The sequence below is a fragment of the Xenopus laevis genome, chromosome 1L, assembly GCF_017654675.1.
Source record: "Xenopus laevis strain J_2021 chromosome 1L, Xenopus_laevis_v10.1, whole genome shotgun sequence".
NCBI lineage: Eukaryota > Metazoa > Chordata > Amphibia > Anura > Pipidae > Xenopus > Xenopus laevis.
In genome coordinates, this window is record NC_054371.1 from 161,924,362 (window position 1) to 161,996,450 (window position 72,089).

Consider the following 72,089-nt stretch of genomic DNA (forward strand, 5'->3'; position numbering starts at 1 on the left):
TTTTGTGTTTTTTTAGAGCAAAAAAATTGAATACAAAAAAAAATTCAGCATCTAAAGCTGGTGTGATAACCTGCCTGGAGTTGAACCATGACTGATGGCCCAGTATAGGTCTATTTCGGTAGTTCCTGGGTGTGATCTGTTATTGTTTAAGCTGTGTTTGACCTTGCCCATTCCTGAATCATCTGCCACCTGTCCTGACCCTTGCTTTGTACCTCAATATCTGTGTGTTTGACCTTGGCCTGTGACCTTGACTACGATTCAGCTTCCTGATTTGGTACTGTATTGTCTGTTTGACCCAGCCTGTCCATTGACCACGCTCCATGTTCTCCATTCCAATTATATGTTATGGTTTCCTTGCCTGCCCAGAACTTACTTCTTGGTCCTCCCGCATTAAGTGCTGGCGGCATCTGAGTAGCGGAGGGCTCCTCCTGAAGCCAAAGGTGGCTGCTAAAGGCAGAAGTGCGAGCCTAGACTGGGACCTTGGGGTTTACTCTGTGTTTTGGGATACCATACTTCACAGATGGCAAATTAATGTAAAAGTCAAAGGGAGTTGTATTATCAAAATTCAAGCTATTTTTCAGTTTGAGGTTTCAAAAAATGGATTTGAAATTTGGCAGACTCTTTGAAAATGATGTAGAATATGAATTTGGACATGCATATAGAGACAAAAATACTTGCATATAGGGGAAAAAATACAGTAAAAATATTGTTGCAACAGATACCATGAATCTATCTTATAAATTTGTTAAATCCATACCAAATATGCTTCATTTAGTAAGTTTTTAAGATAAACTAAGGCAAAAATATGTTTAAGTCTCAGGGTCAATGTCCAAAGAGGATTCATACAGCAATATAATGAGTTCCATTTCAGGAATAAATGATTAGAATGAGTTGATTATACTGGAGGTTTAACTAGAACAGAGGTAAGAAGACGAAGCAATAAGAAAGTATAAATAAATGCAATATTAACTCAATCTTACTTTGTTTTAATTAATATGAGGAATATCAACAAATATTAATAGAACATGTTTGCAACACAAGAATTACTTATTTCACTGAATTGTAATCCAGGTTTATATGGCCATTTTTATTCACTCAATTCATTGACATGAACATCAACAAAGTAACAACTGCTATACAGATGCCAGTGCTTTTGGAGATATTTAAAACTATCAACAATCATCATCTGTTGTGAAAAAAATATGATTAAAACATTTATAAAACAGTATTCTTTAGAAAGTGAATAGATCTATTAGATGACTTAGAAACAGGACACATAAAAGAACATACCAAATATATAGAATTTACACTGTATTTGAGTCTCATCAGAATTCTCATTAAAATGCACTGTCTTTTTGTTCTTATCTCATTTTATGAAATATTAACAGAAATACCCAAAGTTAGTTGATTTAAATAAACTACACAGTGAATATATCTTTTGCATAAAACAATATTCAAGTAGGGTGATTTTAATGTTCATTGCTATTTTTGACTTTCTCTGGATTGTTTTTTTTGCATACATTTGCATGCCCTATGAGAATTATACCAAGAATATGCTAATGATACAGCAAAGTCTAGAGTACAATTTTTTTTATTGCATCTCAACAAAGCTGCCTTGTCTGGCTTTTTTTGACAACTAGCAGCAAAGATTTAAAATTCAGTTTGGTTAATGTTGCAAAAAGAGATTACTTATCTCAGATAAAGAAGCAATTATTTAATAAACAGTCTAGCCTAACAGACATCCAACCTACTGAAGAATTTAGTCAATTGCAACATCAGGAATTATATAATGGAGTGAAGCTGGTAAGTGAGAATATATCTTAATTTCCGATAATACTTCCACTAAAAAGTATCATGAACATTATAGTTTTCAGATATAGTGTATTTTTCAATACTTGGTATATGAGAAACTGTTAACCAATATTGAGACATTTGTACTGCATATTATGTATAGTATATCACTACATACCAATCTTAAATTATCTTCATCTGCAAAATAATATATCTCCCAAGAGACCATATATCATGTGTTTGCAAATCAAAATAGGAACTTTAACATGTACTGTTACAGGTGAGGTTGTAAAATAATGAGAGGAATTACCTTGTATAAATAAGTCACCTATAAAAGTAAGTATTAGTACGTGGTACCGTATCTTTTTTTGAGCCAATGAATGTAACTGAATATGAATGGTACCCATCACAGATTTTAGGCTTGATCGTGTGAAGGAACTGGTTAGCTGGTAATTCTTGTGGTATGTAAAAGTAGTGTAAGTAGCAGACACACATAATTGCATATCACTATGTTTACTATAGCTATTGTTTTAGATGCTATATATACACTCTAGGTGCCAGAATTTCCTCAGTTAGGGAATTATAGGCTTGTACTATCTTTCAAACAAAGACAAGAGGTCCTCTACACTCATCCCATTATCAGTATATTAAAGACACAGACAGTTTGTGCATTATGGTTTAACATTTAGTGGCCAGTTTTATGCTGTAGCTCCCACACTTTCCAACTATAGTTAGGTGAGCCCAAAGATGGCAAATTAAAGGGCAACCATTTGGAAGTTTTTGAATTCAAGCAAGTTGCAGATAAAACTTGTAAAATTTATAATGAAGTAGTAGAATTTGTAATGAATCAGATGAAAGTGAATGTGACTGGCCAGACCAGGGATGACTTTGACATAGCTGGTCAGCTAAAATATATTGAGATATATGGACATGAATTCCCTGTTTTGTTTTAAGGGGAGGGCATTTTTAGTAGCAAAATGCTCAAAATGTCTCAGTGTCCTTATATTATTGATAATCGGTGCAGAGAACCTCTTGTCCTTGTATGAATTTTGTGGTGATGGCCATTGCATCTCCTGCCTAAAGCTTGTACTATCTTGAACATTTTTTATTCTTTATTTTCAAAATGTCTTTCAGAAAGGAGGGGATACAGAAGGCAAATAAGGAAAAAGGGGGGCCTCAGGGCCTATCGGCACCTAGCGGAGAAGTCCAGGCCACAGAGGAAGCTTAGGGGTTAAAGTCCAATTTCGCGCTATCCAAAAAAGTCAGTCGTAAGCATAGTCAAGTTCAGGGAAGAGTTCGATAAGGCAGCAAGAATCAGAATCAGGGTCTAGCAGAGGGTCAGGAATCCAGGAAACAGTAAATTAGGAACTTATGAATTCCAGGAACACAGTTCCTATAATCGAGCATTGAACCCGTGACCTGGAAGTCCTTTTATTTTCAAATTTTGCGCCAGGCACTGCCATCTTAGATGCAATGCCACTGGAAATGGGAGTGTCAACTGGCACTCCTGACAGTGGGGCAGGGGCAGAAGTTACAGTTGGAGCAATAGCTATCCCACATGACTTTTGGATTATTCTACATGGGTTAGATTTTTTTAAGATTCAGTTTCAGTTCATTAAATGGTACAAAATACAGTAAACTCCTTGTGGATATGTATCCCAAAATGGGTTATTTGAATGTTAGCAACCACATTGCTGACATTGCAAACGGGAAAACTGCTGGATAAAAAGCTGTATATGTAAAAAAATGGAAAAAACAAGTTTTAATAGAGGCAGGGGGGTTTGGCATCTATTGTCTGCCACATACAATGCTGTTTTGACACCTCTCCCTGGTTTAATAACACCTCAAAGACGCAATCCTGCTAATACCATAAACAACTTAACTTCATGAGATCCTTGCTGATTATTATAAACAGAATATGCTGATTGGAGCAACATTCCAACAGAAAGCCTTCAAATCTTCAAAAAAAGCACAGCAAGTCTAGTTGAATTGACTTATTACTACAGACATACCATGACCTGGATGAATGAGAATCTTCACAAACATGCTGAATAAAGTTTAATAACTCAAAAAACACAAATAAAATAAAAATAAATAAAGTTTCAGATTGACCCAGAATCAAAAACTCTCTCTACATTGTAGTAAACATGAATTTAAAGGTGAAAACCCAATTTAAATGGTAACCTGTGTGAATTGTCAAAAGGGCACTTGGTATGAAACACTGGTGATTTGTTTCACTCTTCCCATTTCTGCTTAGTTCACAGGGAAATGTAGAGCTGTTTGTGAAGATAAAGGAATGATAACCCAGATGCTTTAAATGTTGGCTAGGAACTGGTTGTTACTTGGCTAGGTGTATGATAACCACAAAAATTTTTTGGCAATAAAGGACATGGTATAAAAACAGAATCTAGCAACATTCTTTTACAGATGGAATGTTTGGATAGCAAGTTGGAATATCAATAGAAGAAAGGCAAATATGATGAAATCACTGCTTATATAAAACCTAAGCACCTGCAGATAATTTCAAGAATGTGCCAGGTTCACCAGGCTTTAGACCTCAAGGCACCCGTAGCAACTAATTTGTATAAGTTGCTGACAGTCACAGTCACTTTTTCAGGTCTCCCTGGTTTAAACCTTGAATAACATATAATGTCTCCATGCAATACCCTTCAAGAAATGTGCTACCCATTTACAAGTAAAGATATTAGCAAAAGAAAAAGTAGCCATTACAAATTGCACCTCCTCATTCTCCCCCAATTGGGCAAGACTATTGTTCCATAATGAAATATAATGTTTCTTATCACCAATAAGAATAATGAATATGTCCCTAATTTAAAATCTGGGTTAGGCAGCCAGCCCCAATATAGCAAATCCAACCAAATTGTTCAAGGGGCCCATTTACTTAGCTCGAGTGAAGGAATAGAGGAAAAAAACATAAAATTTTGAATTTTTTTTTTGGCTACTTCGACCATCGAATGGGCTACTTCGACCTTCGACTTTGATTCGAACGATTCGAACAATTCAAACTAAAAATCGTTCAACTATTCGACCATTCGATAGTCGAAGTACTGTCTCTTTAAAAAATTCTTCGACCCCCTAGTTCACCACCTAAAACCTACCGAGGCCAATGTTAGGACCTTCTCCATAGGCTTCCTAACAATTTTCTGATCGAAGGAATATCCTTCGATCGATGGATTAAAATCCTTCGAATCGTTTGATCGTAGGAATAGCGCTAAATCCTTCAACTTCGATATTCGAAGTCGAAGGATTTCAATTCGTCAGTCGAATATCGAGGGTTAATTAACTCTCGATATTCGACCCTAGGTTTGCCCCCAAGTGTTTCAAGTTTTCTAATGTGCATGTCCACATTCCAAATTTGTCATGTGGCATGCACTAAAATACTATCTTAGGATAGAACATTTTTAGCTAAGCAAATAGGCACCCCTCAGTGATTCAGCATTTCCTTTTTTAAATATGTGCAAAGTACACTTTTTGAAAAGAGGAATATTTTTTCACAATATGAAAATCTTCCAATTAACAACTTTTGTCTGTAAATTTACAGAGACAAAAACCTTCTTTTTATGTGAAGCCATTAAGCCTGTTATTGTATATATGTACGTCTTTGAACCATAAAACCAAAATACTTTCCCTTACAGTAAATGTCCACTCAAAAGCTGAAAGAAAACATTTTAGAATGAAAGAAACAGATATTTTTCTATTAAGTTCTTTGTAAATTAAAATTAAAATTAAAGTATTTTCTATATTTTTCTTTAGGTGACTACAGATACAAATTAAACTTTGTTCATCAGTAGTCAACTCTGCTCCAACTAAGGCTCGCTTTCCAACAATGAGTCAGATTCAATTGAGTGAGAAAAAGTTATCTCATGGTTTATCACGTGTCATGGATGAGATTCAATTTGAGGAGAAAAAACTTTTCTCCAAATTCAGTTCCAGTTTATTCCAATAGACGTCAATAGAGTTTTCACGTGATAAAGCATGTGATAAGTTTACCAGAATTGAATCTCATCCATGAATTTTCATGTGATAAACCCTTTGCTCACTAAACTGAACGTGGCACAATTTATTGCATGCTTCTATTATTCTCCTTCTACTTAGGTCTGTTGATCAAAGAACAAGCAATGCAATGTGGGAGATACAGTCTCAACTGGAGCAGAGCTGACTGCTGACTGTAAGAAACAGAGAGAATAGTAATTGCAACAGCAATTATGTGTATAGAAATTTAAAATGATTAAACATTTTTCATTAACGTATATTTAAAAGTTGCATTACATTTCAATTAATGCGCATGGTAAAGTTAATTAAAATTGCATTTGGTTGGCTATCCCTTTCAACTGTAATTGTGAATGGAAAACTTCATTAAAAAGCTTCTAATAAAATCCCTATAATTTAGGTGTCAGAACTGAAGGTATGTTTTCCTTATTGTAAGACTGGCACCTAACATGCCTTGTGGAGGAGTAATCATTTACACCCAAGAACTGGGACCTATAAAGGGCAAGAGCAGGGTACATAACTGGAGCTTTTATAGTACAGGCAAGGCACAGAGAGGTCTCTGACAATGAGCTACACCAGCTGGATAATACAATTCATCCCAGTTGGAACATACACTTCATTGGTAGGATGGTAGCATAAGAAAGTCAAGAGCATGCATCCTGCCTCTGGAGCACAGAAGTAAGCTCAGTACTATACCAGATAAGAGGGAAAATTAGAATTACTAGCGTAGCTAAAACAGTTAATTAATATCCATTCAATTTTATAGTGGACCCAAACTCATTCACTTAACTTACTGTTGATACAATTGAAATATTTGGGGGATCAAGTTCTGTTTTTCTTTTTTTTTTGTCTTACTTATTTCTGCTATAAAATGCTTATAATAAATATATAATATATAAATATGATAAATGTCTCTGTGCTATTCATGTGCATTTGATCGGGTTGAGGGCATGCAAGCGAACATCTAAACCCATCTCCAATAATAGCCATAATAATTCAAATGACTTAAGGTGGCAATACTTGGGCAGATTTTTTACTTCCAACCGACCGATTCCAGAACATTCCGATAATATTGATAACCTATCGAATGGTTGATGGTGTATGAACGATCGTCGGACGAACGATCGTCTCAACATTATTGTTTTCAAAATTGATCGGATGAGTTTAAACATTTTAGTCGTTCAGGGATAAAAGCCCTCTTTGCGCATGTCAGGATTGTAACACAAGCCAACGAACATATACGGAACAACGAACATATACGGAAGGACCATAACGTTCTTTGCTGAAAGCTTCATTTTTAACTTTATGAACTATGTAAAGAAATACATTTGTGCAAACTGCAGGAATATCACCCTATCACCTCATATTTGAAAGAAGTTTATTATGCCATAGCAAGACATAAATCCATATGTCTTCATGGAGCAGGGAAGGAGAAACTGACTATATACTACAGACAGTGACACAATGCTAGCACCACTCCTCGTTTGTTGAACAATGTTTGTTCATACAACAATACGGTTATATCTGTTCATACAATCATTCTCCTTGGATGGCATATCGTATGGTAAAATAATCGTTAGAAGATTGTTCATCGCAGAATGATAAAAGTATGCCCGTGTATGGCCACCTTTACACATGATTTACAAACGGATGCACATTTCACTTGCATAGAGGTACAATGTGAATTGCAATAACACGGGAAGTCTGGATTGTGGGGGGAAAAACATGAAGGTTTGCCAGTTCCTCACTGTGGTAAATGGTTCTGTATACCAAAATAAAGAGACTGAAAGCTTGAAAACAAAGCCTGATATGCAAAACAGTCACATTTGTTATTACTTATGGCAACAATTTTTTTCTGTTTTTTTATTCAGTTACTAGTACTGAAACTATTGTTCAACTGACAGTTTTGAAATTAAGACCAGCCTTTAAACTGATAAACGATATTAAAATTAAATGTTTCCTAAGCTTTATCATCTCAAGCCATTCAGCTCATTAATCCTTAAATATAAAAATTTGCTCTAAGATGTATAAATATGTACGTGAAAATGTTACAGCATATGGTAATAATAACCAATCTTATTTAACAAATTAAAAATAGTTATAAGTGCATTCAAGTATAAATCTCACTTCTTATACCAGCCTTAAACAATAATAAATGAGTTTCACATAAAAGTATAAAAAAGCTGTTCCTTTACTCCCTGTTAGACAGAGGAGGTAGAGTTCATAAAAGAACTGCTTCCAAATAAAAAGTAACATCTGCAGTCAGGTCAGCTAGTAAGCTCAAATTCACTTGGATGATTTCAACTCTTATCTGCATTACTTTCAGAGAGAGAGATTTTACCTGTGGCAGAATTATTATCTCCAGTCTCTTTAGGAGCTCAGATGTGAAGTAATGGCAGAAAATGCATTATTTAATCAGAGCAATGATTTCAGGTAGAAAACTAATCAGTATGGGATCCCCCTGCCAGGCAGCAGTGCAAATATTTGATAGTCAGCTATAATGCCTTAATACATTAACACATTCAAAGTTAGACTTTGTTTTTAAAAAAAAAAAGACTTCTAACCAATACATCTTCTACTTTTGAAATTTTGTATAAATCTGAATGAATTAGCATAGCTGTGCAAGCAGGGCCATCCTGTAGCACAGATTTATTAATTTATGTATATTGATTCTTGTGCTGATAAACTAAAGATAATTAAAAACAGTGTCGGACTGGCCCACCGGGATAGCAGGAAAACTCCCGGTGGGCCCAGGTGTCTGTGGGCCCTTGTGCTGCTAAACATTTGACCTATTTCATGGCCATTCCCTATTTCTGTGAGAACAAAGAGGCTATATAGATGGAATAATAGGTTATAGTATGTTTAACTAAAGAGACTAGGAGAATATAGGTTGAGTGAGGAGAGGAAAAAAAATAGTACTGAGAGTGGGCCACTGGTCAAAATTTTCTTTTTGGGCCCATGGTCTTAGGTTTTTTTTGGGGGGGGGCTGGTGTCCCAGTCCGACAATGATTAAAAATGAAAATGAACATCAAAATTATGACACAATATAGTGTTTCTAATGTAAAAACAACAAGACAGATTGACACAACCCCAAATTATAACTTCTGAATTCCCAGTAAAACCCAGTCACAACACAAACTAAACATATACAAGTGCATGAACACTAAACACTCTATACACAAAACATTTATAGCAATATAATTTGCCTTTTATATATTCTCTGGGATTAGTAGGTTCCCTATGTTTCTATAAAGGTTGAAAAAATATAAAAATCTATGTTACAGTATATAGTATTAATTGTCACTCTGCTATAGTTCCAGAATCTATCAGCACTTCCAAACTCCCTAATTGGTCTTCAGTTTAATACCCCATTTGTTGTTTTGAAAGCAAATTGGGCCTAACAACTAATTTAAAGGCCAAGAAAAGTGCAATTTACTGGAAGGGTGCCAATATGTTAGGCAATCACTTTTTACTCTAGACTACAACTGTTCTGTAAAAAATGGACCAGCCTGGGGAAATTTTCTCTAATGCACAGTATCACCATCTTCACTGATTTACAGTTATTTGGACCTTTTTAGATATAAAATAGAGCACACAGGAACAACCTCCAGCAGTTAAATCTTTTATAAAATGCTGCAGCACTGAGGTCTATCATCCTTAGGAATCCTTACTCTCAAGTGCATATTCACATGAGATTTAAAGGATTTGGACATTGATTTGTTGTGGTAAATACTGCAAAAATCTTAAATGTATCAAAACAACTGCATAAAAATGACAGGTCATTAATAAATTACTGCTCATATCTAAAACAAATAATCATTGTATACTTGCAGAAAGTTAAGATGTAGTACTATGTACAGACAAAAACAAATAGAATTTGAAGAAAACACATGCCTACTATATGTAGAGAATATGTTTTATATAAATCAATTTTTACAGCACTTTGGCATCCATGGGGTTAGGGTTAATCATCTTTAATATAGTATAATCACTTTAACATATCTTATTGTTCAATGCATGCATTTACTGGGTGATAGCAATGCATTTATTTGGATGCATGACCTAATTCCCAGAACATAATTGGAATCCTGCTAATTAGATCACAAAATGTACCAGAAGCTCAACTTTCAGACTGTGGTCTGATTTGCAAAGCATCATATTTTTAAAGTCATGCTGACATTCCTCAGCCAGTATAATCTGCCAAAAACAACTTAAGCAAAGCTTATCTTGGCATGAAATCAGAATCAAGGCCTCAACAGTGTAACTGAAAACATTTACACAGCTGAAATCAAATCACTCTATATTGTCAAGAGTTTTCTAGGGTTAGACACTATACATGTACCTTACTTCTAGTTAGTCTCAGCACCTCTGGGTGTTTTTGTGTAAACCAAGGATAAATAAATGATGTGACCTAAAGAAAAATGGTGTGGTCTTTGAGGCTAAATAAAGTATATGATGACATGTTAATAATAATTTACAATATTTCTCATTAGTACAATAAGGGGTTGTGAGGAATGATGTACTTTTCAGCTCTAATTAGACCAGTTGTTCCCCCTGGTGTCAGTAGAATTGATTTAAAAAGGAACAATGAACTCAATGAAATCCTGCGATCCAGTGAAAGAAGACTAAATAAACATGAACATCTGTGTCAATCCCCTTCCAAATGGATTTTCAAATCTGCTCAGGAGATAACTGAGCTCCATACCTAGGCCAATGAGCTGCTGACATGGTCTGCAATCTGGATGGACCAAGTAGGCAGCTTTTATTGGTCCAAATAAACGTGCAGTTAAATGTGTTAGCAAGTTTGCTTGGATGTAGTGTTCACTTACAACAATTCTCTAATAATACTTATAACAAAGCCTGTAATGTTTCCTTAACAATGAGGAAATACTCATCTATGACATTCATCCATCTCATCCATTATTCTGTTTTACTACAGCAACTAAATACTTATGGCCTTTCATTCTGTGCTTTTTGAATACCTCTCTTCTTAACTAAAAGGGAACCTGTTTCTCCCAAGTTAACATCTTTTTTTAAGACTCACTGTTAAGCAATAGAAAATGAACAAAATGTCTTAAAAAGCTATCAATGTCCTAACCTTATCAGAACCTTACTTTTTAACATTTCTTTCTCCATATTTTCCTTGTCATCTCCTCTTCGTAGACTCTAAGGTTCATTTACTAAGTGCAAGTGCTATACATGCAAATCAACAAAATATTGCAGCCATTAGCGTTCAATGCATATAACCAGCAGTGTGCACCTTGCACCACATGTTTCTTTTACTGGTTCTTGCCTCCTATATGTTCTTTCCACTGACTTGAATGTGTTATACCAGGTCTGAGGTGCTGTAAAAAAATGACATCTATTCTGGTGTTGACAGCATGAAAAAAGCACCTTTATGAATATAACTATTTTTTTTAATTTAAAGGTTTTTTACCATTTTATGCAGCTTTATAAATATAACTCAAGCCACATTTACTAATGTGGTATCATAGACAACAGCCCATCATAGTCAACACTTCCAAATGAACCACAGTGCATGTCTACACATACCTGTAAATATACCTGTACATATATTAAATATACTGTATATACTGATACCTATTCTAAACTAACTGTAGCTCTTAAAGGAGAAGGAAAGCTACGGAGGCATTTTATTGCCAATAGATTAGCCACAATAGTGCAAGCTAGAATGCTATATTTATTCTGTAGAATGTTTTACCATACCTGAGTAAAAAGCTCTAGAAACTCTCTGTTTGTTAAGGATAGGAGCTGCAGTATTAACATGGTGTGACATCACTTCCTGCCTGAGTCTCTCCCTGCTCTGGGCTCAGATTACAGTAGAGAAGGGAGGGGGTGGGGAAGAGGAGCAAACTGAGCATACTCTTGCCCAGGGCAATGAGGTTTAAGCTGAAGGCAGGAAGTCTGATACAGAAGCCCATGTGTACACAATAGAAGGAATTGTGTACAGGGGACTCAGAGCAGCACTACTTTGGGGGTTTACTGGTATATTTAGATGGACCTTTCTGATAAGGCTTACTTAGTTTTAACCTTTCCTTCTCCTTTAAGATCACAAGAGCCTTGAATATTATGATTGTTAAAGAAATCACCCAAGACTCTTAAGGACATTGATAGAATCTGCCATCACAATATCACTCAGCAGGGCAATCGACAACCTCACTGCCCTCACCATTAAGAACCACTGTCAATTGCAATTTCATTATATCATCCTGTTAGTAAATACAGCGTTCCTGTTCTTCTACAAGCATATCAGTTTGCAAAATATTTAGAAGCGTTACTATTACAAAGTTTGTTAAATGGAACAAAAATAAAAGTAGCCATTGGACTATACAAATGTGTAGGATCTATGTAAAGGAAATCACTGTGGACCTTCAGTACAGTAAATCAGTCCCTTTGAGTCTCAGCCACAGTATTTATAAGTCTTATTAACCAATGCTAGCTCCAGTATAACTTATCTAACTGCAAGCATCGTTCGATCGAACAATTTTACTTTCGACCGCAAATGGCCAAATTCGATGTAAAAAAAAGTTCAACTTCGATATTCTAAGTCGAAGTATTCCAATTCAATGTTCGAATTCCGAAGCTTTTTCTACTTCAAAATTCAACCCTTGATAAATCTGCCCCTATGTATATATACATATATATATATATATATATATATATATATATATTATTTGCCTTATTTAATTTATTCCAAAATATATTTTCTTTTCCCATATGCATGTTTATTTATTTATCTGTACACTTTTTTCACCAAAACATATTCACCTGTCAACTTAGAAAGTTGTTTTTTGTGCAATTGTTAAACTAGGGAAAATTAGTGAAAAAACAGTATCAGACAATAGAAATAAGGCCCCATAGGCCAATAAGACTAATTCATAATTATGTATGCAACACACTTAAATTGAAAGGCTCTGTGGGCCATCATCCAGAAGAACTGGAAGTTTGTGATACACTAAAAGCCATTGCCAAGTGCTAAGAGAAAGTTCAATGTCATTTTACTGACTCCTGATATTTCCTAGTATATTGTGTGTCTCATAACCCTTCTGATCAAAATAGTTTTGGATATCCCGTAACTTGCTATGAAATTATATTTTGAAACTGGACCAAATTGTCTCAATTCTGTTTTTTAAATCATCTTCTTTTCATCTCTCTGCAAAATTAGACTTCAAATAACATCTGCACGGTAGGATAAATGATTCTGGCAACAAGAAGCCTATTGAATTTGAGACTTTGTTGTTTTTTTTTTTTAAAATTGCCATTGTTCATAAACCTATGCTTCCATTCGGATAAAATGCCTGTCTGCTGGGGTCTGCAACCCTATAACTAGCATAATATTAGTATATTTCAATAGTAGCTTCCATTTCAAAAACAGACATTAGAAAAAAAAGTCACAATGTATAAAAAGAGTCACATTTTTAAAATGAACACCAGTTGCAAATAATTTCCTATAAATAGGAGACTGTGAAATTTCATCAATATGCATTGGAGTCAATGGGAAGGCAAAATCACATTGCAATTTAGGTGTTTTTAGCATTGCAAAAGCATATATGCTTGTTAAATAATCTACTTGCCACTATGCTACAACTGTTTTTCATAGAATAGCTTCCAAACAGTTCCTTAGATTTCAGGGGAAAAGCTGAGGTTGGCCCAATCCTATTGGTTGATGTGGAAGGAAAGCAGCACATAGTAATGACATCTTTGTTTTTTTCTGCAATTTTTTTTTCTAGGACACATAAGACAATGTTTTTTCTATTAAACAGAGCATATGCCAAAAATCGTGCACAGATTTGTGAAAAATTTTAAGGGCCATCCAAACTGCAAATTTTGCAATAAAACTGTAGGGGGCAAAATAATATGCTCATCCCTAATCATAATATTTAATTAAGGTAAACACTATGTTTAAGTACTTGAACTTCCAAAAGAAGAAAGCATATATTTTTGTTACAAAGAGGAAATAGAGAACTTTAGTCTGCTGGAATGAAGCGATTTTTTTTGTTTCATATTGGTTTTCCCTTACATTTTCTTAAAAGCAATATTTTACTCCATAAAAAGGAAAGAGTTAATTTATGTTAATCACCACAAGGTGGCATACTTTGGAAAGGTATATAAACCAACATGTTACTGAAATACACTCTGCCAAATTAAATTAAACACAATCGAGATAAAGTTTTTAAGTATTTGATGAAGTGCAATGTGATATTATAGGATTTTCTGTCTACAAGTCGCTATTTAACTCTTTTTCTTTATATAATGTCACTTATTTAGTTTACAGTACCCTCTTTTATTGATTCTATCGAATGGACATGTGTTAAGCATAGTTATTCTTTGTGAGGTTTGTGAAAATTAAAAATATAATAACTCAAAATGAGATCATATTTGGCAATGGAATCCTTGATTAGGTTCATCTGGAGGCCTAACTTGACATTTTTTGTTATAACTCTACTTTTTATAAACAGGAAATTCCTTTAGCGGAACATTATATTTTTAAATGTGTGAGTTTAGACTTTTTCCTGAAACACTACAAATGTGATCCAAGTGTTTAAATTGCAAACAGGGGAATATTAAACAACACAGATCACATTTTTCATTTAAAGACTGAGAACAGAAGCATTTTTAAATGAACAATTTTAAGTGGGAGGGAAGACAATTAAGAGAAAAATACCTGCATTTCACTCAGTCATGTCATTTCCTGTCTTGAAAGGGGAACTCGACTTGATAAATAGGCCCACATAACACAGAAACCCCTAATATACCCATCACAATTACCTGTTTCTTCAAAAAGTATGAATAAATGCCAGTTTCTATGCTGAAATCCAGCTGTTTAACGGTTCTTCTCTTTCTGCATCATTTGACATGCTGGCAGGGAAGGAGGGACTAAAACACTGATATTACAAATTGTAACAACAACTCTGCAGCTTACAGACAGCATGCAGAAACTACATAACCCACAATGCATTGCACTGTGATGTTCTGTTCCTTATTGAAATCACATGTGAAGGGAATTGTGGGGTTTGGAGGATACAGGCTAGGACAGCTGGCTGCTGATACAAAGTAACAGTAGTCAGCCAGCTCAGCAAAGTAGTCAGAAAGATCAGCAAGTGAGCAGGGGGCTAGGCTTAGGGAACTAACAATCTAAAAAGTCTGAATATTTTTTAATTCATGTATATTGCAAAGTTGCTTGAAATTATGTTTACTTTTTGAAAAGCTTGTTTTGTTTGTGTGGACTTCCCCTTTAAGGAAATACTGAGTCAGTGACTTGATGTAATCCTGCAGCTTCTCCTTGCTTAGCAATCTCTTTCCCAAGACTCTGCTGTTTAAGAACTTAGTTCTCATAGCAACTCTCATATTGGGTGTTCAGTTACTGTATACCAGATATCTTAAATATAAATAATAATATGTAATGGTAAGACTGTAGTTTGCAATATGGTTAAAAAAAAATCCCAGATTTGATTTGCAATTTAGGCCTTTTTTGAACCTGAGTGTCCAGGTGAACCAAATCTGAATAATAATTATTACATGACTTTAGACTAGAAGATGGCAATTTTTTTCACAAAAGTTTGGAGCCCTTGTACTAGCATTTAGACAAACCTAGAAATATTCAGCAATATTGTAAGGAACGACTAGGAGCAGAGCCTTCACCAAAACAAGTCCTGTTGCTACATATAATGACCTAGCAATGAAACAATGTTTCACCCATGCAATCTACACAACACAATAATATGCCATGATTTAATTCATACATATGCAATTCTGTCACAAATTCTTCAGTCAATTGAAAATGTTATATAGATCTCAAGCAGAAGTTATTATTTTCTATATGTCATATATAATTTATTATTTGTTTTTGAAGAAAGAAATATAGTAAAATAATATGTTTGGTTGAAAAAAGAACACGAATCCATCACTTTTTTGTCTATATATAACCTGCCTAACTGCTAGTTGATCCAGAGGAAGGCAAAAACCCTTCTGAAGCCTCTCCAATTTGCCTCAGAGGGGTAAAAAATCCCTTCCTGACAACCTGACCAATCCCTGGATCAACTTATACTATCAGCCATCTTCCATAACCCTGTATTTCCTCACTTGCTAAAAAGCCATCCAACCCATTTTTAAAGTTATCTTATGTATCTACCAATGCAATTGATTCAGAGAGAGAATCCTACAACTTCACAGCTCTCACTGTAAAAAATTATTTCCAAATATTTAAACAAACCTACTCTCTTCTAATTGGAATGGGTGCCTACATGTCATTTGGAAGAACCTACTGGTAAATAAAGCATTAGAGAGATTATTATATGATCCTCGTATATTTATACATATTTAGGAACCCATTGGGTTAAGTTCCCCTATTATCTGAAAATTCCACATGTTTGGAAATCCCCTGATGTGGCCAGCCAAGTGTTGGACCTAAATTGGATAAGGGAGGGGGAATGAGTCATTTTCCCCATTGCAGTGTGCCCTGGCAGATTCCAGATTTGGCCAGAAAGGTGTCATTGTGTGCAAGACATACAAAAATCTGAGCTGCCATGTGTTGCCAGTTTCTCTTTCTATTTTCACTCCAAGGGGATTGTATGAACTTGAGCAAAGATGTAAAGTCCAAGGGATGGTAAGGCCCTTGAAGGGCTTGGGGTACAGGGCTCCAAGCATTATGTGCTCAACCATGGAGGGTTTAGAGCTTGGAGGCAGCGAAGATACTGATAGTGAGACCATTAAGGGTATTATTGGCTTGCATATTTTTACGACCCTGGTGAACAAAATTGATATTCAATCTCATCCGATTCTTCATAAAACAATACTGATTACTTCTCATAATGACATTCTCCAGAATATAATTTTGAATGTGATCACTTAACAAGTCAAAATTATTTACCACAAAGGGTGTCAAATCTACTGGCCTATAATTGCCAGGCTGAGATTGTAATCCCTTTTTAAATATAGGAATTACATCAGCTTTCATCAATTCATAAGTACATACCAGATAAAAGCGAGTCTAAAAAAAATCAGAAATAGAGGCCGGTTAAAACTGAACTAAGCTCTCTCAGTACCCAAGGGTGTATTCCATCTTACCCTGGCACCTTGTTCACATTCTGTTTGAGTAAAATTGAGTTTATCCTGAGTCAAAGTTTTGAGTCTAAATGTTTAAAGATTGATTGCTTGTTTAATTTTCCTGTTGAGAGTTCTCATCTTGAAACAATGATAAATTGCTATTAGTAAGCACAGTGAGGAGGAGCTTTTAGATGGATGTTAACATGCATACAGTATCTCTTACCAAGACTTATAAAAAAAAAAGATCTTAAAATAGTCAAAATGCAATAAGTCACTAAGGATTAAACTAGCGGTTCTTTGGAGAAATCATATTTTCTTGTCAATAATTTTTATTTGCATTATACACAGAGCAAAATAGGTAACACCAATCATATAATGCTCGTCTGAAGTGTACAAGAAGGCAGAAAATGAGGGGAAAAGAGGGGGAGAAATGGCCCATTTTCAACTGGGTATGAGGAAAGAACATAGTAAATAAAAACAAAAATATACTTCAATGCTTACCGAATGGCATTAAAATTAGATTCAATTATAATTGCTTTGCATCAATTTCTGTGATATCTGGTCCATTATATGAGTAAGAATTCTTTCCATAGGCCTGCAGCTGCAGAAGAATGTGACTATCTTATGACCTATAAAGTGTTCTGTAGACAACATTATACCAGAAGCAAGTCTTGGACGAGAGTATAGAAGGGGTGCCAGCAGTGGAAAATAAATAAATATGCTTGTCAACTTTTCATTGATTATGACCGAGCTCAGTTGGGAGATTGGTATAAAAGATGTTTTCCAAAACTTTGCAATTGTGATATTTGCTGTCGGAAAAATAAAGGTTATCAATGTTCTTTTATGATTATTAATGTCAGGTATCTTTGTATTCAATAAAGCTTTTTGAGATTAATTTGTGTGACTGTGATTCCTATGTACTTCTAGTACAAATGGCAATAAACAACTGCTTGACTTTACTTGAAGGGCATCCTTGTCGGGTGCCCCTCTCTCAGGGTGGGACTGGCGGCTGTGTATAATTTGATCAAGAGGGGTCTGGCTCGGCCGGGGTCCTTTAAGGGTCGAGGCCCACCAGGATTTTTCCTGGTATCCCGCCAGGCCAGTCCGACACTGCCCTCTCTATATTGATTGGGTCAACCATGTATGAGCCACATTAAGGAATAAAATTAATTAAATCTTGATAAAATGGGGCCAATCCTCTATTTATCCAGAATATAATATAGATAATTCAATGAGATAGAATCAAAGGCTTTATGAATGTCTAATTGGCCTATAGTTTGTGCAGTCAAGATGATCCTTCCATGGTTTGGGTATAAATGTCAGTTGGGCTTTTAAGGATTTATGAACAAACAGTGTGAACAATGGTGCTTTGGTATGCTAATGAAAAGGTTAAATGCATTAAATGAGTTAAGATGACTTTAGATAACACAGTTTCATCAATTAATCCCGAGTCATGACGCATTTAACACACAAATCCATTCATCTGTATTTTGTTTTGGAGGAACAGGGGCAACAGAAAAGGAGGAGGGGTATGTCTGTTTGTTAGGCAGGATTTAAAGGCTAATATAAAGGAGGAGGTGATGTTAGAAAATGAGCGGAAGTCTTATGGGTGGAGTTCTTCACCGATTGTAAGGAGTCCAGCAAATTAATTGTAGGAGTATGCTAAAGACCCCCTAATGTAAGTGAGGTGGAGGAGGCTAAGCTCCTGATGTAAATGGAAAAGGCTGCTAGTTTGAGCACAGTAATGATAATGGGTGATTTTAATTACCCAGATATTGACTGGAGCAACAGTACTGCCAGGTCAGTTAATGGAACAAGTTTATAACTTGTTGTTGTATGACAATTTTATGGTACAATTTGTTGAGGAGCAAACCAGAAAAAATCCTCTTATGGATCTAGTGATCGCTAATGACCCAGAACATTTAGCAAATGTGCAAGTAATTGAACCCCTGGGTAATAGTAACCATAATTTCATATTCACCGGGACAACAAAAACCATGAATTTCAGAAAAGCTCATTTTAGTGACATGAGGGTGTCCCTTCAGAGCATAGATTGGGGCATTATGTTTTCAGCTAAAAACACAGAGCGGAAATGGTTGTCATTTAAAATGATATTAAATCATTACTGTTTCTAATTTTTTCCCTTAAGGAGTAAATGTAGAAGCACTGAGAATCACCCTATGTGGCTTAATATAGAGGTAAAGAAGTTAACATGAAAGAAGAGAAAGGCATTTAAAAGCTACAAGTCTGTTGGGACAGAAGCTGTATTTAATGAGCACACTATAATAAACACTATAATAAATGTTGTAAAACAGCAATCTGGAAAAAGGAAAAGATAGGACATAAAACGCATATTGTGGCTGAGGCTAAGTCTAAATCCTGAAAAGTTTTTAAGTATATCAGTTGTTAAAAAGATGCGGGTTAAGAGTGTTGCTCCATTAAATAATGGTACCAGTATGTTTGTAACAGATACAGAAAAGGCAAATGTGCTAAATCAGTTATTTTCTTCAGTGTTTACAATAGAGTAAGGGTTCCCAGGCCCACTTCATTGCTGGACTGTTGGCTCAGCTCAATCTAGTCAGTGGCTGACTCAGGATATGATTCATAAAGCTTTAATAAAAATGAATGCAAACAAGATGACAGGGTCAGAATGCATACACCCCAGGTTCTAAAAGAGCTTAGTTCTGTTTTAGACTGGCACCTATTTCTGATGGATTGGAGACTGGCACTCATGGATTGTAGAAAAGCTGATGTCATTTCAATTTAAAAAGGGATTGTGATCTCAGCCTGGAAATTAAAGGCCAGTAAATTTGTGGTGTGAAAATTATTTGAAGGCTTTTTAAGGGATGGCATTCAAATTTTTTTCCTAGTGGATGGCATTATGAGCAATTAGCATGCCTTTATGAAGGATAGGTCATATCAGATAAATTTGATTGCTTTTTATGATGAGATAAGTAAGATGCTTGACAGTGGGGGGGCAGTGATATATCAGTGTTTGCAGATGACACAAAACTATCCAGCCCAATTAATGCCATCCAGAATGCAGCATCCTTGCAACAGGATATTGACAAACTGGCAATCTGGGCAGCTAAGTGACTGGCAATCTGGTAAAAATATCCAAGCCACTTATACCCTAAATTGGACTGCACTAGGCAAATCCATAATGGAAAAGGACCTTGGAGTCCTTGTAGATGATAAACTTGGCTGTAGCAAGCAATGCCAGCAGCATCAAGGGCAAATGAGGTCTTGAGCTGTATTAAAAGGGGCATAGATTCACGGGAGGAGGGGGTCATTCTTCCACTGTATAGAGCAATGGTAAGGCCCATCTAGAATATGTTGTACAGTTTTGGTCTCCAGTGCTCAAACAGGACACTTCTGAATTAGAGAGGGTCCAAAGAAGGGCAACTAAACTTGTAAAAGGTATGAAAAATCTTAGCTATGAGGAAAGACGGGCCAAATTGTGGTTGTTCTCACTGGAGAAGATGTGCTTAAAGAGTGATATGATAACTATGTATAAATATATAAGGGGATCATATAATAATCTCTCTAATGCTTTATTTACCAGAAGGTCTTTTTCAGCTGACACAAGGTCACCCATTCCGATTAGAAGAAAAGAGGTTCCGCCTAAATATTCAGAAGGAGTTTTTTATATTGAGAGCTGTGAAGATGTGGAATTCTCTCCCAAATCAGTCGTACACGCCAATACATTAGATAGCTTTAAGAAGAGGTTGGATGTCTTTTTAGCAAGTGAGGGAAAACAGGGTTATGGAAGATAGCTCATAATACAAGTTGATCCAGGGACTAGTCCGATTGCCATTTTGGAATGAGGTAAGTCATTTTCCCCCTCTGAGGCAAATTGGAACGACTTCAAATGGGGTTTTTTGACTTCTGCTGGATCAACTAGCAGTTAGGCAGGTTAAAATAGTTGAAAGGTTGAACTTGATGGACATGTGTCTTTTTTCAACCAAATGTACTATGTTACTATGTCAAACATGGTATTGCAACTGTTTCATAGAAACAGTTGGACAACATTGAATAAATGTATTGGGAATTAAAAAATGTGTTTTATATGTTTTATAAACCCCTCCAATGTCGTTATGCTTGGCAGATAGTTGGAAGATGTATTGGAATACATTACACAGAAGCAAGTGGTTATAGTATAATATTTTGTAACCAATGCTTCAGGATTCCCAATGGCTTAGTGTCAATATTGTAGTGTAATTGATCAGGATGTGTATGTATATAATCTTTATAATACACAAAAGCCATGAATATCTTGTAAATTATATCCTTATAAACGGTGAGTTCTGATGTCATCAGTTATAAACGGTGAGTTCTGATGTCATTTCTGTCACATGACTCACTGAAACTTGTGTATTATAATAAATAAAGTACCTCCAATTGCAAAATATGAGGATATTAGAAGTTACCTCGGAGTTCCATGGCCTGTATAAAAACACTCGGCCTTCGGCCTTATATTTTACAAGAGGGGGTACTTTATTCACTATATAATCTTCTGTTGCTCAGTGCGTCTATAAACATATGATATTTTGGTGTCAAACATTTTTTCGTCATCACCAAGCATTGTTATAAGGATATAATGTACAGTATATACATGTCTCATGTGTATTAATCCTTATAAATGGTGTTTATTAATGTCATTGGTTATAATCTGAGCTTAGTGATGTTATTTCTGTCACATGACTCACTGAAACATGTATATTATAATAAATAAAGTACCCCTTGTTGCATATTCAGAAAACCAGTCATCCAGAAAGCTCCAAATTACAGGAAGGCCATCTTCCATACACTCCATTTTAATAAAATAATTTAAAATAATTATTTTCCCCGGTAATAATAAAACAACACTTTGTACTTGATCCCAACTAAGATATAATTAATCAATACTTGAGGTAAAACAATCTTAATGTGTTTATTTAATATTCCCCCAAGCTTTCTGAATAATAGATCATATACATGTATATATGTTATTGCTTGTCTTGTTTTCTTATATACTGTATACAGACATGCAGCTAGCAATATAGAATTAAAACTATCTGTATATATATATATATATATATATATATATATATATATATATATATATATATATATATATATATATATATATATATATATATATATATATATATATATATCTATATACAGTGTGTATACACAGTGTATACGTTAAATCTTATAGGCGATTCAAAAGACTGATTAAAAATGATGTACAATTATTAATATTTCACATCTTGTAATCTTATCGTTTATTTTTATCTCATTTTAGTACTGCCAAATACAGTCTTTTTTATGGCATTTATACATTTAGGAAAGTAAACTATGAAGTACAATGAAGAGTTAACAATAACTTGCAAAATGCAAGTCTGTAAGACATTAGATACATTTGGGTTTCTATTTGTTCTTATGACAGAAGGGTCACACTTTTTCAAAGAGAATAATTTGAAAAAAATAGTATAATGGGTTTCTTATGTAGAAGAAAATGAAAGCTCTCTTTGCTGTTTCACCTATTTTCTTGTCAAAAGTCTTTGGGCAAAACTTAATAATGAATAAAATGCTCCACAGTTTTTCAAAAGAATTGTTTTATTTGAAGTCAATTTGAAAAAAAAGAAGAAGAAGAATACAGAATTCTAAGATAATGCATAGCAGGGATAAAGAGGGGTAAAAGCAGAATGTTCTGGTTATTTAACTGTGGGGCCTCTGTACTTATATTATTCCCCAGAGGTCGACTCAAACTCTTTTCAACTGTTTTTAAATCCCCATGTTACTTTCACATGCACTTAGCTTCTTCCAGCCAATTAAATTACTCAATCTTTCTTTGAATAGCTGTACATTTACTTCCTATTTTTCATAAGAGTAGTTGGCATCTAAAGGCCAAGCATGATTGTGTTTCCCAGAAGGCCACTAACCATCTTTAGCAGACAACTGATCTTCTGCTTTACAGCAGGTCTGTACTTTGCAATGGCTACTTTCAATCTTGAGCCTCTGGGTTTAATCTCCATTACTGGAGTGTAAATAGTGTGCCCTCAGTAATAGAAACAATATTTATACTTTAATGCCTGTACATTCTTTCTCCTGGACATTTCATTGCACACTCTGATTTAAAGGTTGCCAGTAGGCAGTGTACAGGATAGAACTGCACATTTAAATGCATTGTAAAAGTATTTATTTTAGCAGTAAATAACATATTTTGGTGAATCGAAATTTACCTACCAACCATGCAGTTTTTAGTACAGCAAGGAAAAGGTTGAAGGTATAATAACTGGTTCAATACCTTTGTTTATTTTTAGTATGTGATTTGTACATATATGTTTATCTATGGGAAGCACAGGGCTTTTATTCTATTTTGTTTTGCATGACATATTCTTCAATTTCTTTTTTTTTTGCACAAAGTTTAGTTTGATTATAGATTGTTAATTCAGTATGAACGGAAACTGCTTTTACATGGACAAACAAGGGAAAGTTGTGCTCACCACTAATTTTTAAAACCATTAGGTGGGGGTGCAATGAGGCTGTGACCACAGTAATATCTGTATTTGTGGTAACAGCCTCATTGCACCCCTGCCTAATGGTTTTAAAAATTAGTGGTGAGCACAACTTTCCCTTGTTATAGTTTATAAAGGAACAGTGACCAGCTCCATGTTGTAGCTCCCACCCTTTCCAGCTAAAGTCAGGTGATCCCACTAGTGGCTAATAAAAGGGCAACCAAGTTTGGGAGTTTTACTTTGAAAGCAGCAAGTAAGTTGCAGGTAAAACTTAGTCCCTTTGTAAAATGTATAACAAAGCAATAGAATTCTTAATGAATCAGATGCATCAGTAGGACTGGCCAGATATGGGATGACTTTGACGTAGTTGGCCAGCTTAAATATATTGCAATATATGGACAAATAATTCCTGTTTTGTTTAAAGGGTAAGGCATTTTTTAGTAGCAGTATGCACAAAATGTCTCTGTCTTAAATATATTGATAACTGGTTTAGTGCAGAAGACCTCTTGTATTTGTCTATATATTTTTACATGGACTCTTGTTCAGAGAAGGTTACTTAAGCCAACCTGCAGATCCCTAGGAAAATAAATTTTGTGTAGACTAGCATAACTTACATGAGTATGTGAGTTAAAGATGGGAAAGGACTGTAAGCAGGAGAAAGGCTTTCTGAGAACTGTATTATTCACATAATTCTGATCAGTGAGTTAAATAATAATTTGGTTCTTTAGTCCAACTATTTGCCTCTAAAATCAATGTAAATAGTGCCTCATAAGGCACTTTAATTGCATAACATTGTTTTTTTTTAATTTTGAACTTTTATTATACAGTAGAACCCCCATTTTACATCCACTGATTTTAAGTTTTCCCTCATTTTACATTGTTGTTTTTTGGTCCCACCTTTATATTGTGCATTCTACATTTCCATGATTTTTATACCATTTTTTTCTGGCCCCCTGAAAAACGTAAAATGGGGGTTCTACTGTATTTTCCTATTACTCTGTTATGCATCTTCAAGTGAAATATTCTATGGTAGCAACATAGCAAACATTGCGTGTAATAAAAGTCTATATCTTGTATGAATGTATAGAGCAAGGAATAGCCTGTTTATAATTACTTAACCATTGTATGTGAATAGGTTATTTGTTAAACACTTTGCAAAATTGGTCACATAGTCCCACAAAAAAGATATATTGAATCAATCACAAGCAATTTTTTGTGTAGGGGAGAAGTACAACATTTTGGGTCTGTTAACAAATAATACCCAATTCATCTCTTTAGTATTTGCATGAGTGAGTATTTAGGGAAGATGATCTCTTTTATTGTTAAGAAATCTTTCCACTATGCCATAACTGTTTCACATACTTACAATTTTTGCCAACTGCCACACTGCTTCTTAGGTAGACAAGGGGCGAGCTGGGTAGGACTCTGATTTTATTGGTTGATGTGGAAGGCAAGGGATGCATAATAAGAATGCATGACAAAATTCAAGTGGATTCACAAGCATTTTAACAACTGATGAAACACAGAATTTTGCTGCAATACTATACCTGGCAAAAAGTTTGCTCATCCCTACAAGAAAATCTGAAAGTAAACAAAGTCTCAGAACTGGATGGTATTCATTCCAGGATACTAAAAGAGTTCAGCTTTGTGTATTCCAAACCATTTGCTTTTCCAGGATTTTTTGATGTCTAGCATGGTGCAGAGTGATTGTCATATTGTTTTTACAATTAAAAAGGCATCTCTCTTTCAGCCTGAAAACTATAGGCCTGCTAGTTTGACATTTTGTGTTGTTGTGTTGAGAGTGATACTGCTGGTAACTTATACAACATGGATTTTCTCCAGAATCAAAGTAAGTTGCTTAATAGCATGCAGGGGTGATTACAAGAAGTCTGCTGAGCTATGAATTTTAAGTGATTTTGTTTTGGAGGGATTAAAAGTGGAGGAGCAGGACTTAATCACCCACCACTGCACTTATACTTTGTGTTCATCTGGAAGAGACTCCAGCATATTGGATATCTCACGCACACATAAGTGACAAGAGAACTGTGGGACCTTTTAACATCTAACAAGTAACTTTTAAATATATATATGCATGTCTCTCACTCTAAGGGGCATATTTATTATGCTGCGTAAAAGGAAAATTGCAGCAAAAATGGTGAAAAAACCTGTGTAAAATAAATGACAAATTTCTCAAGGTGTGTGTAATTTTACGGATGCAAACACCAGATTTGCCGCAATTATTTTACATTGCTTTGGCTAAAGTCATAAGCCTGGCGATGTGAGGTGTATTATCCCGCTGTTTTTTTTTCACAGCATAATAAATATTTCCCTTAGGGGTTATTTAATAAACTCTGAATGCAAAAATCAGGAAAAATTTGTGGGTTTTTTTCCAAAAAATCCCAAATTTTTCAGAATTTAGTAAACTCCGAGGATGGAAAAGCCTGAATCAGAAAATCCGGCATCTCAGACCTGTCGAGGTTGCATATAAGTCAATGGGAGAAGTCCCAATGATTTTTTGATGTGCGCTGGATTTCGTGCAATACCCCAAAAGGCCAAAAAACATAAGAAATCAAAGAAATCCGAAAAATCTGAGATTTCGGGTGAAAAATCCAAAAAATTTTGAAAATCTGATTTTTTTCCCATATATCAAATTTTTGGGAAAATGTGATAATAAATAAGCGTAAAAAAACAGAGCGGATTTTATCGGAGTTTGCAGCAGAAAATGTTGAGATAAAATCGGACTTTGATAAAAAAAAACCTTAGCGTGAGCTGCTACAACAACTCTTATCTATAGTGATGGGTGAATTTGTCCCATTTCGCCACAAACTGGAGAAAAATTAGCGAAACTGCGATTTTGACACAGACGGCAATTAAAGTCAGTGGGCATCCATCAGTGTCTGACAGGGACACCAGGGGCCCACCAAAAAACCTTAGACCAGGGGCCCACCAAAAAACCTAAATCCAGGGGCCCAATCTCAGTAATACCTCTATTCTCCTTGTTACGTTTCTTTACACACTATAATTAGGGATGGGCGAATTTATTCGCCTTGTTTCATTCTGGAAATGACGCCCATAGACTTGCATGGCATTGTGTGTCAAAAAAAAAAAAGACGTGCGTCAAAAAAGTTTTGCAGCACGTCAAAATTAGACCCATAGACTTTAATGGACCAAATTTTTGGGGAAACTAAATGGGTCAAATTCGCCCATCCCTAACTATAATCTATTATTCCATCTATTTAGCCTCTTAGAAATAGGGAATGGCCATGAAATAGACCAAATGTTTAGCAGCATGAGGGCCCACTGACACCTGGGCCCACCGGGAGTTTTCCTGGTATCCCGTGGGCCAGTCTGACACTGGCGTCCTTTAATTGTCGCCGGCATCAAGATTGGCGTCGGCGTTGGAACCGGTGTCATAACCGGTGCCGGCATCAAAATGTTTTCGCCGCCGTATTTTTGCCTCAAATTTGTGAATTTATTCGCAGCTGGTGAAACACGCAAATTCACCACAAATTCACACCTGCCAAATAAATTCGCCCATCACTACTTACAGTATCGATCTTAGGCCAAAGAGTAAGTTCCTGGCTCCTTATATAGACTCCTGTAGGGGAATCCCCCTGCAGGCCAATCTTAAAGATTGAACTGAAATTGGCCAACTATAAACATACAAATTAAATTATATTTTACATCCTTACAGCATGTGTATGTCTTCCTAAAACTGAAGTCCCTCTGAAGAGTCTGCAGGTGTTTTTTATTTACGTTCTTTAATATCAGCCAGCTACTATGCAGGTTTCACTTACACAAGAAGGTTGACATTGATGGAAATGTGTCTTTTTCCTAATCTACTATGTGACTATGTTTCTGTTGAAAATGAATAAATATAAACATTACTGGTGCACAGATAATGCCCTTACATGATGAACCTTTGTTTATCTGAGTACTGGGAATAAAATTATCTACCTCACATCTTGAGATATGTCACATATGAATTCTGTAATAGAACATCTCTTAACAGCTATAATTGGAATTGGATAAGTATGACTTGTAAGTGTTTTTGGATATGATATGGTTATGAAGTATGACAGACTTTATCCATTTCATGTTCTATGCAGTGGCTAGGGTATTTGTGTATATATACAGTATTTTACTGATCCACGGCTGTCTTTTTTCAAGCCAAATGTAATCATTCATTTCGAGCTCTCATATAATTTTCCAAAATCCCCCAAACTTTGTCATACCCTCCCAAAATTAGCTAGATAAAATCCAGAATATCTTATTCTATCCTTGCATAACTGGCTATTATTCAGTTAAACTAAATGGTCACAATAATATGTATTTTTCAAAAATGTAAATATTTATTATTATTGTCATACCAAAGGCTAATTGTGGAGTCATGTGTTCTGAACTGACAATGGACTTTATAGTAGGACTGTACCAAGAAAGAGTTTTTATAACTTTTTTTTCCAAAAATTCCCGAACTGATGTCATATGGAATAGAAATTAATCCAATAAATTATAATGTACCTTGGACTTAATACATGTATTACATATTTTAATTTTACATATAAGCTAATTTGTCTATTAATGCACTAATCCAGACCAGGGAACCAGAGCTAAAATGTATGCATATGTGTAATCTACCAATGGAAACATAATTGTGCTAGTTACTAGGTGTAATAGCTGTGTGCATTACACATGCTTTCATTAAGTAATACAACATTTAGCCCCAAATCATGCGTAAGACCCATGCTGTGTTTTCCTAGACATAAATAACTTCTCAGTTAGATTGTTGAGCTAATGGCTGTACTGCAGGAGCAAAAGTGTCCATTCCAAAACTCTAACTTGTATTTTTATGCAACCGTGTTCATGCTGTGGAGAACATATAAATTTCATGACATATTGAATTCAGCTGAAAAGGAAATTTTAGATCTGGGATTACGTTGGTATTATTTGCCCACCTTATTACAGGAACTACAGCAATTTGCTTTTAACTGATTATCCCACTGAACAAACAAGATCCTTTTAAAAGCTGCCCAGGGGCTTGTTTATGCAACACTGAAATCTGAAATCCTGCTGTTTCATTGCAAATGCAATCACTGCAAAACTTTTTTTTTTTTTGGCTGAGCAGTAAATATATTATTGCCAGGTTTAAAGCAAAAAGCATGTTTTTAAAGTATTTTTTTTTTTTTAAATCTACAAATCACCTTATAGGATGTTACTAGATTCAATTGAATGTAAATATGGAAAACATTACATAATATGCAGGGAAGATTATTTTAGCACAGTATGCACTGTATGGGATGTGAAGTTTATGGCTATATTTAATTTTATAGGGTCCACCTTCTCATACACAGCATGTTAACATATAATTTATATAGTATATGCAAATGCTCTAGACAATAGATAGAAACATAAATTAAAAAAAATCTTTAATCTCTAAAAATAGAAGGATTGGGTTTTTTTTAAAAAAAAAACATCCCCCAAAACCCTTTTAGTACCACTGCATTCTCTGGTTGTGCTGGAGAGCATGTTGGTCCTAGCATTTTGCACAGTAGGATACTATAGCTGCTAGACAGACCTGCAGGGAACTTTCTCTCTCTGAAGATGTGATTGGCTACCCGCATATCCTGCTGTACTTCTGAAATCAGTCACCATATTTCCTTAATCGTTTCCTTTACAGTGAGGGTTGTAATGGTTAAATACCGGTGTTAAAATTTTTTCGCATATTTCTATTCTTCCTATAGACAAGTTATGAGATATAATTCCCTTTGTGTGTGTTTTCATGATTTTTGGCCACTTGGCAAATGATTGGACAACATTTTCTAGAAAAAAAATCGTTTATAAATGCTTTTATAAATGAGCCAGATTATATGTTTTTCCGTTCTGGAAAAAGTTAAAGAACATGTCAAATTTGCAAAAAATGTCAAAAATTCAAAATTTTGCGATAACAATTTGACATTTGAAAAATCTAATACTAATTACTAACCCTTTAAAAATTTTGACAGTGGATTTGCAATTTCATTGTTTGCAACCAAACCATTTTGACAAAAGAATTATTCACATTTGTCATATATACAGTGGTCTGTATTCCTCAATGGAAGGTGACTACAGATTATTACTTACACTTTATTGTTTTACATATTCTGGAGAAAATTCTTAAAGTCTAAGAACTCTCCTTGATTTTTCTATCCTAAAGATTTTGAAAGGCTCAATTACAGCACCCAAGTTGCACAGAAATAATGATATTATAAGTGTAACTATACTTGGTGGTCTAGTGGGGCGACAGGGACGCCTGCCTCTCTCCTCATGCAGATGCCTGCATTCTTCTGTTTAGACATGCTTGCTTTCATTTGTGTGCATCCTTTTATAATTTTTTTATGTTTTAGAAGGTCCTTTTATATTAAATATTAGTCTTGATTATTTATTTTGTATGCCTTTTTTAATTATTCACTTTCCTATTCTGTCTTTTCAGAACTTGCACCTGAATAGATTTAGGGGGATATTTACTAAACTTGAATTTTTCTGATCAAGCTTTTTTTGACAAAACTTTTTGTGGATAAAAAAACAAACTCAAGTTTTTTTGAGATTTATTATTATAGATTTTGGTCAAACTATTTCTATTAATAGTATGAAATAAATTAGGATTTTAGTAAATAACCTGCTTTGTGTAAAGTTTATTGAACCCAGCAACCAAAAAGTATACTATGGGGTTGTGGGGAGAGTGCAAAAAAAAACTGCTGGAAACATTTTTTGCACTTTGCACCTCTCCCATCTTACCAAATTGAATTTGGATTGGAATTTTTTGCTCTATCACTTGTGGCATGGCATATCCTCTATGTTATTATTCCAGTTTTCCAACTAGGTTTTCTTTCCAAGGCCTATTCTATTCATCTTTCACTCTTAATTCCAAACGGCTATTTGGTTGCTCAGTTAATTCTAATACAGTTGAGAGACAAACTCTCATAATAATTAGGAATCTCCTACAATAATGTAATATCTAGTACACATCTAGATATTTTCACTACTGAAACCGATTAGAACTGAAGTATTCAATCTTCGGACTTTGGTACCATAACTCAAACCTAACTTTTTGACAACCACCTTTCTGGATCCTAATCCTCACTCAGTGAATCTTTTTCTTTCAGAAAAGGTGAACGCCTTTAACTACTGTACATATATAAAATGGCACAGGAAAGAGGACTTTAAGACCCTTATAGAATATTTAATGCTGGCAGCATATCACAAAAACATACATTTGTAATTAATACTGGTTGCTAACATAAAAACTGTTAAACTGTTAATTGGTTGATGTTTGGACTTTAAGGAAGATGTAAAATGGGTGTAGTGTACTGTTATACTGGACTAGAGTTAGGGAACATGGGAATTATAATCAAAGTAGATCTATGTAAAAGAAGGTGTAATGACATGTCAGGGAACAGAGGTGTGTGATTCTTCTTGTGTAATTACCCACAGTCAACTGCAGTTTGAGCCAAATGTTGTACGTGTAGCGGTTCCTCCGATACTCCGTCCTAGGCATCCAAGTATTGTATAGATAAATCAAAGAAGTTGGGAATCATACACTTAGGCAGAAATTGTCTGCTATTGTGATTTTATTTTTGTCCACACAGTGTGTGATTCTGTTACACTGAGCACAAAGTTACTCTCTGACTAATTTTTATTGATATGCTTAGCTACCAGTTTGTTGATCACTTACCACTACCCTGTGCTTGTTGGATGCACAGATGAATATCATTTTATCATCCTCTGAATATAATATAAGAGATATTATTGAAATATCGGCCATATCACTTTGACAATACTGATTTTCCCTAAAATGACCCTTTTCTGATACTAAGGGGGTTATTTATCAAAGTCCGAATTTATCTCAATATTTTCTGCTACAAACTCCAATCAAATCAGGTTGGCGTTTTCTACACTTATTTATTATAAGTATATTATATATATATTATTATTATATATAAATTTGCTTTGCGGGGAAAAAAATATTTTCATGATTTTTTTCGGATTTTTCATCCGATTTTCACGATTTTTTTCATGATTTTCAGCCAAAAACTCCTGAAAACTTTGGGGTATTGCAAGAAACTCAACGCACATCAAAAAATCTTTGGGACTTCTCCCATTGACTTATATGCAACCTCGACAGGTCTGAGATGCTGGATTTTCAGATATGGATTTTTCCATCCTTTGGGTTTAATAAATTCGGAAAAATTTGTGATTTTTTTAAAAGTCCGATTTTATAAAAAAAAATCCAAATTTTTTCATCATTTTTTCATTCGGAGTTTAGTAAATAACACAGTTTTTCACATGTGGCAAATACTAAAATGCAATCTTTCTTAATTCACAGTATTAAATTAGAAATAATTAGCACTAGTTTTAAATTTTGATTTCTGAAAGAGCTAAGACCGTGACCAGAGCACAAAAAAATCTAGTAGTCAAATTCTGCGCCATAGACATCAGCAGATGCAGCGATGAGTCAAACCAGAGAAACAAGACTGCAGCTCTTTGGTTTGATTAGTATTCATGAAGAATTCGGCTCCAGAGAGGATTAATAGACTCTGATGCCTAATATCCTGGAGAACAATTAATTTGCCCACAGTTTTGTCATGGTTGAAAGTCAAATGCTGGAACAGATCGATGCGCTGAGCTGAACACTGAAACAGTACAACCTTCTGCTGGAGCTGAATTTTAATTTCCACATCATCATTTCTGTGCCATCACGGCATCCACCACTTTAATAGATGTAAAAGCCTTTTTATATCTGATGCTAGTCTACAGTATATTACTAAATGTTGTTTTGATTTCTCAAAACTTACATTTCTAACTGCTGCGTCATTAAAGAGGCATTACTATTTAATAATTCTACATTTGCACCTTCCATTTAAATCGTTTTTAGCAATGGCTTTACATTGGCTTTTATGTTCAGGACTCACATAAAAGAGCAGGTATACTATAAAATGGCGTGCCTCCACCCAGGGTCAGGACAGGCTGAACTGTAATAACCCTCCCTGGGAAATTCTCTCTGATCTGCAATACACAGTGGAAGGTTAATACATTTATTTAGCCGGACACTATACCTTTAAATTACAGGGATACAGGTAGCCTGCCAGCCAGGAGCAATTTCACTGAAATAACGCATGCTGGTGATCTCTGAACTGCTGAGGGGAATCCCCACTTATGTGGCAGTTGCTTCAACATTCTGAAAAGGACTACCTTTGGGTTTCCATGCCCTGAGAAGAATGTGCTTTGCTCTTCAGAGCCCTGACAAGGATCCCCTTTCCACATCCTTAAGAGAGTGCACTTTTCTGCCACTGGGGTTCCCTACTAACTTTCCCACTCACAAGCTCTGGAAGCATGCACACTTTGCTTGTATTCTGCTGCTTCTCTCTCCCGCCATCACTTCCTCTCTCCCTCTTCCTTCCTGTAAGCCCAGGGTGTCAGGGTGGGGCTCCTCCCCTCCTTGCACAGAAACAATACAGAGGAGAGACAAGTGTGCACAGCTCTCCTACATGTCTATTTTATTTTGACTGTTTACAAAATGTTTCCTACTTTACATTGCAACATCCTATATAACAGAATAAAGAAAGAACAGTATGTACAGGAGTCCTCATTCATAGCACATGTTACAAAAAGTTTGTCTCAATGATGTTATTAGAAGTATAAAAAGAGGCAAATGAGGTAGGCAACAGAAAAATGAGACTTGATCTTAGCATGAACTTTAACTACCCCTTTTTAAAGCTGTCCAGCTAGAAAATCTTCCATTTAGAAGGTATTTTTTGGATAATCTATTGTGTAAGGATTATACTCTTCCTCATCGAACCTCTTAGAAAAGAATTTTGTATCTGTTTCAGACTGACCATTTTATTAAAACAAATGGAATTCCATTTTTTTTCTGCTTCTCCCATTAATAATGTTATCAGGGTTCCACATACATTAAACATTTGCATATCATTGCTAGCTATTTAAACAATTACAGTAAAAACAAAGCAATATAGGTAAAGGATCTTTAGTACATTAAACACATACATAAAAATAGGAGCATAAATTACTAGCACTGAAAGGTACACTATTGTGCCCCTTAGTGATCATTCACTCTGGACTTGAGGCAGGGACAGTGCTGTGCTCATCACCTTGCTCCAGATGGGGCAGGGGATAATTCTTTGAGGCCTGTGCCAGTACTCCATAATTTGTGTATCTGAATGATATGCAAGTTAGGCACCAGATAGGGGCAGGGCCACATGCCCCTCACGAATACAGCACTACCAAATTCAGGCAGCACTGCATTCATGGAGCAAATCTTCACACAAATGCCTGCGCTATACTTAAGAATGCTTGATAGCATGCAAAAATGTGAAAAAATATTGAGTTTTGCTCACATTTTTCACACTTTGTACCATACCCTGTACCTTGTAAATGAAGCCACAGTTGCCCTGGCCCTAGAAAAAGTATATGATAGAAGTAGCAGAAAAGATGAAGACAATTCACCAAGGAATATGTCAGTGAAATTCTTATTGAAATGTACAGAATTTTCTACTTAGGAAATAGAGACAGAAATGATCTTTTAATAAGCACAAGGCTGAGAGAAACTGTGAGTTGTTGTCTGCCTTTTTCTATTTTTATGATAACCACCCCTACCTCACTTTTATCCTCTGTGGTCTCTTTAATTTAGTCAAGTAAAAATAGTAGTCCAAGACTGCTACAAAAAGCAGTAATTGTTAATACTTAAGTCTCATTGGAATAGTTGAAGAATTGACAAGATTGGGGCTAACAGCTGTTTTTTCATAAGCTTTTAATGGAAATATAAAACAGTAACATAGCAACGTGAAATATTGTGTGGGTCTTATTATAAATCAAGAGGTCTGGATATATTTCACTTTGCTTATTTTGACTTAAATGCAGCATATCATATAAACGTTTATGCTAGTCTATAACTGCATAGTTGAATTGTTAAGAATTAAATTCGGAAAGTCAAATTTCAATATTTTCTTAATTTTGCATTTTTAAAAAATTGAATATATAGTCTGATGAGCATTTCCTCATCTATTTTCTCTTTATATGCCATTTGCTGAACTTGCAATATTACCAAAGAGAACAGGCGATAATTCATTTCTCCTAGTGTAGTGACATAGAAATATTGATCCCAGAGCAACCATGGCATGTCAATGATTATTTTAGTGATGGTCGATTTTGATAGATATGTAATTGATGTAGGAGTATTGACGACGTAGCAAGTATGACAAGTCATCACCTATCATGCTAATGGATCCTGCTGCTGATGAGATTAACATTGGATCAGAAGTAACATTTTCTTCTGCAGTATACTCTATTCTTACTTACCAATGAAATTGTGCAACAAACCAATTTATCTCAAAAAGGGAAAGGTAACATTAAAATTATGTTTGTAATTCCTGTGCTTATACATGTTCTTATTAACTTGCAGCCAGTGTCAGTGTGTCCCTAACAAAGCCTCTTATAGGCTGAAAGTCCACATAGGGGTTGCCAAATGGCCAGTCACAAACCTCATTCTGAACCACCCAGGAACATTTTTCGTGCTTGTGTTGCTCCTCAACTCTTTTTATATTTGAATGTGACTCACTGCTCTATTGAATTGTGTCTATGGCCACAATAGGTTTATGCCTAGATGCTAATAATGCTGTTGATATTAAGTGCATTAGTAAATGTGACCTAAGAGGTGATGTATTACAAACACAAGTGCTGGAACTAAAGCCATGCTTTCGCTCCCTTTAGTGCTCATTAAAAGAGCATTTTCACCTGGGGCCTGGCTGTGCTCTGGAAATTGCAAATATGGTACTAGGTATAAGGAACAGCACTTGTGGTTGTAAGGCATACCTCTCCTTACTCCCTGTTATAAGGCACTGGACTTCATTGCAGCCAGCATTTGACAGTACTTGCTGATGTATCAGTATGTAGGGAAAGTTTGGTAGGAGCTTATGTGCTGTGTAACCCTGATAATACATGTTAGTGACTTGATGATAACTGGAAGCATTGATATGGTGAAAACAAGATGATTTAATGAATAATCAAGTGAACAACATAGCAAATGATGTGCAAGGTGCATTCATATTCCAAACCAGTGGTCAAGTCTGGCAGGCAGATTGCAAATAACAGCAAGTCCATATAACAGGCCAGGGTTCAAACCAAGAAATCAGAAGGTAAAGAATAAAGGCTAGGCTAAAGTCATATGAAAAAGTTTGGGAACCCCTCTCCTGCATAATAATTTACTCCACTTTCAACAAAAAAAAGATAATAGTGGTATGTCTTTCATTTCCCTGAGTACTGGGGTGTTTTCTGAACAAAGATTTTTAGTGAAGCAGCATTCAGTTGTATGTAATTAATTTAAAAACTGGCTGTGCAAAATTTTGAGTAGCCTTGTAATTTTGCTAATTTCTATTGCTGGGCGAATTCGGGGCATTTCGCTTCGCCGACAAAATTGAGAATTTTCTGCAAAATGGTGAAAAATTCATGAAATGGCGCCGGCGTTTTTGACGCCAATTTGGTGTTGCCAGTAATCAGTATTGAAATTAGTAGTGATGGGCAAATTTATCCGCCAGGCGTGAATTTGCGGCGAATTCGCCATTCGCCGCTGGCAAATAAATTTGCGAAACTGCCACGAAAATTCGCTGGCGACGGAATTTATCGCAAATTCACACCTGGCAAATAAATTTGCCCATCACTACTAATTTCAATACTGATTACTGGCAATACCAAATTGGTTGGATTAGCTCGGTAAGCCTTGAACTTCATAGATAGGTGTGTCCAATCATGAGAAAAGGTATTTAAGGTGGCCAATTGCAAGTTGTGCTTCTGTTTGACTCTCCCCTGAAGATTGACATCATGGGATCCTTAAAACCCAGGTCTGGCAGGCCAAGAAAAAAACAGGAGCAGCATATGTGGAGGATTGTGAGAATGGTTACAGACAACCCAAATATCACCTGCAAGAACATCTTACTGCAGATGGTGTGTCTGTGCATCGTTCTACAATTCTTCACAATTTGCACAAAGAACATTTTGCTGCAGATGGTTATAATTCTGGGCAGTGTCATTCTGTGGCTACTAAAGCAAATAAAGTTCTGTCTTGCAGAAAAAAGGGTATTAACTCAAGGGATGAAAACATAATTATGTCTCTTTATAGGTCCCTGGTAAGGCCTCAACTGGAGTATGCAGTGCAGTTTTGGACTCCAGTCCTTAAGAGGGATATAAATGACCTGGAGAGAGTGCATAGACGTGCAACTAAACTGGTAAGAGGGATGGAAGACTTAAATTATGAGGGTAGACTGTCAAGGTTGGGGTTGTTTTCTCTGGAAAAAAGTTGCTCGAGAGGGGAGACGATTACAGTTTACAAGTACATTAAAGGACATTATAGACAATTAGCAGGGGACCTTTTTACCCATAAAGTGGATCACCATACCACAGGCCACCCCTTCAGACTAGAAGAAAATAACTTTTATTTGAAGCAACATAGGTGGTTCTTTACAGTGAGGACAGTGAGGTTGTGGAATGCACTGCCGGGTGATGTTGTGATGGCTGATTCTGTTAATGCCTTTAAGAGTGGCTTGGATTATTTCTTGGATAGACATAATATCAAAGACTATTGTGATACTAAATTCTATAGTCAGTATAGATATGGGTATATATAAGTTATGTGAGAGTAGGGAGGGGTGTGTGTATGGATGCTGGGTTTTCATTTGGAGGGTTTGAACTTGATGGACTTTGTATTTTTTTACAACCTGATTTAACTATGTAACTATGGTGTATCTGTAGATCATTCTACAATTCAGCGCAATTTGCACAAAGAACATCTGTATGGCAGGGTGATGAGAAAGAAGCCCTTTCTGCACTCATGCCACAAACAGTCGCTTGTTGTATGCGAAAGCTCATTTAGACAAGCCACAGTCGTTTTTGAGACAAAAATTAAGTTATTTGGTCATAACAAAAAGTGCTTTGCATGGCGGAAGAAGAACACCCCATTCCAAGAAATACCTGCTACCTACTGTCAAATTTGGTGGAGGTTCCATCATGCTGTGGGGCTGTGTGGCTATTTCAGGGACTGGGGCCCTTGTTAAATTTGAGGGTCGGATGAATTCAACACAATATCAACAATTTTTTTAGGATAATGTTCAAGCATCAGCCACAAAGTTAAGGTTATGCAGGGGTTGGATATCCCAACAAGAAAATGACCCTAAACACACAAGAAATTTTTGCAGAGTACAATATTCTGGAATGGCCATCACAGTCCCCCGACTTGAATATCATCGAAAATCTATGGGATGTGTTGAGGCAGGCTGTCCATGCTCGGCATCCATCAAATTTAACTGAACTGGAGAGATGTTGTGGTCAAAAACGAATGGTCGAAAATACTGCCATCCAGAATCCAGACACTCATCAAAGGCTATAGGAGGTGTCTAGAGGCTGTTACATTTGCAAAAATAGGCTCAACTAAGTATTGATGTTATATCTTTGTTGAGGTGCCCAAATGTATGCACCAGTCTAATTTTGTTATGCATATTGCATATTTTCTGTTAATCCAACAAACTTTATGTCACTGCTGAAATAATACTGTTTCCATAATGTATGTTATATATTAAAAGGAAGTTGCTACTTTGAAAGCTCAGCCAATGATAAACAAAACTCCAAAGAATCAAGAGGGTTTTCCCAAACTTTTTCACATGACTGTATATCACTGAGCAAAGCTCAATGATCCATCAGTGATCCATCAATGGAGGCATACACAGTCAAATGCAGAATAACTGACCCTTGGAAAATTTATTTAAGGCTTCTCCAAAGAAGAAAAAAACAAAACAAATTACAGAAAATAACACCTTTTAATACAGCTCAAGACCTTGTTAGTCCTTGAAGCTGCTGACTGGCATTGCTTACTACAGCCAAGTTTAATATCTACAAGTAGTGATAGGCAAATTTATTCGGCAGGCATGGATTTGCGGCAAATTTCTGGATTTTGTTGATGGCGAATGTTTTTGCGAAACTGCTGCGAAAATTCAATGCGGGAAAATTTGCTGCGGAAAAAAAATTGTTGTTCATCAAAATTGTCACACGTCAAAATTATTCGGATGCCCATTAACTTTAATGCATTTGGACAAAAGAGTCATGCGTATAACAATTGTTGCTTGTGGCAAAATTTTGCGCATCAAAATAATTTTGATGCCAGTTAACTTCATATGCGTTCCACAAATTTTTCATCGTTTTGTAAATTTCTCAGCAACAGATTCACCCATCACTATCTACAAGGACTCCAACATCCTATGGATTTGCATAGTTCCGTCCCATTAAGGTTATAAGTTACCTGCATATTTTTACATCCCAGGTGCATGACTTTACATTTATCAACATTGAATCTCATCTCTCCTAGCCAGCCAGATTGACAGGTTGTCAAGATCCTGCTACAATTATTCCACATCCTGGATGGAATTAATTGGACTGCATAGTTTTTTGTCATTAATTAATGACAAAATATACTACCCTCCCCTAAGTTATTTATGAACAAGTTAAATAAAAGTGGGCCCTGAGGGACCCCCCGTTAACAACCACCCTCTGTGTCCGATCCTGTAGCCAGTTTCCTATACATGTGCAAACAGCTTAACTAAACCCCCAATAAGAAAGGTCCTACTACCCTAGATAGTCCCCCACCCTGCTTCCCCCGCATAGTTCATTACCCCTGAAAGTGTCCCGAATACATTGCTTACATATCGGTGCAGAGTAAGCATGGAGCAGTGGAGCTCATGGGCACCATCTTCTGGATCTTCAGTCTTCTTCGAGTCCTCTTCCTTCCCTTAAGCAATTCACAGCACTTTTGGCACATGTGCAGTTGCTACAAACAGGAAGATTGCTCCAAATGCGCATGCGTCAATATGGTGCTCCTTACAGATGAAAACCGATGATCCAGAAGATATCGCCGATGAGCTTCACTGCGCTTACTCTGCACCGATATGTGAGCAATATATTTGCAACACTTTCAGGGGTAATAAACAATATGGGGGAGAAGCAGGAAGGGGGACTATCTAGGGTAGTAGGTAGGGGCTTTTCTTATTGGGTGGTTCAGTTTTCCTTTAAGCCCAACAGGCCTTAGTTTAGTGCTTTCTCCAGAACCCTTATTACTGGTTCTCCTCCAGGAAAAAGGTGACTAATAACTAGTGAAAAGTGTATAATACTATTCTAAAAATAAATGTATGATCATTTGCAACTGATTTAGCAATTAATATTTTTATTTTCTGTTTGCTGCCCATTCTCTTTGCAGGGAATGTTCATGGCTAGTATAGCCTCTATTCAGTATGCACAGTAAGACACATAAGACATTTTAATATAGTACAGTGCAGTAGGAGCTGAGAGATGAATAATGATATACTTTTCAGGCATTCTTTGTATAGTAAATGAGGCTCATAGTACAATTCAGTAAATGTTAGCAATTATTAAGAAAGGTGACAGTAAAGGAGTTTATCAGTTATGGGTATTCATTCTTATTTACATAGATACAGGGCACATGACTGGGCTAGGAAGTAGCAACAGGAAAAAATAGGTTGCAAGGGGTTGTAGTTTAGCAAGTGATTGGAATGTTGTTGGTGGTATGGGTGGTAAATTACTTAGTCTCAGTTATATGGCGTTATAGTGAAGGGCAGCAACCTATTGACAAGAAAAGATGGCAGAAGTTGTCTAGGTCTGAGGCTATAGGTTGCAATCATTAACCTCTGTTAAAAGGGGAGAACCTTGTCCTGCATGCACTGAAGTAAAACTCTTTGGGGTGTAAAGAGTTTCATCTCACTCTGTATGCAATGCCACCTGCATTCAGGAGTACTGCAGACAGAGTGGCAGTAGGTGGGCAGCACATGGGTCCACTGAGAAGCATTGTGCTACCTACTGCAAGCATTACATACAAAATAAGCCAGCACCTGACAAATTTGCACTCTGCACTTTGGACCCTGGCAAAGACATGTTGGAAAAGGAAACCACTCAAGAGTTTAAGAACTCTTAGGGGGTTTTGTGAGTTCTCGTATTGTGAGTAAATTACTGCTGATCTGCTATGAACTAAAAAATTAAGGTATCTATCATTTTCCTATGTTTTAGGTTTTAAATCTGACATTTTTGTAATAATAATTTTGCTTTAAATACTGTACCTATGGGGTATATTGTTGAAATTAAGAGTAACACAACCCTATAGGTTATTGCCATACTCCAAATTAAGAATTTAGTCTTACATTTTCGTTTGTTATTTTGTCATAAATATCTGAAAATATATACATAAAATGGGAAAGAATTATATGTTTAAATATATTGCTTCATCTTCATCTTCTTGTAGTGTATGAAAAAAATCTTGAGTGAAAATGTTAAGTTAGATGGCTGTCAATTTCATGAGCCTACAAAACTGCTAAAAATAGAAAAGTGGGGAAGCAAACTCTATGAACAACATTCAAAACAGAAGGCACCAAAATCCCAGGACATTCTGAAAATCTGACATGCACTTTGCAGGTGGTGTCAGCTGATAGGCTTATCTTTATCTTCCAAATATGTCAAGAAGAGGAGAATGAATGTTTCAAAAAATATGTGACAAGGCACAGAAAATGTAAAAGATTTCATGGTCTATCTCACATCAATAATTTATAAGGAATATAAAAATGTATGTTATATAGTAATGTCGTTATTGTTAATTTAAGTATGAAAAAAATACAACAGTCCATTAAGCTTAACACTTCCAAATGATCCCCAGTGCATTCTTCTACCATCAGACAGTAATTATGCAAGGGCTCTAAACAATGGCAATTAATTAAGGTGCATAAAATCTAGGGTTATACACAAAATATATATATATATATATATATATATATATATATATATATATATATATATATATATATATATATATATATATATATATATATATAGTCAACTACAAGAGTCCTCTGCACTCAACCCATTATCAATATATTTAAGACAGAGACATTTTGTGCATACTGCTACTAAAAAATGCCTTACCCTTTAAACAAAACAGGGATTGTTTGTCCATATATTGCAATATATTTAAGCTGGCCAACTACGTCAAAGTCATCCCATATCTGGCCAGTCCTATGCTCAATTTTCATCTGATTCATTAAGAATTCTATTGCTTTGTTATACATTTTACAAAGGGACTAAGTTTTACCTGCAACTTACTTGCTGCTTTCAAAGTAAAACTCCCAAACTTGGCTGCCCTTTTATTAGACACCAGTGAGATCACCTGACTTTAGCTGGAAAGGGTGGGAGCTGCAACATGGAGCTGGCCACTGCTCCTTTATAAACTATAAAAAGGGAAAGTTGTGCTCACCACTAATTTTTAAAACCATTAGGCAGGGGTGCAATGAGGCTGTTACCACAAATACAGATATTACTGTGGTCACAGCCTCATTTATTTTATAGTTATATCCCTTGTTTGTTTTATATATATATATATATATATATATATATATATATATATATATATATATATATATATATATATATATATATATACGATCGATCCCTGCAATGATCCCTAGCGGATGCGTAGATGAGCATGATGCATTAAACACTGGTGAATTTTTTCATACATTTCTTTCTATGCATTCTATGGTGCGTGCATCTATATTTGATTAGCATCCAGCTTGTGTTCCTTACTTGGTTAGTGCCGATATTAGGACTTATATAAATATATGTTTATACATCTATATGTACACACATATACATAACTGTAGATCTTGAAATAGCATCATTAATAACTATAGGCCATCAATACTTATTACAAAAATATTTAGTGACAAGGGACTGACATTTCGGCAAGAGTCTCTTTCCTACTAATAACACAGACAACACAACACCATTTAAAACCAGTGTGGCAGGAAAAGTCCAACTGACATGACAGCAACATCTACACAGGGAGTAATAGTAAAACACTAAATAATATAATATAAAAAAATATGATTCACTACTTCTGTGCTGTTCTTAATATGAAATTCTGTTCTATGCTTGAGACTAGATTTTACTCATAAAATAGATACCAGCTACAGTCTTAAAATAGTTCCTATTTGGGGTGACTTAAACTCATGGGTGGGTCATTCATAAACACTTGGCAAAATTGCACCTGGGCAGCGACCCATAGCAATTTATGAGTGACTTGGCTTTTTCAACCACCTGCAGGTTGAATAATGAAAATAAGCCAATGATTAGCTGCCATTGGTTTCTTCCCCATTGCAAATTTGTCCAGTGTTTATAAATGAACCCCATTGTGTTTCTTAAAATGTCATGATCACGCTAGTCAATGAACCTAGAGCCAACTGACTGTCCGATAACATTTGATATGCAATACACTAAGGGCAGGCCTACACAGGCGATTCCGCCGCGTTCCGACACGCTGCGCAAAATCGCAGGCGTCATGTCGGTAAGGTAAGTAATGCCAGTGTCAGATTGTGTCGCATCAATGCTGCGATGCGATGTGACAATTGAATTACTTACCTTATTTCCGTCACATCCGACGTGATGCTTGCGATTTTGTGCAGCGTGTCGGATCGCGGCGGAATCAGTCGTGTAGTTCTGCCCTAAGAAGGCTATGTGGTAATATGTGACCTTTCTTTTCACTTTAATTGTTGCTATTCAATCTAACTGAGACTCATCGCCAGGAGGAGGAGGAGTATCACAGTTTTATTGTAATTAGTATAGATGTGCATGTACTTAATGCACATCTAATAAGTAATAAAAATACTATATAAAGTATAACTAAAATACATTTGTCTATATTTCTGTAAAGTTCTATAAAGCTGTTCTCTCACAAGCTTATGAATAGCTTCTTTAATGGAGATGACCTGAATAATGTGATAAACTCTAGTTCAGACAGATCAAGGTTGGCTAAGAGCTCTGTTTCCCACAAATGGAAAGGGAATAACAATTTAATGAATCACCATTCATTGACAAACCTGTGGAGACTTGAGAATACTAATACCAAGAAAATATACCTTTTATGTCAATGTGTATGTTAGGCATTCCACAAGCTACATATTAATACTGGAAACTTAATTTCCAAGAGAAAATCAAATATATATCAATACTATTATTATCTCAGACAGAAATCTTATTAATCTAAACATTAAACCCAAATAAAAAAAAAAATACAATGTAAGGCTTCATGGAAATCAAAATGATAGAACTCTGGATAAAATACATATTTTGAATATATAGAACAATATAGAAGTTAGCAGAAGTGATGATAAGAGAAAGTGATGAGAAAGTTCTTTATGGATAATGCAATAATTTGTCCAAACACACATATATTTTAAATTATACTTCGGGAGCTACATATCAAATTAATTGCCTGGCAGTGCACTGTAACAAATGTATTTATCAAGCAGTATATTCATTTTCAGTATAAAACTTTTCTGTGCAAAATTCTGTTTCAAAAAGCCAAGCTGAGAATTTACTTGCTGCAGTATGTTTCCTATGTACTTGAATGTGTACTACCTTTAAAATGATGACATACATAAATGGCATTAAACGATGATTGGGTGACAAATAAAAATACACATCTTCATAAATGTGCCATTTGTTTTACGCTGTTTTTTACACAATTTTTCTAGTGTAAATAATTTTATACAGCATGTATCTGTAATAAATAGAGATATTTATCTGATATAGATATTTAACACACTCACTTTACTTTTTCCTCATTTTATTCTATTCTTCAATGACTTTTTTCGAAACCTGAATGTTTTTTTACTCCTCATTTATTAAGGACACATGATTAGTTGTTAACAGGCAGGTGACATCAATCCTGTTTTACCTATGACTATCCATTTCAGGGGGAGACATTGTCAGGCTCAGATTTGGCAGTCCGTCAGTGTCGAGGAGGCAGACTGCGTGTGCGCGCTCATGAGAGAAGGTGAGCACACTCATAGGGGGAGGGAGTTTCACCCTCCGGCCTAGGGGCGGCCAAAACAGAAATCAGTACCCTGGACATTGTAACTTCTGTCATTAATGCATATAAGCATTTTCTCCGTAAAGATCTTTGTAACAAAGCTTTTCTGTGCTTGGAGATAACAGAAGCTTTTTTTTTTCTTTAAAAAAAATATTTTTACAATTAAAGGCATGTTGCAAAACTTTGCCACACAATACAGCTATGAAAGGGGATCATGCAGCCAGTTCAAAGCAAAAAATGATAGTATTAACTTTAATCAATACGTACAGTTAAGTAACTGTTTTCACTCAGACTATTATCTCTCAGCAAAAGTATGCACAAGTTATGGAAACCTCAGGAGAATAAATAATACTGAATTTAACTTGCTATTTCATTACATTTATTAGAACACCAGCAGAGGTGATATGCTTACCAATTTTTACCATTTTATCTTCGCATGAGCATTGTGGAAACATAACATTAAAATATATACATCTCATGGCAGGATGCAGGATTTTCTTAATGTGTATTTATGAACCTACCAGTGTATGCTTATCATTTTTGAATTTCACTATTGTATAGTATTAAAGTCATTGGGTTTGTAAAAGAAAGCACAAAATGAACGCAGCTCTGTCTCTGTTATCACATCACAAAACCATTAAATGTCCCAAGTTATCTTGTTTTAAGTAAAACAAGTCTTTAGAAACAGAGGTGACCCTAGAAGTGATAAGTATGGAGGTTCACCTGAAAAATCTGTTATCAGTTATTTGTGCCTCGTTCTGCTTCAGATTTCTCATTTCGATGTGAGGGAAAGTTTAAAATTGGATAGATACTAAGTTAAATTTAAAGAAGAGGTTTTTTTTCTTTGTTCAAGGACAACCCAAGGCTTTATCTTCCGAGCTTGCTAAGAATATTAAAAACTGGCTGGTGAAAACCACAATTTTAATGTACAGTAAATAACAAGTGCTGTTCCGTCTCTGGGACTTCAGATGTTGTTGAGCTATACTGTAAATTTTAGTTTATCAAGCACCGAATAGCTGTTATTCCTTAGAGCAGGGGTCCCCAACCTTTTTCACCCATGAGCAACATTCAGATGTAAAAAGAGCTGGGGAGCTTCTGGGTGGTGCTTGGCTACTTGGTAACCCCTATGTTTACTGGCAGCCTACAGGAGGCTCTGTTTGTCAGTACATCTGGTTTTTAATCAACCAAAACTTGCCTCTTAGCCAGGAATTCAAAAATAAACACCTCCTTTGAGGCCACTGGGAACAACATCCAAGGGGTTGGTGAGCAACATGTTGCTCACGAGCTACTGGTTGGGGATCACTGCCTTAGAGTAAGCTGAAAAACATAAGAGGACAACCTAAGGTATCCAAGATAGAATACAGGTATATGGTATAAAGTACACAAATGGGTATTTATATTAGATAATATAAACCTGTGTTCTAAATCAAAGAAATATTAACATATTCTGATCACTGCTGTGTAGAAAGGAACTGTAAGGATATATATATTAGCAACTGTGTAGAAATTGTTAATAAGTAAATGTGGGACTGAGCCACTCTCGAAAATCATCCAGGTTAGCACACCCTTTTGGCCAGTGTTTAAGGATAAACTTTCCAGAACGTGTTTTTTTAAGGACAGCTTGAGCTTTCAATATCTGCCGGAATTTTGTGTAATTCCTCTTCTGTAATAAGACAGACTGTAGGAGCCCATTTAGGATTGTTTGTGCTTTTGGGCACAAGCAATCTTTAAGGAAACCCCAAGTGAGTTTACTAATCAAGCAGGGTTTCATGCTGAAAAAACATCAGCAATCTTAGAAAGTTTGGCCGAACGGACTTTATTAGCAAAGAAAGATTCGGCACTTAAAAGCTGCCAAAGTTTTCATTGTTACAAAAGCCATTTAAGCAAATGAAGATTGCCACATACTCATGCAAGGTTCATCAAAGATTGCTTGTGCAGAGAAGTTCGAGCTACTAAATGACTAAAACATTATATTTTGTATAATATAGAGACATATATATATATAAACATTTTATTCTATTATTGCTATAGTGCAACTGATTTGGAAAGCCCATGGGGCAAATTTACTAAAGGGCGAAGTGACTAACACGGGGCGAAAATTTCCCATCGTAACATAATTTCGGTACTTCACCGATTTAAAAACAGTCGCTGGTGTAACTTCGCTAGCGATACTTCGTTAGCAATACTTCGATCCCTAATGCCTGGCGAATTTGCGCTCTAGCGAATGGACGTAACTACACAAATTCACTAAGATGCTGATTTTACTGAACGTTACCTCTTGCACCAGATTTGCCTCCTCAGACCTGCCTCCTCAGACCAGAAGAAGTGCAATAGAGTAGATAGGAGTTCCTAAAAAAATTGTTGAAAATGTTTCTAAGTCCCAAAAAACACTAGCGTCTTTTCCTTTTTCATAGTGATAGGCTGAAAATTAGAGTAAATTTTTTTTGGGTAACCGGCTTCCCCCCCTACATTTGCTAACATATGGCACATAAACTATATAAACTATACACTGGGCTCATGTGTAGGATAATATAACAACTTTATTTTATTTCATTAAGGTTTCCCTGGCTTGTGTAGTGTAATGTATTTGCTGTAACATATACGTCCATTAAATTTTAACTTCCCGCTGTATGCCAACGCTATCACAACTTCGCTTCACTTGGCGCAGTAATGCTAGTGCAACTTCGCCAGTGTTTACCACCCTGGACACAATTTCTGATTTTAGTGAATAAGTGTTGTCCTGGCGAATCTATTCGCTGCGATGTGAGCGAAGCCGTCGCTGGTGAATTTCTGGAGGTTAGTAAATTTGCCCCCATATCTCCAGAACACACCAGTATCAAGTATGTATAGTTTGATAGAGATTTCTGACTTGTATGAGCAAAAATGTTTAACCCAAGAAAACATACATTTTTGGAAAGAATGTATTCTGATGAATCCAAAGTGGATAAATATGTCATACTACTCCAAACTACCCAACATCAGTACAAACAATATAGAAATAAGTCAAATCAACTGGACTTGCTGTATTTTTTGTCCTTGAAGACGTTTCACCAATCATCCAACTGGCTTTCTCAATTCAGAGTAACTTGTAAATCTTCATTCGAGAATATATATCCTCTGGAATGTTGCTCCAATCGGCATAATCTGTTTATCATAATCCACAATGATGTCATTAAATTAGGTGTTGATTGTATTAGCAAGATTGGAGTTTTGATGTGTTATTAAACCTTCCAGCATTATATGTGGCAGACAATAGATAGCAAAACCCCTTGCCTCTATTCAGACTTGGTTTTTCAGTTTTTACATACACCTCTTTGACACCTCTTTTGAACCAGTCTCTCTCCCGGTCTAGAATCTGGACTTGGCAGTCTTCAAACATGTGTCCTTTTTCTTTTAGATGTAGTTAAATGGCTGAGTTCTGACCAGAGGCTCATCTGTGCCATACGCTGGTGTAACTGTTGTTTGGTTCCCCTACATAAAAATCAGAGCATTCCTCACTGCACTGTATACACAATACTCTTCTTGTGCTTTGGGGTGGGGTCTTTTGGGTGAACTAGTTGCTACCTCAGAGTGTTGCTGGGTTTAAAGCAGATAGGGATGTGGTGTTTATTAAAAATCCTTCTACGTTTTTCAGACACCCCAGCTACATATGGGAGAACCAAGTTCTTTCTCCTGTCTTGTTTTCCACCTTCACCGTTAGCCTAGCTGTTATTGCTTCTTTTTCCACCAGTTTTCACAAAAGTCCAATCTGGATACCCACATGTCTTCTGGGCCCCTCTGAGATGTTTCATCTCTTTCAACTTAGCCTCTGTGCTGGTAGGTATCTTGTCTGCTCTGGGATGAAGAGTCTTGATGACTCTAGTGGATGGTGGGAGTCAAACAGCAGGTACTGGTCTGTGTGGGTAGGTTTCTTGTAGACCTCTATTTCCAGCTTTCCACCCTCTCTGACTCAAACAGGTGGGGGACATCTGTTGTCTGCCACATATAATGCTGTTTTGTCACCTCTCCATGGAAGGTTAAAATGTTGTTCTCCTTTAATGCATTTTATGTTGGAATAAAGCTGTAAATATTCTACCAGATCCAAAACAGTTAAATATGTATTTATACTCCCATGTATTCTTATGTAAGATCAAACATATGAATGCCAGGGAGCAACTAAACAGTTTGATGCCCAATGTGTAAAGGTTTACCAAGTATCATGTAGAGGCCCCAATATGAAAACTATACATATAAATGTTCATGGATATTATTCTGATTGCTGCATAATAAGCAAAATGTGCAACAAGACCCCCTAACTGTAAGAACACCCCAAATTAGGCAATTTTGGAAAGTACACATTTTGACAAGTCCAGAATGGGTAAATGTGTCTTTCTACTACAAACTACCGGCAAAGTTATTCTAACTTAGATATAAATCCTCTTAATCCTAAATAACAAATTTTTCTTGAGAATAGGGTACTTCTTGGGGCAATTTAAATGTAAAAGAAAAGATGACTGATATGAAGGCTTCCAGGTTTATGAAGACTTGAAACATGCTTTTTTTAAAAATTTTCATGTTTAATCCAGCACATTAAAAAAAACAAAGCCAGTGCCACATGGAAAATTATCCAAACTCGGTGAATTTCTACTGGTTGAACAAACATATACAAATACTTGTTTCATTATGTAATATGTTAAAAAAAAAAAAAAACAAAGTAACACACCAGTCTTTATATGCAATTAAAACTTGGTCTATATTTTTTACTTTTCATGTTTTTCAGAATGAATTAGTTTACACATGTTTTCACAATGAGGAGAGTTACTCACAGCTCATCCACCTCCTCATTTATTGGTTATTATTTTTCATTTTTTACCAGCTGACATATTTAAGTTGTCGGTCTTCTCCCAAGGAAGCCTGCTTAGACTACAGGAATGTTTTCTTTTTTCTGTTTTATAATGATTGAATTTTTTTGCCTAGATCTGTTTATTTTAAGGTAAAACTCATTTTTCTTTCCAAAATGCACCATCTTTCATTAAACACTTGCATGTTTTAAATACGTTTCCACAGAAGTACCTTGTAATATATTTGGTTCCCTAATGATAGGATCTTTGTTCTCTCTAGAACTAAGTGTTCTTTTTAATTAGGCAGAGGTATTCCACCTTCCTAGCAGATTGGCTTCAGCTTCATGCATTAGCTTTTTTTTAATAAATACAGAGGTTTATCTGTGCCACATAATCATAAGTATGTCCTTAACTGAACTGCTGCACTCTCATAACTCACTGCATAACAAAAATCATTGGTAAAAATTGTACTAAAGGGTTGTTTAAGGATTATAAAATGAATATTTGATTTACTTTGTGAAATTAGAAAGGAAAAGTACTAAAAAATAAACCTTTAGCTTTTATGCTCCTGTGAGCAGAACCATGTAATCTTGTTTCAACTCTTATTTTCTATAATCACTTTTCCACTTATAATGTAATATAATCACTTTTTTTGCTGGTGCAAATTATCTAAATACATATGTGATTAAAATTGGTTTACAGAGATGATTTACTAGAACTAGATTATTTTCTATATTTACAAAGAGGAACAATGATGCATGTAAAAAAAAGTATAGTACTCGGATTTTCATTGTGCTGACTCAAAAATGGAATATACAAAAAGTTTTCCTTTTTATGTCATATTACTTGTAACTGTGAAATGTAAAATTCAAAAAAGAATCTTAACAAAAAGTCTTAATCATTAAAAAATAAAAAAAAACTTATGGTATGATTTTTTTTGTAGAAATCCCCTATGCCACATTTGACAAAGGAAGCTCATAGCAGAGAAACAAAGAAGGATTTTGGAATCCTGAAAAAAACTCCACACACAAATCAGGAAGGGGAAGCTTTTTTTTTTTAATTACCTGCAGTAGGAGCACTTCTTTATCTTTCTGCAAGTAAAGGACAGTGTCCTGTGAAACAACAGTTAAAATGGAATTTCACACACTATGCAAAGCAAGGGTGGTTACTTTGTTCATTTCAGCCACAGAAAGTGACAAAACATAATGTAAATATACAGTATAAAGATATAAAGAAATTATTTTGAATGTTTAAATGTATTTTAGTAAATAATGGGGATGGTACATTAAATTGTGTATCAAAAAATGCTGAACAGTATTTTAGGATCAAAGTAATTACTACAGGTATATTGAGTACACTCATTTAATATCCATACGTCAAAGTAAAAAGTGCAAAAGAAATGTTTTATAGCACTTTGTGCATTTTCCCACAGTGCGCAAAGGTGCTTGTGCTCCAAAATGGAGCATAATGACTTGTCTTTCCAGATACATACATCACAACCTGCATGTAGCAGGTGCCCCCCCAGCCCACCCCATACTCATCCTTTAACATGTACAGCATTGAAACTGCAAGTTTAGGAGTGCAAAGTGTAAAGGAGCCTTGTAGATATTACCTTACCACCTTATGGCAGGTGGTAAGGATAGGGCTATCTTGAGCCCACTAGCACTGCACTCTACCCTTGATGTTGGATTTTTAATCTTCCTTGAAGTGTGAAGAGCAGCAAATATACAGTATATGCAATGAGCCCTAAGTCCATGATTTGTGCCCCTTAGTGCTGTGGCTTTTTCTAAATTAGTGCAGGGGTTTTCCTAAATTACTCTTTATGTTTGCATGTTATAAACTCATGAGATTTTGAAAGCAGTGTGCAAAGTACTATTTTGCCATATCTTTGACCTACAATTCAATGTTGTTTCCCAGCATAATAATGGATGTGACACAATCATGGGCAATGCATTAAAATGTTTGCAATTGTGCTTGCACCTCATCATAGACACAGTTGCTCTTAAGATCTTTTGTTTTCAAATGGTGAGCCTCTCTCTAATTAGAACACGTATCCACATTCTTCATATTGCTCTCCACATACACGCTGTTTTATTTTAGGCTCATTTATTACTTTTTTATAAAAACAGTTTATTACGATATTAAACCCATTCAGTTTATCCATGAGATGGTGCTCAACATTGTTATGCATTTTTATGGCTATAAGTTTATCTACTGCTCAGACTTTATCCCTTCCCTGTTCAGACTTTATCACTTGTTATCACAATGTTATCTGCATCTGATTTTTCAGAAGCAAGAGTGCTGTATATTGACACAGGCCACTCTGGAGACACTGAAGCTACTGCCACCCTTGGAATCAAGTGAAACTATGCAGAAGAAGCACTTAAAGGGCTGACTGTGACAAACTTGCTTGACCACTGCACTTAGCAGTCGTAAATGACCTCTATATCTTAAAGGAGTACATTTAATTAAAAAATGCAAGCCATGTTTAAAACTAAATTTTTGTAAATGTTTAGCACTGATCACAATTAAAAACCATTCACTGGTCAATATTACATCGCTCATTATCGCTAGTCAAAGGTTAGCCTTAACACCCGCTCTGAAGTTTTATTAAATATTTTGTCACAAAATATGCTTTGCAGTTGCAAAATTGTATTACATACACTGTGGATGTTTGCAAAAGCCCTTTGGTTGCAAACTTTGCAAGAAAGTAGTTGAGGTCTGTAATCAATCAAAAAGGACACAAACATGGTCGCTAACAATAGCAGTGGTCTTTGCGTATTTTTATGTGCTAACGAAACTCACTGCATTCCCCCATTAATGATGTAAAAGATATTGAGTAATGGAGAAGATTATTTACTAACACCTGAATCAGTACATTAAAATCTAGCAGCTGATCCAATATTTGACTCCTGCAATAAACTCATCACATCTAAATGCCATGTGTAACTGCACTGGAGCAAATTTGAGTAGTGTTAGTAGATTATCCACAAATAGTGATGGGCGAATTTATTCGCTGCCGGCCAATAAATTCGTGAAACCGCAGCGAAAATTCGCCAGTGTCAAAAAAAATTGGACGCCAGCGTCAAAAACGAATGCCGGCATTGTTTCGCAAATTCGCCCATCACGATCCACAAATCTACTATTTATATAAATGTGCATACTTTCTGAAAATAACTGGTGTTTCTATTGTCTGATACATTATATGCTACAAGTACTACCAGAATCTTGGTAAACATACATTTTTTTGCTTGAAGAGCCACAGCCCTCACTTCAGTTTTTTTCCTGTCTTTTTGTGACATTATAATTCTATGATTGCCATTTTCTTTTGCACTGACTATTTTATTGTTAGAGACAGATAAATCCTCACTGATCATGATGTTTTTAAATTCCTCTCACTAACCCCATGCCCATCAATTTGTCTCTGTGCAAGAATGCCTGTTATTAACTCTCTTCACATCAAAAGGCCTCCCTCAATTATAGGCCTTTTTCATTAATTGCCCCACATTGCTGGAATGCATTTTTTTTATATAATCCACCTAGCTCTGACAATTATCAGCTTCACAATGGTTCTAAAGACCTACCCATTAAAAGGACACTTAAACTAAACCTTCATATGACCAGTTATGTTATGACTCACAGCACTTTAGAGACCTACTCCCAGATCTCAGGACCACCTAACATTCTTTATCTGTCTAAGTCCTTATTACAAATATTTTTTTTTTATTACAAATAATACATTTTTTTTTAAAAAGGACTGTTCTTTGAATGTCTGTTTATTATGTTTTATGGAAAATAACCTCAATTACTCATATATATTTTTAATGATTTTACTTATTGATTTTCTAATAAATTGATGTACTAATATATCTGAATTTTCAACATTCTCATATATTTTTTAAAAAATGTATAAATCATGAAAATGCTCAGACCTTTTATGCAATCTTTCACCCTGATGGCAAGTGATATAACCTTTGGTTACAAAGGTGAACATCTTCTGTACCCCGTGGTAACTGCTTTTCCAGCCCCTCTCAAATACAAGGCAAATGTATACATGTAGGGGCACATTTACTAAGCTCGAGTGAAGGATTCGAAGTAAAAAAAACTTCAAATTTCGAAGTATTTTTTTGGGTACTTTGACCATCGAATAGGTAATACGACCTTCGACTTCAACTTTGATTCGAATGATTCAAACTAAAAATCGTTCGACTATTCGACCATTCGATAGTCAAAGTACTGTCTCTTTAAAAAAAACTTTGACTACATACTTCAGCAGTTTAAACCTACCGAGGTACAATGTTAGCCTATGGGGACCTTCCTCATCACTGTTCTAAGTGTTTTTTTGATGAAGGAAAATCCTTCAATCGATCAATTAAAATCCTTTGAAACGTATGATTAGAAGGATTTCATTGTTTAATCAAACGATTTGCGGTAAATCCTTCGAATTCGATATTCGAATTCATAGGATTTTACTTTGAGGGTCGAATTTGAGGGTTTATTAACCCTCAATATTCGACCCTTAGTAAATGTGCTCCTAAGTATTTCCATGCATTTTAGAGAAACATTTTCTCTACATATATATTGAGAGTGCATTACAGTTTTTTGAAAATCCACTATATGGAAGTTAACTTTACCTTTTGAATCAGTTGTATTTTTGTTCTCCTATCCTTGATTTTGTTTTTTTCCATTTTAAACATGTACAGAAATAGTAATGGGTGAATCTGACCTGTTTTGCTGTACCGAAATGCATTAAAGTCTTTGGGCGACACACATTTTTTTGACAATTTGGAATTTGAGTCTATGGGCATCATTTTCACTTGGCGAAAAAATTTTGCTCATCATTAACAAAACCTGTTATCCAGAATGCTAGGGACCTGGAGTTTTCTGGATAAGGGATCTTTCAGTAATTTGAATCTCCATACCTTGTCTACTAAAGAATTATTTAGACATTAATTAATACCAATAGTATTTGCCACAAATAAGGATTAATTGTATTTTAGTTGGAATTATATCTTAGTTGGGATCAAGTACAAAGTACTGTTGCATTATGACAGAGAAAAATTAGATGATTTATCATTTTAATTATTTCATTAAAATGGAGTCTATGGGAGATGACCTTCCCATAATTCAGAGCTTTCTGGGTTTCCAGATAAAAAAAATCCCATACCTGTACTGCAATGTCAGCTATAGGAAAGCTTGGTACGTAACAATTATACCTCATTTAAACCATGCAGTGGATGTATACAGTTAGATGTGTGTCAGTACTTTAATGCTTTTAGTTTACTTTTCAATTTTAAAAAAGAATGGACATGGATAGAGAAGCAAATATGTTTTGCTTTTCCAAAAAGACCTTGAAAAGTGCCTTTAGGACAGAGCCTTGGACTTAGATATGAGAATTATGTATCAGTATGTATCCTTCCAAGACCCTTCTGGGCTTAATCATGTATTCTATGAAATAAACAGAAAATATACAGAAAATGATTCAAATAATACACCACTTCACAAGGACGGTATAGGGGTCCTCTTTAAAAAAACGAACAAAAAAAAAACAGTTGTTACAAGACAAAGAACACCATTAATTGACTTAAAATCTACTAATATATTTAGGACTGACAAAGCAGACTTTATAATGCATTTGGATCAACATTACAAGGAATAGTATGGGTCATGCAGTGGCGTAACTACCGGGGGAGCAGGGGGTGCAATTGAGCCAGGGCCCCCCGGCAGCTCGCTGTACGGAGGGGGCGGGGCCGGGCTGCATGTCCTGTGCCAGGGCCCGCCTCTGGCTACGTCTCTGGGGTCATGTATTAAGTGGAGACATTTGAACTGCTGTTAAACTTTACTTTATTTTAGCATAAATGTTCTTGCATAGTTGCATATAACCCTGATAATTTTTAGCATATTTTTCTTAGAAAGAAATGATAAGCCATCTGTACAATGTTGTCTTCTTTCTCTCTCTTTTTCTTAGTTTGATTTTGTCAAACACACAAACAGTGCAATTTTCTGGATTTTTAAACTGCTTCCAATATCCAGGGACTTGTCCGATGTTTATAGAACTTCTTCACTTTGTAAATAAAGCACATCACTTGAAAACAATAGATTTATTCATGTTCAATTTCTTATTGGATTGTTATCTTAGTCCATACCATGTTGTTTTTCAGAAACAAGTACTTGTTTAGTATATTGAAGTTCTACTCAATAAGTCAATCCACTTGATCAAGATATATCTGGTTTGACCTTTTCACAGCAAGGTAATACAATTTATGTTGCAGGATGCACCACTTTAAAAAAGCTATTTTCATCCCTTTAGTCAAAGGAGTAAATAAGAAGAACAACATGGTCTCAGATATATAATTCATTCAGTTTTCTAGCTCAACAAAGATTACTACTTCAGGCAATGTTTAGTCAAAGTATTTCAGCAAAGACTAAAAGTGACACAGTTACAGTATACGGAACAGTAGTTACTCATATGTACAGAGGGATAAGGAGTTTATTACAAATGACCTCACAATCCAAACACTGGATAACAGAGTAGGTACTGTAATCCCACATTTTTATGCCTTCTGTTATTACCTGCAATGGAGGAACACATCAATCTATAGTATCATATGGCAATACATAGTTCCTTCTAATGCATAATTTTTGCAACCTCTCCCTAGCAGTTCTTTATGCATGGAGAATTATCCAGATGGATGTCATGGTCATAAAAAAGAAGAGAGAGAATTATGAGAATTTAATTTATAAAAAAATATTATGTGCTGTTCTAATGAAGGGAAGCAATGGGCAGCACATTGACTGGCCTTTCATCCAGATGTGCAAGCTAGGGAGTGATGTCTGTAGGAGAGTTATTACAGTGCAGGGCCCCTTGCCCGGACTGTTCTGCACTCTGCACCTTGCTCAGCAAATCCAAGAAGCACAATTCTTCAGGAGATCCTGAACAATTTGGCACCCCATAGGCCTCCAGCATTTGTGTCTCTGTTGTTAGTAATTAATAGCTATTGTATAGATACTTAGGGGCCCATTTACTAAGGGTCGAAGTGAATTTTCTAATTCAAAAACTTCGAATTTCTAAGTAATTTTTGGGTACTTCGACCATCGAATAGGCCAAAATTCGATTCGAATTTAAAACACTGCAACTTTGAAAATCTAAGTACTGTCTCTTTAAAAACTTCGACACTTCACCACCTTAAACTTGCCAAATTGCTGTTTAGCCTATGGGGGACCTCCTATAACCTTTCTGAGTGTTTGGCTAATTTTTGAGTAGTCAAAGTATTTTTTTTGTAAAATCATTGATAAATTCTGCCCCTTAGTAAATGTGCCCTCTAATGTTTGGGTCAAAATATTAAAAAGAAAAAATTTCAAGCAAAAAAAAGGGAACAGAAGCACAGAGGTATCCATACTCAAAATTATGTATGCAATGTATTATAACTTTGCATTTATGAATATAAGTATACCATGCATCATGATTTTCAAAATAAACAAATAGCCTTATATTAGCAGAATGTCAACATAGTTTGGAATTATAATGGACTGATTGTTTGTCTGACAGTAATTAATTTTATTTTGGGATATCATAACAATACAGAAACATTGCAACATACATTGTCACTAAGTTTGGCAGCCAGGTGGGATATTACCTTAAATGGGTTATTTATCAAGCTCCAAATTTATTTCAGTATTTCTAACATCAAACTTTGAGCAACTATGAATTCCCAAATAGACCTTATTTATGAAGAAAAAAGCTCAAAAAAATTGGTTTGGGTAAACTTCGAAGCTTTCCCCGAAAACTGAATTGTTCCGCAAAAACTAAGAGTTTTCACATTTTTTGCACCCAAACCCCAAAATCATCGGATATCAGTTCAGACATCAGTGCAAACACTGGGACCTTCCCCATTGACTTATACAGGACTTCGAGAGCTTTTAGATGCCGGGTTTTGGATTCAGAGTTTTTAGACCATTGGACTTAAATAAATCTCGAAAAATTTGTATTTTTTTATTTTGCTACAAAAACTACGAATTATTCAAGGTTCGAATATTCGGAGCTTGATAAATACACCCTAAATGTATATAAATGCAAACAAGAAAACTGACATTTACATAAACATAATCAGAACCAAATCTATCTCTCAAGATACAATTACATCTTTTGTAGGCAATTCTTACATTTATTTAGAGTAAATTTCACCTTGAATCTACCATTGTGGTAAGACTTATAACCATTTTTATAAAGTCATACATTTTTTTATTACCATGTAATCAATGCTGTCCCTATGGAGGCGGCATTCCAAAGTAGCCTGAATTTACATGCTTGAAGAGTTTCAAAAGATGGAAACACTGGCAGACCAGTACTTTCTGTGATCAGCACAATGGTAAAAATCATTGCTGGCTGTGTGGAAAACATGTTGAAACCTTTAGCCAGAAACACAAAACTATATTGACTATAGCACAGATCTATAAACAATATGGCTGAGATTCACTAAGTACATAAGGTAACTTTTAGCCTCTGTGGTCAGGAAATAATTATACACCACCATTCCCCACAAAGATGGCATCTCAGTTTGAGATCAAGGTTTAGAAACACAAAATAGTTGCAGGGCATGTGACAGAACTACAAAGAAGCTGCACCCAATCCAACATAACATATCAGCCAATAATATGACATTTATGAGGGACCAGTGCTCCCAGACCACCTTGTCTACAAGGTGAGTGCTCAAATAATGTTTCCTGTGCTCCAGTTTGTTGATTTGTAGATAATTTGTATTCCAATGTGCAAAATAGTCATTTCATGATGATTTTTTATTTTTGCAATTAACTATTGATTCAAAAGCATTATGACATTTTTTTGGTAAAAGTGGCCAAATATGTCCTAAAGATTTCAATGGGAGCTGCACTGATCTTTAAATCAATTTGGACTTTTAGAAGTTTTTGTATTTTTTTCACTAGGATTGTCTGAAAAACTTGAATGTTTTAATTCTTTAGCAAATCCATTCAGCATCATGACATTCATAGTTTTAGGGAGTTATTTATCAAAGGTAGAATTTTTGAAGGTTTTAATACCTCAAATGAACTGAACTTTTTTTTCCGATTTTAGAAAAACAAATAGTTCAAAGGACCTCTGCCATGGACTTCTACATGAACTTAACAGGTTTTAGCTGGAGTATTTTTAGATACAAGCTATTTCCAGCTTCAGGGTATACTAAATCTTGAAAAATCCAGGTTTTTTTTTTTTTTTTTTACAAAAACTCAAAAAAAAATAGTTGTTTACCCTGAAATATTTGATTTTATTTATCCCAAAAATTAAAGTTTTGACTAAAGAATATCCTTAAAAACGAAAAAAAAATTTGTTAAGTACAACTCGACCTTTAATTAATCTGCCCCTTAGAGTTTGTGAGTTTAGTCTTGGTTTCTAAAACCTCTAAAACAACTAAAATCCAACCATTGAGAAATACTGTAGGTGATATATTTTAAAGAGACATATTTTATGCATTCCTTTTAAATAGTAATTTTATGCACAGGTAATTACTCATTACAGATTTAAATACATGTTATAAATATCCTTGTCCTTCTCTAATAGAAAGCACTGCAATATTTTGTAAAATTGTACTCTTAAAAATGTACATGTAGTATAATTAGGAAATTATGCTAAACACAATGGGGCAGATATATCAAGGGTCGCATTTCGAAGTACAAAAAACTTTAAAATTCGACCATCGAATTAAAAAACGTTGAATTCAAATATAGAATTCAACGTTTTTTCAACAAATTTGCAATCCTGCGGTCGAATAAAAATTGTCCGATCGAACAATTAAATCGTTCAAATTGAATGATTCGAACGATTTTTAGTGATCAAGCGAAGGATTTTTATTTGACCAAAAAAAATGTAGAAAAGTGTTCTGTAAGGTGCCCATAGGCTAACATTGCACTTCGGTAGCTTTAATTTGGCGAAGTATGAAGTTGAAGTTTTTTTTAAAAGAGACAATACTTCGATTATAGAATGGTTGAATAGTCGAACAATTTTTACTTTGAATCGTTCAAATCGAAGTCGAATGGTCGAATATAGCCTATTCGATGGTCGAAGTACCCAAAAATTTACTTCGAAATTCAAACTTTTTGTAATTCGAACCATCACTCGAGCTTAGTAAATCTGCCCCAACATGTAGGTATAGTGTTTTTATTTTATTTTTTAATAAATAAGAAGCTGTTGCATTCAAAGCATTGTCTATACTATACCTGTGAGGATATTGCAACTCTATACCCTGTTCATTTCAACAACATCCATTACATTTTCATGCTACAAGGAACAATGTATAAAAATAAGACATAACAACTAATTAGATTTCCAAATAAATAGGTTCAATAAATGTAAGTGGAATTCTGTCCCAAAAGCAGTGGTACAAACATAGATCAATATATTATATTGATTTTCCACTACTATTGACCTTGTTTTATGTATTCCTTGCTCTTCACTTATATCAGTTACGTTATGGGAAGCAATCATTTGAGTTTACCTTATCTAGTCATTACATTTGCTGTGTCAAGTAGCAGTTCTTTGAAACTCAATACACTCATAAACATTTTATTCTAACATTACCAGCATAGTATGTTGAGCTTTACTAGGCTTATAATAACGATGAAAAGAACAAAGCAGAGAAAGCATAAATGTTGATAGTTATACGTTTGCATTCTAACCATATTTTAGAAAGGCATACAATAAAAAAGCTAAAGTTAAATAATATGTAAGGTAATGTTATATATATATATATATATATATATATATATATATATATATATATATATATATATATATATATATATATTACTACTTCAACAATTGAATGTGTGTCTATTGGGATGAAAAGGTTCTAGTTGCATGCTCTATGTATAGTTATGAGCAAATATGGTCCATTTTGCTGAACCTGAAAATATAGCAAAACTGAAAATAAACTGCACTGGAGTCAATGGGTATTTTTTGCCACATTTAATGTGCCAAATGCTTTGGAATCAATGGGTAAAGTTGAGTTTAGGACTGGCCAGATATGGGATGACTTTGACGTAGTTGGCCAGCTTAAATATATTGCTATATGTGGACAAACAATCCCTGTTTTGTTTAAAGGGTAAGCCATTTTAGTAGCTTAAGGCGATACTGACACGTTCCTATAAAAATCATAGGAACATGTCAGTATCAAGTAGTTGCTGCACCTGGAATATTTTCCCTCAAAGCCACCCCTAGCCCCTCGAACCTACTTTGACCCGACCCTCAGACACTGCTAAAATACCTTCTGTGCAGTTTCAGTGATGCTAGGATGGGGCCGGAGCGATCCTTCCATAGGCTGAAGTCCTGTTTTCATTTGTAGTTAGCCTATGGAAGGATCACGCTGCCCCCAGCCCAGCGTCACTGAAATGTAATTACATATGCTGCTAATGGAGCAATGGAGTCGTTGAGGTCTTGAGGGGTGGTTCACCTTTAGAATGTCAATTCATTCATGGGCACATATTAGTCATTTTTCTAATATACTGTACATTTATCAGCAAAACGTATGTTTACAGAGTTAACTAACCCAAAATACGTGACTCCACCACAGTAAAATCTGCTCAGGCTGCCTCTTTTATAGGGGTCCAGCGACACCGCTCCTCAGTCCTCCCCCTCCCTTCAGTACATGCACAGCCAATGGAAAGGTTCCTTTTGCTAGCCAAAAAGTAAATAGTAAGGGAAAAGTCTTGCTGATGATGTTAGCACAATCCCATGTGACTGCAGAGAGGAGAAATTCTCCTCCCCTCCTGAAAACGTTCTCTGATGCCTCTTTGTCAACTGCAGCTATTACAGTAAGTTTGAGACAGCATATTCATCCAAATAGGTACACAGACTTTTCATAACACATTTTATCATACTCAGGGGGACATAATCTATAATGTTTTGTGTAGCAGTGAGAAAAGGTGAACCACCCCCTTTAATGAGTCAAAAAGGATGCAAACATGGTCGCTAACGTTCATAAGTGTCTTTGCGAAGGTTTTTTCACTAGCAAAACATCAAACTTTCCCCCAATAGACTATAATCTCCCAGTCTTCAGACATCTGTAAAAGTTAATACTTTATTGTCTACTGTGCTCCGTGTCTCCACTGGACTAGATTGTCTAACTCACATCAATGTAAATAGAAGTTAACAAAAGCAACTTACTTGATTTTATTTAAATATTCAATCAAAATTAAAAGGTTTCTAAAATGATCTCCCAAAATTTGTTTTAACCAAGGGCAACCACTGATATCCTCAAACCTATAAAAAGATAAATAAACCACTGGTTCTACCAAAGCAAGTTTTCTTGAGTTATTATCAAGAACTTTGGTAGACCCCCTTTTAAGGTCTACCAAACACCAAATAAAGATATATGGTACTTCCCTGGTATGTTAAATAACAAGATAACAGGTCCAAATAATGTGAAAAGCAGATCCACACACTTTGTGCACAAGGATGTAGGTAGAGAAATAGATACTTAGGGTCCTTTACATCTTTGGTCCCTTTCCTAGGCCAATGCCAACCAGGGATTTCTTACCCCATGCTGTTTCTTCTTGGTGGAACAGTGCTTTTACTCACTAGCCCTGACTTACACCCTATCCTATAGCATCATATGCTTTATTAAATGGATTGTTAGGGTTTTGATCTTCTCCACAAGTACTTAGGCCTTCATCCACCTCAGGTCCTCTAGCACATGATTTCCCTATGTAGGTTGTGTACAAAGAGTTATATATAAATTGAAAAATAACTTGCAACAAGCTGTACTCTTTGGTATGTAAACCCTGCTAACTACTCTCATCAGAATTCTGGAGACCTGTTTATTAAAGGTTGAATTTTAGTGGTTTTAGAATTTTCAAACCACGAATGCCATGAAAATGATTAAAAAATCCTTATATAAAAAAATTATTAATAAAAAAAGATATGGAAACCTCTAAAACCTTGGACAATTCCAAAAAAACCCCAGAAAAACAGAGGATCAAAGTCTGAATTGATTAAAAATGTTCCGACAGCCCAGCTCGTATTAACTTCTGTTGCACCTTGACAGCTTTTTGCTTGCCGCAGTTTTGCATTAGAGTATTTTGTGGTTTTTACACTTAATAAATCTCACATTTTTAAAGTTTTAGAGAAATACAATATAGCCACAAATGTTTAGAAAAAAATATGATCTTGAAAAAAACAGAAATCAAAATTTTAATAAATCAACGCCTAGGGGCATATTTATCAAAGGTCGAATTTCGTATTGAAAAAACTTCGAAATTTGAATTTACAAAAGACAAACCGAAATTAAGTTGAAGTTTTTTTTTGGTCGAATAGGTCAGTTTTCGATCTAATAGGTCAGTGTTTGATTCGTATGAATGGAAGGCATATCGCATTTGATCGAATTCGATTAGAAGTTTTTCCCAAAAAAAAACTTTGATTTTTCAAAGTCCACCAATTGACTCCAAATAGGTTCTAGGAGGTCCCCAATAGGCTAAAACAGCAATTCAGCAGGTTTCAAATGGCGAATGGTCGAAGTTGAATTTTTAAAGAGACAGCACATGATAAATTTCAAAATTCTAATTTTCAAATTTTTCTTCAAATTCAAATTGAATTTGGACTATTCCCTAGTTGAAGTACAACAAAAATAGATCGAAATTCCATTTTTTTTTCATTCGAAAATTCGCCTCGACCTTTGATAAATCTGCCCACTAGTCTCTAAAATAAAAATTATATACAGGTATGGGAAACCCGTTATCCTGAAAGCTCCAACTTATGGGATGGCCATTTCCATAGACTCCATTTTCTCTAAATAATTAAAAATTTTAAAACGTATTTCCTTTTTCTCTGTGGTAATAAAACAGTAATTTGTACTTGATCCAAACAAACATATAATTAATACTTATTGAAAACAAAACAAGCCTGTTGGGTTTATTTAATGTTTAAATGATTTTTTAGTAGACTTAAGGTGATCCAAGACAGAAAAACCGCAGGCCCAGAGCATTCTGAATAACAGTTTTCAGACCTGTACAGCAATAATATATACAAAAAACCAAACCTGCATTAAAAAGTACTAAGTGTAAAAAAAACATGTCAATATACATATTTTTAAGGCTCCTTAAAAATAGGAAGGAGATAGTGCTAAGAGTTAGCAATGATTTTGTGGTGTTTTATCAAACTATACATGTAGAAAAGTATGGTTGTATGCATCACTCTTTACTTCCAATACTATCCCGCAAGCATTACAACATTATAAGGATAAACTTCCTAATACAGTTTCATGCCAACTGATTTCAGTTATTTATTAATAAATTCGTTTTGTACAGGTTTGTACATTTCCCATTAAAAAAACGGTTTCTTTTGTAGATTCAGGCCATTTGTGAAATGTTAATCTGTGATGGTCATAATAGCAATAGAAAATGGGAATTTAAATTTGCAATTATACAAGTGCACTATGACTTTTGCCTGTGGACTCTAAAAAACTTTTCAGTGAAATGAAATGCGATCCTTATAATACAGTAGTGATGTTATTACAACTAACACCACTCACATTGAGCCAAAAATCCAATTTAATACATATTAATATGCTATTGCCTTTTTTTCAGGATGTATAATCTTTAAAATGCATCATCTCGGCAAAGCTCCATTTCTAACATAAAATGTATAATGTGTAGAATAGAGCCAAACATCCCCTCACTTTGGATCCTTTCGAAATGATGGACTATTTATGCTTCTACATTAGTTAGAAATGGGCATGAATAGCTCCCTTAAATGTAGAGAAGTCCATGAGCCAATTCCTTACAGTACTGTTTATTGACTCACATGTCTGCCCTATTACCTAGCGTCCCACTTCTAAGAAGAACACTGTTTCTGGGACAGTCTGTTTTTTAACATACCTAGAAGCCAGCCTCTTTACCTGCATTGCCTGTGCAAATATTAGAAACCTCAGATTTTCCATTGGCAGGGCAACATATATTCACTTCCTTTAACAGTTTGTAAAGAATTATCTGATGGTAAGCAAGATAAATAATGGATCCAGACACATGGAACAGTATGCATGCAGAAACTTAAAGAAGTATGTGCATAATAGTATGTTTCCTTAAATAAAAAATGAACGTACAAGAAAATATATAGATATTTTTATAGACAGTCTATCCTGAATTATAGATCATAAAACAGATATTATTTTAAAAATTTTTACTTTACCATATTTATAATGCTTTGGGTGCTAAAAGTATATTACTGGATGTTCATATAGTACATAAACATTACATATCGCTACATTCAATTCAATACTCCAGATCCATTTTCAGAATTTTTCACAGATTTCAATGGACATATGCTTTTATAACTGACTTCTAATTTGCCCATATACTGTATAATGTTTTTATTATGACTTTTGATTATGCTTCTCAACCAAGCCTTTAGGGTTCACAATAATTCTGTATTCATATGGGCAGTTTTTTTATTTTTTTTTAACCAGTTGCATGTGCAGTAGTATGCTTATGCATTACAGACAAAGCTAAACAACGAATAAACTCAGTTTAACAACAAGAAAAGTAATCCACTTTGTGTGGCAGTCAAGTTGCAGCCATACAGTGCCATAGAGAAGGTAGAAAGGGAATATGTTCAGCTTGGAAAGTTGACCAATCCTTTCTTTGGCTTACAGTAAGCCATTCACTCTGTGATAGGGTAGGAAATCAGCATTGCATTACTTCATTGGACATGTAGCAAGTATTAAAAACTTCTGAAAAGGTTTGCTTTGTTTGGGCTTTGTTGGCATAAATACAAGTTTGATTCATCTACTGCTAAAATATATGCAGGGAAAAAATATCTTAAAGGGGTATGCGCTCTAAGGGGCAAATGTAACGAATGGCATAAGTATAGAGGAAGCAGACCCCATGGGTGGGAAGCTTCCTCTATAGCTGTACAAAATCCCCCTTCCCAGCTACAATCTTACCTACCCAGCGCAAGTAGGGGACATGAGGAGACAAGTGAGTGGGCAGGCAGGTGCAGAGGGGACCAGATAGGTGTTCACTGGGCAGCTTCCCCTGTAGTCACTTTAATCCAGTTTCACACGAGCGAGCCATCAAGCAGGATTGGGGAGTGTTTTACTTGGGAGGGGGCGCAAATTGTATTTACCCTGCTGAATATAAAAATAATAAATATCCTTTAGGAGCTGTACCAATGCATATAGCACTAAGAACGGTACCAACACAGCCTTCACTTACAGTATTTTATGTTCTGGATTCCCCAGTTTGATATCTGCACCTATACAACAGTTTTAGTAAAAACACAAAGGGCAACAGTTATAATATATTTTTGGTATATACACCAGGAACAATATTATTGTTGTTTATTATTATAATATACACTAAACGACAAATTTTTGCCTGTGAAGGCTCCGCCACCTTTCGCGTCACTTCGTCGCAAATTCGCTACCACTAATTCACTAAAATGCAAAGTCGCGTCTATGTAACCGAACGCTGGCAAATTTTTGCTAGCATTAATTCCTCAGCGTGAGCATTTCATAGCGAACTTTCGTTAGAGTTCAATTCTGCCTAGCATAACTTTGTTAGTACTCTTACACTTTGGTCAATTTGAATAGGGTGGGTACATATAGGTCATATATATGTCTTTATTAGAGATGTTGGTGCAAATGCTTGAAGTGCCCACTTATTATTACAAATGCCCACTTTAAAATATGAAAAAACACCAGCTTTTTTTTAGAACTTTTAAGACTTTTCGGCAAACAGGATATGATGTCACTGACATAAGATTTAGGAGGATGTAGCTTCATCTGTGTCAGGGAGCCGGGATGCTCCCACCAGGGAGGTTGTCAGGATCGAGGAGGAAGCCCTCTTGAGGGAGCAAGTTCGCGGTGTCCAAAGGGTTAATCAAAAGAGTAGTCGAGATCCAGGCAAAAGTTCACAGGCAGGCAGATATCAGCAAAGTCCAAAATCCAGGCAAAGGGTCAGAATATAAATCAGGAACAAGATATAGCAATAAAGCTTCACAGGAAACCCAGGATACTATAGGGAAAGTAGTCCTATACTTGGGCGCCATTCTGGCGTCTAGTTGGCGTTTTTATTTTGAATTTGGCGCCATTGTGACGTCATTGACGCCCTTGCGCCGACGTCGGCGCGCTGACGTCATCGCGCCGGTGTCGCTACCCACGTGGCGGCCATGGGCGCCGCCATTTTGGAAGCGACGCCGGCAAGGAGGGACGCGCCGCCCGGAGCTCTTGGACCTGCTCCGGGCGGCGATCGTGACAGTACCCCCCCTCACGGGGGGCCTCCGGACCACCAGGACTTGGCTTCTGGGGAAATTTGGAGTGGAACTCCCTCACCAGACGAGGAGCATGGACATCAGAGCATCCTTCCCAGGAGAATTCTTCAGGGCTGAAGCCTTTCCACTTGATGAGGTACTGAAGAGAGCCCCTGGAGATCCTGGAGTCAAGGATCTTCTCCACCTCATATTCTTGTTGGCCATCCACAGAGATAGTAGGAGGGGAAGGCTGGACCACGGAAAAGCGGTTGGAGGTGGCGGGTTTCACCAAGGAGACATGAAACACGTTGGGAATTCGCATCTCAGGGGGAAGCTGAAGGCTGACAGCCACAGGATTGATCACCTCCAAAATGGGAAATGGACCTACGAACCTCGGACCCAACTTAGGAGATGGTACCTTCAACCGAATGTTCCTGGAAGACAACCAGACTTTATCACCGACCTTGTAGGGAGGAGAGGGTCTACGTCTACGATCTGCAAACGACTTGTGAACCAGAGCACTCTTCTCCAGGTTTGACTTGGTTGCAGCCCAAATAGCAGACATGTGGGCTGCATGGTCATCAGCGGCCGGAACATCAGACAACACAAAGTCTTGTGGGAAGGCTAGAGGATGTAGACCATACACAGACATAAATGGGGACCTTCCAGTGGAAGCGTGGCAGGCATTGTTATGAGCAAATTCCGCCCACGGGAGGAGATCAGACCAATCATCTTGACAAAGGGAAACGTGGTTCCTCAAGAACTGTTCCAAGGCTTGGTTCACTCGCTCAGCCGCTCCATTAGTCTGGGGATGATAAGCTGAGGAGAACTGAAGATTAATACCTAGATCTTTGCACAGGGAACGCCAGAATTTAGCCGTGAATTGAGACCCTCTGTCAGAAACGATCTCAGTTGGGAAGCCATGCAGGCAAAAAATGAACTGGATGAACAACTGTGACAACTCCACTGCAGATGGAAGCTTCCGTAGAGGGATGAAGTGGGCCATCTTGCTGAAGCGGTCAATGACAACCCAAATCACGGTGTTCCCACAGGAGGGAGGAAGTTCAACAATGAAGTCCATTGCCAAATGCGTCCAAGGACGAGAGGGAACAGGCAACGGCTGTAGTAACCCACTGGGGCGAGAATGGCTGGACTTGGAAGTGGCACAAACAGTACAGGCAGAAACAAAGTCTTTGACATCTTTTCGGATAGTCGGCCACCAGACTAAACGTCGAAGGAGTTCAAGAGTCTTTTCTGGACCGGGATGTCCAGCTTGCTTGGAACAGTGAGTCTGTTGAAGAATGGGCAGACGTAACTCGGAGGGGACAAACGCCATCCCAATGGGGGTATCAGGAGGAGCAGAAGATTGACCAGCCAGGATTTGATCAGCGAATTGAGGGTACAAGGAAGCGATGATCTTGACAGGAGGAATAATAGGCTCTAGTCTTTCAGGAGTACGATCCACCGGAGTGAAACTTCGAGACAGAGCATCGGCCTTCCGATTCTTGGAGCCAGGGCGAAAAGTCAAGACGAAGTTAAATTGAGAGAAGAAGAGAGACCACCTTGCTTGTCTGGGATTCAGCCTCTTGAGAGATTGGATGAATTCAAGATTCTTATGATCTGTGTAGATCGTGACTGGGATCAAGGAACCTTCAAGGAGGTGACGCCACTCTTCTAAGGCAAGCTTAACCGCCAGGAGTTCTCGATTTCCTACATCATAATTTTGCTCCGCAGGAGAGAACTTCTTAGAGAAGTACCCACATGGATGCAGCTTCCCATCAGAGGGATGTCTTTGGGACAAGATAGCTCCGGCTCCAACTTCAGAAGCATCCACCTCGATGAAGAAAGGTAACTCTGGATCAGGATGGCGGAGAACCGAAGCAGAAGTGAAGGCATCCTTCAAGGATTGAAAAGCTTCAACAGCAGGTGGGGGCCAAGAGCTGGGTTTACCCCCTTTTCGGATGAGAGCAAGGATTGGAGCAATACGAGAAGAGAATCCCTTAATGAATTGCCGATAGTAGTTAGCAAAACCAATGAATCTCTGGATTGCCTTAGTACTTAGGGGTAGAGGCCACTCTTGGATTGCAGACACTTTTACAGGATCCATCTTGAAACCCTCTGGGGAGATGATATAGCCCAGAAAAGGGATCTTGGACACTTCAAACACACATTTCTCCAGTTTGGCAAAGAGAGAGTTCTTCCTCAAACGAGAGAGTACTTCCTTCACCTGAGAGCGATGGCTTGCAAGGTCCTTGGAGAAAATCAAGATGTCATCTAGGTACATGACCACAAATTTTCCCAAGAGATCCCGGAAAATGTCGTTCACGAATTCTTGAAAGACAGCGGGGCCATTGCAGAGACCAAAGGGCATTACAAGGTACTCGTAGTGCCCATCCCGAGTGTTGAATGCTGTCTTCCATTCGTCACCTTCCCGGATGCGGATAAGGTTATACGCCCCACGGAGATCCAACTTAGTGAAGATTTTAGCCCCCTTCAGTTGGTCAAAGAGCTCAGCAATCAGGGGCAAGGGATACCGGTTCTTAACGGTGATTTTATTAAGACCCCGGTAGTCAATGCAGGGACGTAGACCTCCATCCTTCTTTTCCACGAAGAAGAATCCAGCCCCGGCAGGAGAAGTAGAAGGGCGAATAAACCCCCGCTGGAGATTCTCTTGGATATATTGCTTCATGGCAGTGGTTTCCGCTGGAGAGAGAGGATAAGTACGACCTCTAGGGGGCATGGTTCCAGGCAGAAGATCGACAGGACAATCGTATTGTCGATGTGGAGGAAGGAATTCTGCAGACTTCTTACAGAATACATCAGAGAACTCCCTGTAAAAGGAGGGTAGAGTCTTCAGATCAGACATAGAGATATTCACCCTCTGGAGGGGTTCAGCAGGAAGACAATGCTTCTGGCAAAATGGGCTCCAACGGGAAATCTGTCCTGCGGACCAATCAATGGTGGGATTATGCAGGCGTAGCCAAGGGAGACCCAAAACGACTGGAACTGATGGACAGGAAATAATTAGGAACGAAAGTCTTTCTTTATGCAGCGTCCCAACCTGCACAGGCAATTTACCAGTCGTCATGGAGATAAATTCAGCCACCAGGGGTCTGTCGTCAATGACAGTGACACGAAGCGGAGTGGACAATGGGAATAAGGGAACTTCCATGTGTTTGGCGAAAAGAGTGTCCATGAAGTTCCCAGCAGCTCCAGAGTCAATGAAAGCGGAGCCGACAATGGTCTTAGTGGCTAGGCGAATCTGTAAAGGAAGGAGAAACCTGTGAGAGTTCTCTTGAGACTTCGGAGTAGTGCCCCCTACATGAGTTACCCTGGAAATACCTCGGGGAACAGAACTTGTGGGCTTCACCGGACAAGAGTTTGCAAAATGAGACTGTCCGCCACAATACAGACATAAGCCAGCCATTCGTCTACGGAGTCTTTCTTGTTCGGAGAGACGAGCCCTTCCAATTTGCATCGGTTCCTCCGGAGGAGAAGGAGAGGCTTGAGCAGCTGGAGTTTGCAAGAGAGGTCTCTGGAAGCGAGGTGCCAACACGGGTTGAAATCGTTTACAACGCTCCCTCTCTACTTGATGCTCTCTAAGACGAGTGTCCACCTTAATGGATAGTGCAATCAGGTCTTCCAGCAGATCAGGGAACTCCCTGGAGACAAGATCATCTTTAATGCGAATAGACAGACCTTGATAGAATACGGCCTTATAGGCATCGTCATTCCAGGAAGTCTCAGCCATCAAAGTTCTAAAGTCAATAGCATAGTCACTGACACTGCGGTTTCCCTGACGGAGTTGCAGAAGGCGAGAAGGAGCATTTGTGACCCGACCCGGGGCATCAAACACCGTACGAAACGCTTGAAGAAACGCCTTGGCATCAAAAGTCAGTGGAGAATTCTTCTCCCAAAGAGATGTTGCCCACTCAAGCGGTTTGCCCACCAAACGAGACATCACATACCCCACCTTGGAACGTTCATTGGGGAAGTGCGAGGGTTGAAACTCGAACTGGATCTGGCACTGTGTAGCGAAACCTCTGCAGGCCTGTGGGTCCCCACTGAAGCGAGGAGGAGGCGGAATACGAGGCTCACCAGACGAGAAACCTGTGCTAGACGAGACGTCCGCCATGGGAGGATTTGCAGCCGCTTGGGAAGCAGGAGGCGCTGGAGGCACTCGGGAGAGAAGGGTATCGAGTGCCTGTCCTATGTGGTACTGCTGGGCTGGTCCGACATCAGGCGTAGCTTCCTCAGTAGGATCCATGGCCCAAGTATAATGTCAGGGAGCCGGGATGCTCCCACCAGGGAGGTTGTCAGGATCGAGGAGGAAGCCCTCTTGAGGGAGCAAGTTCGCAGTGTCCAAAGGGTTAATCAAAAGAGTAGTCGAGATCCAGGCAAAAGTTCACAGGCAGGCAGATATCAGCAAAGTCCAAAGTCCAGGCAAAGGGTCAGAATATAAATCAGGAACAAGATATAGCAATAAAGCTTCACAGGAAACCCAGGATACTATAGGGAAAGTAGTCCTATACTTGGGCGCCATTCTGGCGTCTAGTTGGCGTTTTTATTTTGAATTTGGCGCCATTGTGATGTCATTGACGCCCTTGCGCTGACGTCGGCGCGCTGACGTCATCGCGCCGGCGCCGCTACCCACGTGGCGGCCATGGGCGCCGCCATTTTGGAAGCGACGCCGGCAAGGAGGGACGCGCCGCCCGGAGCTCTTGGACCTGCTCCGGGCGGCGATCGTGACAATCTGATCAGTTCACCAGGTCTAAGGTGGTGGAAGGAAGAGGTAATGTACTGTAAAATTCTCACTTTAGTAACGATCGTTCACCTGAGCGCAAATTCGCCTTTCGACAGGGCATGAAACTGTGCTTTCACTAGCAACTTGTCCTCTATGCCTGTTAGTAAATTGGCGATGTCTCTGCGGATGGTATTTCTGGTGAATTTTTGCTAGCGCCAGCCACTTTAGTAAAATCTGCCCCAATGAATCAGCCTATCGGGTTTATTTAATGTTTACATGAAGGTATGAAGATCCAAATGTTGGAAAGATCCTTTATATGGAAAACCCCAGGTCCTGAGCATTCTGAATAACAGGTCCCATACCAGTAAATGACACGAAATTGAGGGTTTTCTACATTTGTTGTAAAGGTTACCAACTGTTTTAAAAAAAATGTTAAAGATTTTTGTGCAAATGTGATATCTTAATTCAGTGCTCTAAAAAAATTCCATTAGCAGTAATGACAATGTTACATTTATGAGAGTGCCCAAAGTAGACACTGTGGAGTTTATTTATAAACTCTTTTGAGTGAGGTCCTATTTATTTCTTGTATTAGTTATTTGTCGTTTTTTGGATGTAATCTATATGTTCAATATATACACCCATTTATTGTACAGCACTGCTGAATGTATTGGAGCTTTCTAAATATGTGTTAATAATGATATTAATGAACCTAGAGGCTTAGTTGTATGTATGTATAACTTTATTTATAAAGCACTTCTAGAATATGCAACACTGTACAATTTTGCAATATAGAAAGTTAAATTAAGGGAGGACAAGCATTAATTCATTAATTTTTTAAAACTCCATTATCTCCTTAATTACATGGGGTTGGTTGACTAGCAACTATAGAGGAAGCAGACTCATTCATGGGGGGCCCGGACTGGAGGTCCACTTC